The sequence below is a fragment of the Henckelia pumila genome, chromosome 1, assembly GCF_033568475.1.
Source record: "Henckelia pumila isolate YLH828 chromosome 1, ASM3356847v2, whole genome shotgun sequence".
NCBI lineage: Eukaryota > Viridiplantae > Streptophyta > Magnoliopsida > Lamiales > Gesneriaceae > Henckelia > Henckelia pumila.
The window spans coordinates 99,154,728-99,226,816 of record NC_133120.1 but is presented as its reverse complement, the minus strand read 5'-3'; the positions used below and the strand labels follow the sequence as shown (position 1 = coordinate 99,226,816).

Sequence of the window (72,089 nt, the reverse complement as noted above, 5' to 3'; positions counted from 1 at the left end):
TTTAGTTTAAGTTGTGACCTGGAATTTATCAGAGAATTGATGAGTTTGTGAATTGACTACTGCTTTTGAGGTTTACAAAATAGATGATGATATGAAAATCAGTTACAGATGAGTCTTTTATTTGATTTTACTGAAGTTATTACATCATAAATCATGATTTTTGAAATTCTTGATATTGATTTTGAGGTTTTGGTACGACCTCAATCGATTTTGATTGACTCTTATTCTTTTATAGAGTCTGATTTGATCTACTCGTCTTGAGTTGAGATGCTAGTGAGTTGTTTTCACTTAGCATATTGGCATTCATATTATTGTTCTGTGGATGACCTTGACTTAAGTGAGTTTTCCTGATTATGAATTTCAAGAGTTACTGATTGGTTGATGTATACATTCAGTATATTATAATATTTATGACTCGTAACTGATAGAATTTCCAATTGAGATTTGGAAAATAGAACGAAGAGAAGAGATGAATGCGTGATTGATTGATCTTTTGAATTTATATGCTTGAGTATCGAGATAGATACTAAAACAGTCCGAATTACTGTAATCCAAATTAAGTGAGAATTGATTTTGAAGGATTAAAGCACATTGAGATGAGATCAAATTATTAGAATTCAATTGAGAAATAGAAATGAAGAATGAAACAGGCATTCGATCAATTGATTTCAGATTTTGGGTATTTTGGTTTGAATATTCAGATGAATATATGACCAATCAGAATGATTTTTGATTGAAAGCAATCCAGAACTGTTTAGAAGATGAAAGAAACACAGAAAGTAAACTGAAGCGATGAGAATTCAGTACAGAATGCCATATAGAGATATTAATTGAAGCCTCAGATCAGAATGAATGAATTCTATTATGATTGATTATCTGATTGTGCTTGATATTTCCGAAGAGAAATATCAGATTTTGAAGAAAATGCACAACAATGAATTTAAGATTCATTCAATAATTGTTTTATCAGAAGATAAAGTAAATAGAAGTAACAGAATTAGTACGTTTTTCGAAGTTAAACGTACAGAGAGTTTCTGATTAAGTTGAAAATCGTTGACTAGATTAGTTCGGTGACAGTTTAGAAATTCCAGAATTGGTATGAGATCATGATTTGAAAGAATATTTTGTGAAACTACCAAGATGAAACAGTTTATGTGAAGTAAACAGGTGGTAGTTATGAACAGATTGATTGAAATTACTGGATACGATAATCTGTCTATATGATCAAATCACTGAACTGTGACTAGATTCGTTGCAAAATGAATAGTAAGCCAAGAAATAATGTTTCAGATTGAAACATTGTGTTTACTATTACATTTTAATACAGATGATCCGAAGACTTTGAGTACTTTTTGAGGTAAAAGTACAACATGTTATCCTTGAATTGGAAGAATAATCAGAGAAGATGAATTGAATTTCGAGAATGAACTTTATCTTACATGATACCGATTATCAACAGCTCTGAATACTTTGAAATATGTGAATACAGCATGTTAAACTCTGATTCATAGATAGTCCGAATAGACTAATCAGATTTGTAGAATACACTATATGAGATGTGAATAACAGCTATCTATTCAGATCTGTGAAGAAGATAAAGATATGATGAAATTACAGGAATGATTAAAATCTATTGTCAGGATTAAGACTTTAGATTTATTCAACAAATGTGGCATCGATTGATTGATTGATGTTTTGAGAGTTGGTTATATGTAATTGCATTATACCATTCTTTGATTAATGGATTATCTGAGTTGATTTTCCAGATGTTGAGAATATTCTCAGAGCTTTAATACCTGATTCGGTATTATTTGTCTTGATGTGTTGCCACTTGAAGATTACAATTCCTGTAACAGCTAATGAGTCAATTTTAAGATAATGTTGTGATGATATGATGAAAAGAAATCCGATTTCTTTGTATTGAAATGATACTATTGAAGTATATGACATCAGATCAGACATGATTTGTCGATATCAGATCAGATTTGATTTGAGAGACACAAAGATGTTGAAAATGAATCTGTATGAAATGAAAACAGAAAAGAAGAATCAGAAGAAGTAATTGAAGGATAGATATAACTTTTGAAGCTGAAACTGACTCGTTAAGCATAAAAGTTATTCCTGGACATCATTTGATTCAGAATTGAGAAAGAACGAAGTTGAGATACAGATTCAGAATATGAATGTGAATACTGATTTTGAAGCGATGAACAGAATGACAGTGTAGACTTGATATATCTTCTATGCGGAGCATAGAATGATATCGAGAAAGAAACAAGTTGTCACTGAAGCTGAATTTCATTGACTAAGAGGTTAGACAGAATTGATGATTTTCTTTTCAGCTTGATATGATGGATCTGATTTGTTCCATATATCCAAGTTAAGGAAGTATCAGTTTGATTTTTTTTCATGTACTTTAATCAAATGAAATATATAGAGAAGCGATTCTGAGTTAAGTTGAATATTCAACAGATCCTTGATTAAGGAGAAAATTAACTCAGATTCTTTTCAGTGAATTAAAGTACAAGAGAATAGAAGCAGATTCGAAGTAATAATCTGACAAGAGATTGAAAGATGAAGAGATGAGATACGAAGTTCAGAGCTATATGATTGAAGTGAGAATCACTTCAGATAATCATTCAGTATATTAGAGTGAATAGTTCGATTGACTACGATTTCGAGGACGAAATCATTTCTTAGAGAGGAGGAATTGTAAGGCCCGAAAATATTAAATTATTAATTATGAGATTTGAGAATTAAATTTCATATTATGGGCTAATATTGATTTGAGAATTTATGGAAATGATAGATTTAATTTTCGAGCCGAAAATATTTAATTTGAGAATTTACGAATTTTGAGAATTAAATTTCGAGAATTCTTAAATTAAAAGAATAAATATTCGATTTGAATATTTATGGAATTTGAGATTAAATTCCATATTTCAAAAATTAAAGAAGATGTATTTTGAAGATGAAACCCGATCAGAGACTGATTTGCACATATCGAAGTTGGAAGGACTAAAGTGCAAACGGCCGAGATTATTTTATTTAATCCGAAATTATTTAATTTTAATCCGAGAATATTTAATTTGGGAATATTTAGAGTTTAGATTTAAATTCTAATATTCTTATATTATTTAGGATTGAAATTGAATTAAAAAGAAGGCCGAGGACTAAATTGCAATTTTTGAAGTTTTGGGGACTAAATTGCAATATTGTTTGAAATTATCTAAATTGAAAATGGATTACTCAGCACACTTACGTGCAAGTAGAAAAGAAAGGAAGGGAAGGAGAACAGAGCAAGTCGACACTTCTCATTTCTTTTGATTTCGATTTGTTCAAAACCCCGTAACTTTTGATCCGTTCGTCCAATTTCAATTCCGAAAAGTGTTTTGGAATCCTTGCAATGAAGGCTACGATTTGATGTAAGTATTTTTATATTTTAGTCAGGTTTCAAAATGAGAAAGGATCAGAACTCAGAACTTTCGTTGATTTATTGTGTTTTGAGTTCGATTTCGAATACGGTTTGACGATTTGATGTTGTATGCATATATCATAATTCCAGCTTTTGTTCCAGCATGTATTTCGATTTAGGTAGTTGCTGATATGCTATTCTTGTGCTGGTTATAGCTGATATGAGTTGAATTTGCTGATATGTGTATTAGAAATGAAGTCGATATTGTTCGGTTATCGATTTTTAATCGTTACTCTGCTGAATTTGAGATTTGAAGCTGTTTTGCTAGCTGATTATTGAGCTGCTATATTCTTGAGGATGTTAGGATGTTGTATCCATTTGATTCTTCAATTTCCTAATTGTATTGTCGATGAACAACCCAAGAACTTTGCATTCGAACCGACGAAGAAGCGAGAAAGGGTTGAATCATTATGGTTGAGGATGGAATGATGTTCTTGAGCTGATTTTGAGTTAATTGATCTTGAATAGATGGTGATGTGTATTCGTGACTATATTCTCAGATTTGAAGAATGAAAGAATACAGATTCGACTTGCGAAGGATTTGATGACGATGTGAAATTATCCTACCATGAAGTGTTCATGATGAATTAAGCTAAAGTTGGAAGATGAATTTGTGTGAGGATGATTCAGATGTGGAACATCGTCAACTCGAGAATGAAAGGTATAATGACAACATCGAGAGTCAGGGATTTTTGGAACTCAAGATCGATTCTTCTTGAGTTGTCCCGCCAAAACCACATACGTATTTATTGTTTTGATTTCTTTTGATGTTGTCGATCCATCTCAGGTAGTGAATCTTTGTTTTGAGTCGATACGATTATGATATGATATGATATTGAATTGATTCTATGCCAAGGTTGCGGTTAACCTTATTTTCTAGCCCGAAATGGCTACGATAGATGGATATCCATGTCAAGATCGGTTACGAATCTTGATGGCAATGAAGTGATAAGAATCAATTCTTGAGATAAGAGCGCTATATAAATTGAAGTCTTGATTTGAAATTTGAGTCGAAATATGCGTTATTGTTACTCTATTCTTGAGTTGACATGTTTAGAGTAGATATGAATTTATTTAACGCATTTATATGTCGATTATACTGAGAATGATTTCTCACCGGAGTTTATCCGGCTGTTGTTTTGTTTTGTATGTGTGCATCACAATAGATGGGACAGGAGCTGGTCTGAGATGACATAGACAGCTTGGGAGCGAGATTTAGCACGTGAGGACTCGGGTTTATAGCTGAACGAATATATATTAGAGTACATCAAACCTAGTAGAAGACTTGAGACTTGAAGCTCACTTATATCGTTGGTGTAGCTTGTGATTTAATGTCTTTTACGTTATCTGTTTGATGTAAGAATTGTAGAATTATATGCTCAAGTCGTTATATATGATTATATGCATGTTCCTAGATATTGTAGCATGCTTTTGGTGAATTATATTGTTGGTGCACGAATTTGACAGCACCAGAATTCTTCTGAAACATTATTTTTTTTCAAAACAGAGCTCCAGGATCGATCCTGGAATTTCACAGGATCGATCCTGGCACAAAATGATGCTGGACAGAAACTTTTCTAAAGTCCCAGGATCGATCCTGGAAGTTCCCAGGATCGATCCTGACCAAAATTTTTTTTTAAAAAAAAAAACTCTTGATTTATTATCTTTTAATTGTTTGATTAATTGTTTAATTAATCATTAGTTGCCCTAAGACGAGATTAACAACCCGAGGTCCCCACAAGAAATATGAGATAAATTGAAGTTATGCCACGAGGGAACCAACCAGGTCAAGAAAACAAAGATTGACCTCCTAGAGCTCAAACATGAGACATTTGAGATAGAAGCCTATGAAGATAGTGTAACACCCGGTATTTTAAATACGTGAATTCGCATGCATAATTAGGAAATTTATTTATTTAAAATTTTAGATTATGGGTTAAATTATTATGTGAATTATTTGTGCATGATTTAAATTATTTTCAAGCATTTAACCCATAATTAGTGATTTTTATGAATTATTGGTATTTGAATTATTTTATCGCGTAGACGGGACCGTGGATGGACGAGATGACAACTTTCTATCCAATTTATTTCATGAGCCTTTTAAGAGCCCAAAAATACTATTTTGAATTTTATTACCTCAAAAATTTTTAGTATTTAATTTTATATAATTTTAGGAGTCCGTTTTTATTCAAATTTAGCCAAAATAGTGACTTTTAATTATTTTTAAAATTCCCTTAATTATATATTTCGGGATTTTAATTTTAGTTATCAGATTTTACTTCTTAATTAGAGTTTTTAAGTTATATATTTTATATTTAAAAACCCTTATTAATATTTTAATTATCCTAAAACCTACTTTTAATTAAATTAAAAACCTAAACCTATTCTACCCAAACCTCTCACCCGATCACTCTCACACAGCCGCCACCCCCTCTCCTTCATTTCTTCTTCGACCGATCAGCAGCCTCCAAGAAGACTCCATAGCCCCGGTTCTTGAGGTTTTCAAGTTAAATCGTCGTCCCGTCGTCCCGGAATCGTCATCTACATTTATTTCTCTTCAACCGACGATGCAAGGCATGTTTTTATTCCTCTTTTTCGCACCATATCAGTGAATATTTTGTGTGTGTCGTGTATGCGTCGATTTGTTCTTGAGTTTTTCAGAAATCTAATTGGTTTTGTTCTTGGTGCTCGATCGTGTGTGTTCTTCATTCATGCTCACGTTTTCTTCCTCCATGGCGTGCCTAGCTGCTGGTAAGGGCTACCTAGGATGTGTGAGGGTGGTCTAGACTCGAGTGGCTTGAGTGGTTCGAGCCAATCGAGCCCAGAAAAGCTACAAGAGGAGATCGGGTCTAGGGGGGGCGCAGATTAGGGTGGGTTTGATGGAAGTGGGTGCTGGGCTCGGTGCATGGGCTGCATGGAGTCAGGGATAGGTTCATGTTTGGACCGCCCAGACGTGGGCTACATCTGGGCGGCGGGGCTTCGGCCAGGGGCAGCTGGAGCAGGGCGGCAGCAGCCCTAGAAGGGCTGCTGCTCGCGGTCGAGAGGAAGCAAGGGAGGGGGTCACGGGTTGGGCTGGATTCGTGGTCTGGGCCGGGTCTGAGTGGTCCGAGTTGGGTCAGTAGGGTAGTGGGTCGGGTTAAGTTGGTCCGGGTCCGGGTTAGGTGGGCCGGACTCGAGTCTTTTTAATTTTAAAGTATTTTATGATTTAATTGGTTTTTGGGCCAATTAATTGGAAATAAAATGATTTGGGTTCCATTTAATTATTTGGGTTAAATTTAATTATTATTGGGCTTAATTAAATTAATTAAGTGAGTCCACTAATTTTTATGGGCCTTGGGGGCCCATGGAAGTTATTGGGCCAGTCTTTGGGCTTTAGGGCCCATTGGGCCAGAATAAGTTGTTATTGGTCCAGGAGTGTTTTAATAGGCTTTAATTAATTAATTGGGCTTAAAAATGTAATGTTGGGCTTAAGTATGTTAATGGGCCAGTCTCAGTGTTAATGGGCCAGATTTAAGTAAATGGGCTTGAGTGTTAGGGCCAGCAGTTCAGTACAATCCATGAGAAATTGCATGTGTCCTAAATATATATTTAATTATTTTATGCATGAATGTTATTTTAGTATTTATATGTTAGTATAAAAATTAAATTAAATATATATGAAGGACACACATTTTATTTAAAGTACATGCATTCATGAAATAATTTTTATGCATGATTTAATGTTTAAGGTTGAGCAAAAGAAAATAATTTTATGTTGGAAGTTGAAGTAGTGTGACAATTTAAGGGGGATTCGTCCCCATATGTGAACTATTGAAGGGCAGTTTACTGCCAATTTAAGAGGTGATTCGTCACCGCCACGTATGTTGGTTTCCACGCTGATCAGTATTTAATGTATGATTTAAGGTTACACTATGGATACAACCATGCGATGTTAGAAAATAATTTGCTCCACAATGTTTATGTATTATGTATGATTATGATATTTACATTATTTTAAGTTATGTTATGTCATGATATTATTTTAAGCATGCTCATTCATGTATATGGTATGTATTAGTATTAAAGTGATTTAAATTATTTTAAATTCGTGTTAGGTTAGCATGTTGGGCTTCTAGGCTCACTACACTGGTATTGTGCAGGTGAGTACGTAGAGGACATAGTACCCACCGGAGGCGAGGACATATGAGTGGGCATGCAGTGATCCCCCGCGGCCGTTGTCTGAGTCTTCATGATTATGTTTCTATGGAATATTAAACATGTCGTTCTTTTTATTCATATTCAATTGTTTAGAACATCATTTTTATTTAATGCATGACTCAGACATTTACTTTATTAAATGTTGCATTTTATTTAAGTTATTTATTTTTAAAGATATTTATTCTGTGCATATATGTATGGGCATGTGTGTACATATATTTTAATTAGTATAAAAAAAAAATTCCGCATTTATTATTAGTAGTAGATGTTTCAATTGGTATCAGAGACGCGTTCTTGGTGGGGTCATCACTGCTATGCGAGCTCAGAAATCCACGCTACCGGTCTGTAAGTTTTAATTGCTTTTAGTATGATCTAGTAGTATCATGTTTAAGACTTAAGCATTTATGTTAGCAGAAAATTTTTAATTACTTAGTTATGCATGGCGATTTACGTAAAGAAATATGTGGTGGTGCAGAATGCCTCCCAGACCGATGAACAGACGTGGGGAATCTACACCTCCACCTCCGCAGAACCCACTTGCAGCATTGGAGCAAGCCAATGCTACTTTGATGGCAGGAGTTACTGCTCTGTTAGAGCAGCAGGCTTCACGTCCCAGAATGTCCCATGAGGAGGACGTAGCTGAGCGGTTCCAGAAGAAGGGGCCGAAGGAGTTCCTTGGTACCACCGATCCATTGGTGGCTGAGGGGTGGATTCGTTCTTTGGATTCCATCTTTGCATATATGGGGATCACAGATGCGGACAGGGTAAACTATGCGACGTATATGTTGAGGGGAGACGCAGCTCTTTGGTGGGAGGGTGCTGTCAGGGGAGTACACCTCCCTACACTGTCTTGGGCGGAGTTCAGGCGTGTCTTCTACGCCAAGTATTTCACGGAGGATGTGAGGAGTCGCATGATCCGGGAGTTTATGAGTCTCCGGCAGGGGGACAGGTCAGTGGTTGAGTACGTGAGCCAGTTCGAGAGGGGCTGTCATTTTGTGCCTCTGATTGCAGACAGTCCACCGGAGAAGATGAGGCAGTTTGTGGAGGCACTGAGAGCGGATATCAAGCACGACGTACGTATGATGGACGTCGCTACATATGAGGCGGCAGTTAGTAGAGCACTGAGGTCAGAGGAGGGTAGGAGAGAGATGCAGCGAGAGCAGCAGGGGAAGAGACAGATTCAGTCGGGGTATCAGCGACCATCTTCGCAGCCTCCTGCGAAGAAGCAGTTTACTGGGCCGGCTAAGGGCCCGAATCTGCAGCAGAGGCCGCAGCAGCAGAGGCCACAGCAGCATAGGGGCGGGGCCCCTAATGCTATAGGTTTTCCTACTTGCCCGAAGTTTCAGAAGATGCATTCGGGACCTTGTCTGTTGGGAGCAGGAGTTTGTTACCACTGCAGGGAGCCAGGGCATCAGATAGCTAACTGCCCGAGGAAGAAGAACACGACTGGTAGAGTGTTCGTCATGCAGGAAGAGGAGGCAGACCCAGACACCTCCTTGATCACCGATATATCTTACCCCTAGTATTTTATAATTTCTTCCTTTGGTTAAGAATTTCGATTTTCTTTGTGGAATTGTTGTTATTTGGGTTATCTATCTGCATGTTAGAATAAGAAGCATGTTTTACTTGTGATTAGAATTAAGGGTTATTAGTGTCTCGTTGGGGGAAAGTTTAGTAGTGGCATGAAATTGTTGGGAATTTTCTGCGTGCAGGGAGAATTCTAGTTAGAGGTAACTCCACGTTTGCGTTGCTAGATTCAGGGGCTACGCATTCGTTTATCTCCCTAGAGTTCATCAGACGGATAGGCATCACACCGGAGATTGCCAACAGTGGTTATGATGTCACTATGCCGTCAGGATAGATTATTACTACCTCTAGTGTCATCCGAGAGCTGGAGTTAGAGCTACAGGGACACTCCATTCGCGCAGATGTAGTGGTTTTGCCGTTAAGCGGCTTTGATTTGATATTGGGTATGGACTGGTTGACAGTCAATGGAGCTTCGATTGATTTTCGTCGGAGGTCAGTGTCAGTGAAACCGTCAGGAGGCGACCCGTTTACTTTCCATGCATCTCAGAGCAGTGATTTTTCTCAGGTGATATCCCTTATTCAGGCGAGGAAGTTGTTGAGACGGGGTTGCCAGGGGTTTCTAGCGAGTATTGTCACGGCCTCAGAACCATCTAGCAGATCATTATCAGAGATAGAGTTGGTTCGTGACTTTCCAGATGTCTTTCCGGAGGATGTTGCAGGAATTCCACCTGTGAGAGATGTGGAGTTCAGCATTGACTTGGTGCCAGACACCGTGCCTATCTCTAAGGCACCATACAGACTTGCTCCTACCGAGATGAAAGAGTTGAAGGAGCAGATACAGGAATTATTAGAGAAAGGCTTTGTTCGTCCTAGCTTTTCTCCATGGGGAGCTCCAGTGTTATTTGTGAAGAAGAAGGATGGCAGTATGAGACTGTGCATCGATTATCGAGAGCTTAATAGGGTCACAGTGAAGAATAAGTACCCACTGTCGAGGATAGAGGACTTATTTGATCAATTGCAGGGAGCTTCGGTGTTCTCCAAGATCGACCTACGATCTGGTTACCATCAGCTGCGAGTTAGAGAGGCAGATGTGTCCAAGACTGCTTTTCGGACACGTTATGGGCATTACGAGTTCTTGGTGATGCCATTTGGGATGATCAATGCTCCAACGGTTTTCATGGATCTCATGAACCGAGTTTTTCAGCCGTATCTAGATCAGTTCATCATAGTCTTCATTGATGATATCTTGATCTACTCTAGGAGCATTGAGGAGCATAGACAGCATCTATAGACAGCCTTGCAGACTTTGAGGGAGCATCGTTTGTATGCCAAGTTCAGCAAGTGCGAGTTTTGGCTCGAGCAGGTGGCATTTCTTGGCCACATTATTTCGAGAGATGGGATTGCAGTTGATCAGTCGAAGGTTGAGGCAGTGCAGAATTGGGGTATTCCGAAGAATGCTTCGGAGATTCGCAGTTTCTTGGGTTTGGCAGGATATTATAGGAAGTTCATCAAGGGTTTTTCCTCTATTGCAGTACCCTTGACTTCCTTAACCAAGAAGAATGCGAAGTTTATTTGGAGTCCAGACTGTCAGAGGAGCTTCGATCAGCTGAAGGAAGCACTCACTACCGCACCGGTTTTAGCAATGATAGTACCGCACGAGGAGTTAGTGGTGTACACCGACGTGTCTAAGCTAGGTTTAGGCGCAGTACTTATGCAGTGTGGTAAGGTTATTGCTTATGCGTCGAGGCAGTTGAAGATTCACGAGCAGAACTACCCGACACATGATTTGGAGTTAGCAGCAGTGGTCTTCGCTTTGAAAATCTGGAGGCACTATCTGTATGACGAGAAGTGCAAGATTTTCACGGATCACAAGAGCCTCAAGTACTTCTTCACTCAGAAGGAGTTGAACATGAGGCAACGGAGATGGTTGGAGTTAGTGAAGGATTATGACTGTGACATTAGCTACCATCCAGGTAAAGCTAATGTAGTGGCCGATGCTTTGAGTCGGAAGTCGTCAGTGGTATCCTGTTTGTCAGTGCAGCTACCACTGCAGAGTGAGATTCAGAGGTTTGATTTGGAGTTTTACTCGAGTGTTCATGCATCGAGCTTGTCAGTATTGACGGTGCAGCCGATTCTGCGAGATCGGATCAGAGTTGGACAGACTACTGATGAGGAGTTACAGCATTGGAGGCTGAGAGATGAGGCCAAGGGTGGTCGTCTTTATACAGTTGTGGATGGCATTGTTCAGTACCGTGGTAGGATGTGGGTATCGAACGTCGATCAGTTGAGAGCTGAGATTTTAGCAGAGGCTCACACATCTCCGTACTCCATTCACCCCGGAAGTACAAAGATGTACAGAGATTTGCAGCTATTGTATTGGTGGCCCGGGATGAAAAGAGACATCGGGAGAGTGGTGTCAGAGTGCTTGACTTGTCAGCAAGTCAAGACAGAGCATCAGCGTCCAGCAGGACTTCTTAGACCTCTTCCTATTCCGGAATGGAAATGGGAGAATATTACGAATGACTTTGTAGTTGGCTTACCGAGGAGTGCCAGAGGTTGCACAGCTATTTGGGTGATCGTGGATAGACTCACCAAGTCAGCTCATTTCTTACCGGTGAGGACTACTTACTCGTTGACACAGTATGCAGAGCTTTACATTAAGGAGATTGTTAGACTGCATGGCATACCAGTGTCGATAGTATCAGACAGAGATCCGAGATTTACGTCTGCGTTTTGGAGGAGTTTGCACACTGCATTGGGGACTAGACTTTTGTTCAGTACAGCGTTCCATCCCAGACAGATGGTCAGTCTGAGAGAGTGATCCAGGTTCTCGAGGATCTACTGAGAGCTTGTGTCATCGACTTTCAGGGCTCGTGGGAGAAGAGACTGCCATTAGTAGAGTTTACCTATAACAACAATTTTCAGTCGTCTATAGGTATGGCTCCTTATGCAGCATTGTACGGAAGGAGGTGCAGATCTCCTGTGCATTGGGATGAGGTTGGTGAGAGGATTTTACTTGGACCTAAGATTGTGCAGCAGACAGCTGATATTGTGACACAGATTCGGGATCGCATGAGGACTGCTCAGAGTCGTCAGAAGAGTTATGCAGATACTCGACGACGAGATTTGGAGTTCGCTGTAGGTGATCACGTATTCCTGAAGGTGTCACCTATGAAGGGAGTAGTGCGATTTGGCCGGAGAGGCAAGCTTAATCCGAGGTATATAGGGCCATTCGAGATCTTGGAGAGAGTTGACACGTTGGCCTACCGTTTAGCTCTACCACCAGGGCTAGCGGCAGTGCACAATGTATTCCATGTATCCATGCTTCGGAGATACATCTCGAACCCGTCACATGTGTTGGATTTTGAGCCTTTTCAGTTGACACCGGAGTTAGCATTTGAGGAGAGGCCTATACGGATCTTGGCTAGGGAGGAGCGGAGGCTTAGGACGCGTGTCATACCGATGGTCAGAGTCCAGTGGCTGAATCACTCGGAGGAGGAAGCTACTTGGGAGACCGAGGCAGATATGAGGACTCGCTACCCGGAGTTGTTCGGGTAAGTACTTTAATTTCGAGGACGAAATCCAATTTAAGGGTGGGGAGAATTGTAACATCCGGTATTTTAAATACGTGAATTCGCATGCATAATTAGGAAATTTATTTATTTAAAATTTTAGATTATGGGTTAAATTATTATATGAATTATTTGTGCATGATTTAAATTATTTTCAAGCATTTAACCCATAATTAGTGATTTTTTTGAATTATTGGTATTTGAATTATTTTATCGCGTAGACGGGACCGTGGACGGACGAGATGACAACTTTCTATCCAATTTATTTCATGAGCCTTTTAAGAGCCCAAAAATACTATTTTGAATTTTATTACCTCAAAAATTTTTAGTATTTAATTTTATATAATTTTAGGAGTCCGTTTTTATTCAAATTTAGCCAAAATAGTGACTTTTAATTATTTTTAAAATTCCCTTAATTATATATTTCGGGATTTTAATTTTAGTTATCAGATTTTACTTCTTAATTAGATTTTTTAAGTTATATATTTTATATTTAAAAACCCTTATTAATATTTTAATTATCCTAAAACCTACTTTTAATTAAATTAAAAACCTAAACCTATTCTACCCAAACCTCTCACCCGATCACTCTCACACAGCCGCCACCCCCTCTCCTTCATTTCTTCTTCGACCGATCAGCAGCCTCCAAGAAGACTCCATAGCCCCGGTTCTTGAGGTTTTCAAGTTAAATCGTCGTCCCGTCGTCCCGGAATCGTCATCTACATTTATTTCTCTTCAACCGACGGTGCAAGGCATGTTTTTATTCCTCTTTTTTGCACCATATCAGTGAATATTATGTGTGTGTCGTGTATGCGTCGATTTGTTCTTGAGTTTTTCAGAAATCTAATTGGTTTTGTTCTTGGTGCTCGATCGTGTGTGTTCTTCATTCATGCTCACTTTTTCTTCCTCCATGGCGTACCTAGCTGCTGGTAAGGGCTACCTAGGATGTGTGAGGGTGGTCTAGACTCGAGTGGCTCGAGTGGTTCGAGCCAATCGAGCCCAGAAAAGCTACAAGAGGAGATCGGGTCTAGGGGGCGCAGATTAGGGTGGGTTTGATGGAAGTGGGTGCTGGGCTCGGTGCATGGGCTGCATGGAGTCAAGGCTAGGGTCATGTTTGGACCGCCCAGACGTGGGCTACGTCTGGGCGGCGGGGCTCCGGCCAGGGGCGGCCGGAGCAGGGCGGCAGCAGCCCTAGAAGGGCTGCTGCTCGCGGCCGAGAGGAAGCAAGGGAGGGTGTCACGGGTTGGGCTGGATTCGTGGTCTGGGCCGGGTCTGAGTGGTCCGGGTCGGGTCAGTAGGGTAGTGGGTCGGGTTAAGTTGGTCCGGGTCCAAGTTAGGTGGGCCGGACTCGAGTCTTTTTAATTTTAAAGTATTTTATGATTTAATTGGTTTTTGGGCCAATTAATTGGAAATAAAATGATTTGGGTTCCATTTAATTATTTGGGTTAAATTTAATTATTATTGGGCTTAATTAAATTAATTAAGTGAGTCCACTAATTTTTATGGGCCTTGGGGGCCCATGGAAGTTATTGGGCCAGTCTTTGGGCTTTAGGGCCCATTGGGCCAGAATAAGTTGTTATTGGTCCAGGAGTGTTTTAATGGGCTTTAATTAATTAATTAGGCTTAGAAATGTAATGTTGGGCTTAAGTATGTTAATGGTCCAGTCTCAGTGTTAATGGGCCAGATTTAAGTAAATGAGCTTGAGTGTTAGGGCCAGCAGTTCAGTACAATCCATGAGAAATTGCATGTGTCCTAAATATATATTTAATTATTTTATGCATGAATGTTATTTTAGTATTTATATGTTAGTATAAAAATTAAATTAAATATATATGAAGGACACACATTTTATTTAAAGTACATGCATTCATGAAATAATTTTTATGCATGATTTAATGTTTAAGGTTGAGCAAAAGAAAATAATTTTATGTTGGAAGTTGAAGTAGTGTGACAATTTAAGGGGGATTCGTCCCCATATGTGAACTATTGAAGGGCAGTTTACTGCCAATTTAAGAGGTGATTCGTCACCGCCACGTACGTTGGTTTCCACGCTGATCAGTATTTAATGTATGATTTAAGGTTACACTATGGATACAACCATGCGATGTTAGAAAATAATTTGCTCCACAATGTTTATGTATTATGTATGATTATGATATTTACATTATTTTAAGTTATGTTATGTCATGATATTATTTTAAGCATGCTCATTCATGTATATGGTATGTATTAGTATTAAAGTGATTTAAATTATTTTAAATCTTTGTTAGGTTAGCATGTTGGGCTTCTAGGCTCACTACACTGGTATTGTGCAGGTGAGTACGTAGAGGACATAGTACCCACCGGAGGCGAGGACATATGAGTGGGCATGCAGTGATCCCTCGCGGCCGTCGTCTGAGTCTTCATGATTATGTTTCTATGGAATATTAAACATGTCGTTCTTTTTATTCATTTTCAGTGGTTGGTACTAGTATATATATTTTTATTGAAATATTTTCAGTGCATGCAAACTTTTATTCAATTGTTTAGAATATCATTTTTATTTAATGCATGACTCAGACATTTAATTTATTAAATGTTTCATTTTATTTAAGTTATTTATTTTTAAATCTATTTATTCTGTGCATATATGTATGGGCATGTGTGTACATATATTTTAATTAGTATAAAAAAAAATTCCGCATTTATTATTAGTAGTAGATGTTTCAGATAGCGATGAGGAGTAAGCCAACATTTGTCTCATGGCCAAGGATGATGACAACGCCTCCGACGACGATGATGAGGTACCATCTTACGATGAATTACTACAAGCTTGTAAGCTTATGTTTGACATGGAGAAATCACTTAGAAAAGAAATTAGAAACCTCAAAAATGAATTAGAATCTAAGGAGCATGAAAACCTAAGATTAAAGGATGATATATCTCACTTAGAAAAATCTTTTGATAAGTTCAATGTTAGTCGTAATAAATTGAATAATCTACTTAGGATGCAGAAATGTAGTTTTGATAAGGGTGGAATAGGGTATGAAAAGAAATCAATAGACTTTACTAGTCTCATTGTTAAAGCTAAAATGAGATCACCCCCTACATGCTCTTATTGTTGTAAAATTGGTCATGTTAGACATAAATGTAGATCTTTAAGATTTCAATATGATCAAAAGAGTTATATGAAATGAAGGCCTAAGAGTACTTAACAACTCATCAGTTGGCATTATGAGATCATGATCTAAGGGAGTTCATCATAGACCGGTTTAAACTGCCTTGACTTGCGACTGGTCTTCCTGATGAACGATGCTTTGTCCAAGAAAATAGGTTTTTAAAGAGGCCATAGCCCTACCTACTACTGGGAGCACTCTTAGAAAGTGGCGATGATGTTGCTATGAGAGACTAAACTCTTAGAAGTCTATTTTTGTGAGGACCTCGGATTGCTAATCTCGTATTAAGGCAACTAATGATTCATGAAACAAATCAATTAGAATATTAAAACCAAGAGCTAAAAAAAAAATTTTTTTTTTTAAAATCCGAAGCCTCGCTCGATCGGATAAAATCCCCCGATCGAGCGAGCAAGAAAACATTTCTCTCGGTCTGTAGCACAAATGGCCTCGCTCGATCGGATGAATTCGTCCGATTGAGCGAGCCACACTCCAGAGCTCTCGGGTTCCAAGATTTCCATGCTGCGCTCGATCGGTGCATCTCACCCGATCGAGTGGCACCATGTACAGCAATTTGGCAGAACACTCCTCTTGCTGTCAAACTTGGAACAAGTGATCTAAATCATCACAAATCAACCTCAAACATGTTCCATAAAATCTAGAACTGGTATAATTACATGAACAAGATTTCAAGCATCTAATCATGCAATCAAATGAATCCCATAAATATCAAGAAACTACAAACTATTCAAGACGTCAAAATCTCATTTACAAGTTTCTAATATTCTTGCTAAGTTTGCTGTAATTCTCACTATCATTCTTCCGCTTAAACCCGAGTCCACACTTGCTAAATCTCGCTCCCGAGCTGTCCATGTCATCTCAGACTAGCTCCTGCCCCACCTGTTGCAATGCACACATACAAAACAAAGAAACAGCCGGATAAACTCCGGTGAGAAACATATTTCCCAGTAAAAGAAACTAACATGCAAATCAAGTTATATATATCAAAATCATGATATAAATAAAAGACAATGCATGATTAAAAATAGGTTTCTCTCAAGAAATCTCTCGTTTCATCGGTTGGGATCCCGAGAAGAAGATATCATAACTAACCACCGACTCTCCCGATCGAGGTGGGGTTACTTATCTTACTTCTCTAGACTTTGAAGCCACTATATATGTAAATCAGACACTAGGCTAACTCAACCACCCAGGCCATACATATATAATCCCTCAAATCGTCTAACCGAACGTTTTCGTTCATTTCAAAATCAAAGAATAAGTCTTGCAAGATGAATGCAACATATATCATCATAATAGCATTCATTAACATCAAAGACTCATTCCATAATTCATAGAAGAGCATATAAAAGCAAGTAATCAAATAAGTATGTGATTTAGGAAACTCGATACAAACCATCTCGAGTTATAATCCCATTCAAGTAGTAGTCCACTTTTACCTTCGTATTTCTTCTATTCTGAATTCTTCAAATCTGAACTGCAATCTCAAAACCTTCACATAAAGCTTCGTTCAATACATTCATTTCAGAATCGAGTCAAAATCATCAACACATTCGATCAAATGCATTTCAAACCTCCCTTCTTCTTCTTCAATTCGAATTTGGAGTCTTGAGTCGTTAGCCTTCAAAACTAGTCTAAAATCGAGGAATAAAAATGCTATATCATCGATAACATTTCAAAGAACATCTCATCTTGATAATCAGCTATCAAACTAGTCTCAAAACATGAATCGACGGCGTAGCGATTCAAAATCGGTAACCGACTTAATATCGACTTCGAAGCTAACTTCTTTAACTTCATAAGAAAATCATACGTGCATCTAAATCATTAATACATCATTCTAATCCTCATAACAGCAGCTAAGTATATCAAATACAAGCTGGACATCATAACAAGTTCATTCCTTAATCCATATTCGATCCGGTTTCGAAAATAAACGATACAACATATCAAGAACATGATCATGTACCAAAGTACTGATCTCTACCAAATTTCGTTATTCAAAACATGCCAAGATGATTAAATACTTACATCAAGTCGAAGTCCTCGTCGCAAGGATTCCAGAACATCTTTTGGAATCGAAATCGGACGATCGGATCAAAAGTTACGGCAATTTGAAAATCAGAAATCAAATCAAAGAAAAATATCGCGGCTCTCTGTTCAGAATTCTCAAACTTTTCTGAATGAAATATGAGTGATACACGTATTCATGCTGATAATTAAAATTAAAATCGGATATGTATTTCTTAATTGCAATTTAGTCCCTCAAATCTTCCTTAATTGCAATTCAGTCATCGGCCTTCGTTTTAATTCAATTTCAATCCAAAATAATTTAAGAATATTAAAATTTAAATCAAACTCTAAATATTCCCAAATTAAATATATTCGGATTAATCAAATAATCTCGGCCTTTTGCATTTTAGCCCTTCAATTTTGATATTTGCAAATCAGTCCCTTATCGAGTTATATCTTTAAAATTAATCTTCTTTAATTTCCGAAACATGGAATTTAATCTTGAATTCCATAAATATTCAAATCGAATATTTATTCTTTTAATTTAAGAATTCTCGGAATTTAATTCTCAAAATCCGTAAATTCTCAAATTAAATATTTTCTGCTCGAAAATTAAATCTATCATGTCCATAACTTCTCAAATCAATATTAGACCATAATATGGAATTTAATTCTCAAATCCCATAATTAATAATTTAATATTTTCGGGCCTTACAATTCCTCCCCTCTAAGAAATGATTTCGTCCTCGAAATCGTAGTCAAATCAAATATCAAGTCTGATAGATTGAATGATTATCTAAAGTTATTCTCACCTCAATCATATAACTCTGAACTTCGTATCTCATCACTTCATTTCTTATTAGATCCTTTCTTCGGATATGCTTCTATTCTCTTTGGTATCTATTCAGTTGTACTTTCAGTCATTGAAAAGAATTCGTTCTGAGCTGCTTCTTTCTTCAATTAAAGATTTGTCGACTAATCGACTTAACTCAGAATCTTTTCGATATCTATTTCATCTAATTAAAGTACATAGGAAGAATCTACTGATACTTCCTTCACTTATATACATGGAACAATTCAAATTCATTGAACAATTCGGATTCATTGTATCAAGCTGAAAAGAATAAATCTTTCCCATCGTCAATTCCATCTGACATCTCATTCAATGAAGTTCAGTATTTGTGTCGACTTGTTTCTTTCTGAATATCATTTGATGTTCTAGATAGAACATATATCAAGTCTAAGCTGTCATTCAATTCAGTGCTTTAAGATCAATAGTCAACTTCATATTCTGAATCTGCAAATTAAACTCTGCTTTTTCTCTATTCTGAATTGAATGATGTTTCAATAATAACTTTTCCGCTTAACGAATCAGTTTCAGTTTCAAAAGTTTTATCTATCATTCAATTACGAATTCTGGTTTTTCTTCTCTGTTTTCATTTTGTACAGATTCATCTTCAAAATCTTTGTGTGTCTCAAATCAAATCTGATCTAATATCAACAATTCATGTCTGATCTGATATTATATACTTCAATAGTAACATTTCAACACAAAGAAATCGGATTTTCTTTCATCATATCCTCATAGCATTATCTCAAACCCGGCTCAATAGCTGTTACAGGAATTATAATCATCAAGTGGCAACACATCAAGTCAAGTAATACCGAATCAGGTATTAAAGTTCTGAGAATAGTCTCAATATCTGGAAAATCAACTCAGATAATCCATCAATCGACGAATGATGTAATACAATCACATATAACCAACTCTCAGAACATCAGTCAATCCATCGATGCCACATTCTGTCGAATAAATCTAAAGTCTTAATCCTGACAATAAATTTTCATCATTTCTGTAATTTCATCATATCTCTATCTTCTTCACAGATCTGAATAAATAACTGTTATTCACATCTCATACAGTGTATTCTAAAATTTTGATTAGTCTATTCGGACTATCTATTAATCAGAGTATAATATGATGTAGTCACAGATTTCAAAGTATTCAGAGCTGTTGATAATTGGTATCACATCAAGTGAAGTTCATTCTCGACATTCGATTCATCTTCTCTGACTATTCTTTCAATTCAAGGATAATATATTGTACTTTTACCTCAAAAAGTACTCAAAGTCTTCGGATCATCTGTATTACAATTTAATAGTAAACCCAATGTTTCAATCTGAAACAATATTTCTTGGCTTACTGTTCATCTTATAACGAATCTAATCACAATTCAGTGATTTGATCATACAGACAAATCATCGTATACAGTAATGTCAATCAATTTGTTCATAACTACCACATGTTTACCTCATCTATACTGTTTCATCATGGTAGTTTCACAAAATATTCTTTCAAATTATAATCTCGTTTCAATTTTTGGAGTTTCCAAACTATCACTGAACTCATCTGGTGAACGATCTTCAAATTCATCGAAAACTCTCGGTACATTTAACTTCAAAAATGTACTAGTTCTGTTACTTCTATTTGCTTTATCTTCTGATAAAACAATTATCGAATGAATATTGAATTCATTGTTGTGCAATTCTTTAAATTCTAATATCTCTTTTCGGAAATATCAGGCACAATCAAATAATCAATCATAATAGAATTCATTCATTCGGATCTGAGGCTTCAATTTATATCTCAATCTGGCATTCTTTACTGAATTCTCATCACTTCAGTTTACTTTCTGTGTTTCTTTCATCTTCTGAACAGTTTTGGCTTACTTCTAATCAAAATCATTCTGATTGGTGATATATTCGTCTGAATATACTCAAACCAAAATACACAGAAATCTAAAATCAATCGATCAATGCCTATTTCATTTCTCACTTCTTTTCCAAATACCGAAAATTCATATCATCTAACCAAAAAATCATGGATCATATTCAAATTCTTCTATCAGTTACGAGCTAAAAATCTTAAAATACGTTGAAATGTCATCAAAGGATCAATAATTCTCAAAATCAAAAGAAATAAATCAAGATTGAGAAAATCCCTCAATCAAGGTCATCCAAAATCAAATCTTCTGGATAACAAACTCTGCAAAGTGAAAACAACTCACTTGCATCACATAACTCAGAATGAGTAAATCACTCAGGCTCTATGAACAAAACAAGGAGAGCCACTCGAAATCAAACATTTCAAGAATTATATGTCCAATTGATGTAGTCGATTCAGCATAATCAAAGAAAAGACTCACCTGTAACTGATTTTCATATCATCATATATCTTCTAAACCTCAAAATTAATATTTAGTTCATAATCTCATCAAGTCGGTAATTCATAAATTCATCAATTCATCAATTCACTATTGAATTCCAGTTCACAACTTAAACTAAAGTCAAAAATCTTACTGGAACATATCTGTAATCTCTATGCATTGGCATACCTATCAATGTTGATTTAGATCTTAAACATATTTAGTGCATCGAATATACTGATTTCGGAATATTTCTGTAATCAAACATCATACATCAATCCGTCACAGAATCTTAATTCGAGATTCCATATCATATCATCATATTCATATGCACATCATGTTCTTGTTGATCTAATTCAATCGTTTCTTCTATTCATCAATTCTATTTCAGTTCTCCTTTGATCAGACTATTCATACTTCTCCTCAATACTCGAGTTCTGATCAAGAACCAATTCTACTTCATTTTCACGGAATACATGCTTCCAATCAACTCATATATTCAGGTACACATGTACTTCGTAAAGCATAAAACATACTGATTGGTTAAATCACAAAATCAAGTGATTCAATAATCTGAAAATATCACTAATCAGTACTTGGTTATAATCTCATAATCTATCATGCATCGTAACCAAATATTTCCCATATGAACAACATCATGTTCAATTTCATTTCATTGAAGCAATAGTTTCATTCTTCAACTCAATTCACAAATTCTCTTTCTGACACAGAGGCTAAAATATAACACAGCTTTCAGCTATCATATATCTCTTGCACCTACAACATCAACAGGTGAAAACAACATAAACATGTTACTTGTAAGTCTCATTCTCAGGTGCAATATTATTCTGATCCTCTGTATACTTCTGCTATTTATTCTTCATTCGAATCTTCTTAGAATCTATGTTTCTTCGAACAGATTCTAGCACATCTACCTAACTTTCTTTACACTGCTTGGTCGTATATCTTCCTACACAATTACTGTAATAATTTCTAATATACTCTGCATTCAGAATCAGAATAATCCATCTTGATTCGCTAGAGTTAAAGATTTATTTTCATATCATGCACTTCATATCTGTTCTAGAAATAAAATTGTAGATAAAGTTGTGAGTATCTCACATACTCTTGCATGTCTACAATTTCATTCTCTTAAATCATTATTCAGCTTCAATTCTCTTAGACAGGGCTATGTCTTTCAGAAAATGTTTCAATCATCAACATTTATTCAGACATATTCTTAGAATTCAAGCCATTATATAATTCACTCAATCTTGAGCTTTCTTATTATCATCTACAATTCAGAGAATCATAGTAGGCTTGAAAATTCTAATAAGGCATTCCTCAAATTCAAAATATTCAACTTCTATAGGGTATATTTTTCTTTCTCATCATTTCTATCTGTTGTGGCAAAGAATAATAAACAAAAGTATGTTCTAAGCACTTACCAACAATCAATATACCTCTGTTCTGTCGAAATTTCCTCATCAAAATCTATCAGCTGGTTGCTAGGTTTCGAAGTTGGTATTCAATTAATCTGATCTGATATTCATCTGAATCTTTCCGATATTTGAACAACTGGTCAAGTTCTTCGAGCCAACTGTTACCTACAACATCATCTATTCATTTGCTGATATTCTGTTCTATTCAATCAGAGATACTTCATTCAACTGAGCAATACCGTTCTGTTCCGTTCAGTCTGACCATATCATTATGTCAATCTGGGGTGCTTACATCACCCAAAGAACACTATTCTCTTCGATTCTGGGTGCTTACATCACCCGGGGGAAATCTTATAACAAAACAGTATGAAATTCAAAAATTTACAAATCAGTAAATCAGGCAGTTGAATTTTAAAGATGGATCATGCTCACATGCAATTTATCAAATCATTGAATCATCAAATCGAGTAATGCATAATTATGCAACACTAAAAATACATGTGACTCAATCTACCCCGCTCAGCTTCTATCTCAGTCCAAGAACTTACTCTCTGATACCACCTGTTGTGAGGACCTCGGGTTGCTAATCTCGTATTAAGGCAACTAATGATTCATGAAACAAATCAATTAGAATATTAAAACCAAGAGCTAAATTTTTTTTTTTTTTTTAAATCCGAAGCCTCGCTCGATCGGATAAAATCTCCCGATCGAGCGAGCAAGAAATCATTGCTCTCGGTCTGTAGCACAAATGACCTCGCTCGATCGGATGAATTCATCCGATCGAGCGAGCCACACTCCAGAGCTCTCGGGTTCCAAGATTTCCATGCTGCGCTCGATCGGTGCATCTCACCCGATCGAGCGGCACCATGTACAGCAATTCGGCAGAACACTCCTCTTGATGTCAAACTTGGAACAAGTGATCTAAATCATCACAAATCAACCTCAAACATGTTCCATAATGTAAGGCCCGGGATTATTTAATTTTAATCCGAGAATATTTAATTTGGGAATTATAAGAGTTTAGAAGTAAATTATAATATTCTTAAATTGAAAAGGATTGAAATTGAATTAAATCGCTTTTCCAGGGACTGAATTGCAAATAGCCAATAGTTCAGGGACTAAACTGCAATTTGGCTAATAATTATCTAAAGATATATCTATTTTCAGCCCTTTTCACGTGAAAATCAGAAACAAAAGGCAGAGAACTCAGAATTCCACCTCCAAACGCCATTTTCATATTTTTTTCAGCCGCAAAAGCTCCGTTAACTTGCGATCCGGTCGTCAGAAATTCCGAATAAATATATATCTGCGATCACTACTTCGAGAACTTCGTTTTGGTACAAGTTTCATTCATCTTTCTCATACTTTATTTTATGTTGAAGATGGGTTGATATTCTTTTTGGTTATATATGTGATTGAGCTGTTACCGGTTACGTATTCGCAGACAGTTCGGAAAAAGACTATCGTTCGGATTTTATATGATTTTATGAAGCAAAATTCGAACCCTACCCTATCTTATTATGATGATTTTCGAATTATGTGTGATGATATGTTAGAGATAATGAGTTATATGGATTGTTGGATCGATTGTGATATTGTTTGGATTGCCGGTTTGTAGCCGTTATGCCGTCGATTCGCAAAATGTCAAGACTTTGATATTATTGATTAAAAGGAGCATGGTTTGAATTGCATCTGATCTTGTTAGTTCTTTGATATGTTATTTCTCAGCTTTCATTCGAAGATTTACGACTCGAGAATCCCGATTTGAACCGAGAAGGAGTTGAAGCAAGGTTTGCTAGCATTGCACTTGAGATTGAGTTGAGAAATTAAGCAACCTTTTGATATGATTTATCATTGATGTCATTGTAGATTTAAAGTACTTTCAGACTCGACATCGAAAGGTATAAATGATAGCGAATCCAGATGGGATAGAACACTCGAAATAGCTATCGTTTCGAGTATTCCCTTGTTAATCACATACTTGGTTGATTATGTATTTTATGTGATTAGATGCTTTGATTGCTTTACATGCTTATGTGATTAGTTGTTCAAGATGTTTTATAGCATTTAATGCATACAGAACATGTTGCATTCATCTTGAACTCCAGTCTGAAAAGCACAGAGGGTTGAAAGGTCTAGAGTGCATATGACATTTGGAGGGCTGTAGTTGAGTGGCACGGATTGTAGACTTACTTCCAGAGCCAGAAGACTCACTATAGTTGCACCAAAGTCAGAGGAAATAAAGTATTTAACTTCACCTTGATTGGTGAGTTGGTGTTCGTTAAAGATTTTATTTCCTCGGGATCCCAAAGAACTTATATTCGATTGATATCAGCTTGATAGCCTCTTTTGCCATATGCATTGCATTCACGTTTATTATCTCACGCTTTATATTGTTTATACTGGGATTTTATTCTCATCGGAGGTATCCGGCTATTGCTTTGTTTTGTATGTGTGCATGGCAATAGGTGGGGCAGGAGCTGGTCAGAAAAGACAGGGATAGCTCGAGATAGAGTCTTAGCATGTGAGGATACGGGTTGTAGCAGCAAGACATGTACTTTGAGTGGATAAACATGTTAGAAAAGAATACAAGAATGTTGTATAAGTTGTTAACTACATGTGTAACTTGTGTAGGAAAGCTTATCAGATGTTATTAGATTGCATGTTTATTATTTTGAAGCTTATATCAGAATATGTGTTGATATGTTTCAAGTTGGACAGCAAAAATATTTCCTGCATTTTTCTGGAAACTGTAGCCCGCTCGATCGGTAGAAAGTCATCAATCGAGCGAGGCTCTTTTTGTGCAAGGCAGAGAAATCAATTTTGTGCCCGCTCGATCGGTAGAAATTCACCGATCGAGCGAGGCCAAATATGTCTTGGACCCGAGAGTTTTAGTTTGAGCTCGCTCGATCGGGCAAATTTTGTCGATCGAGCGAGACTGTGTAATTTTAAAAAAAAAAAAAAATTAGCTCTTGGTTCTTTATTTTCTGTGTACTTGATTTATTGTTAAATTTAATATATTTCCCTAAGATAAGATTAGCAACCCGGGTCCCCACAACAGGTGGTATCAGAGCATAAGTTTTTGGATTTAGTTAGAAGTTGATGAGCGGGGTAGATTGAGTCTGTCTGATTGTTTGATCTTATGACATGAGATGACATGTTGCATCTGATTATGTGCATTATTTGCTAGCATGCATTATATTGCAATAATTATGGGATTGCATGATTATGTGCTTGTATTGCTATTGCATGCTATGCAATTGTATTCCAGATTTTCCTCAGTCAGAACCTGAATTCTCATGAGAATGCATGAGAATGCTTATCAGAGAAGGATGGAATAAATTGCTGCATATGATATTGTTTATGCACTAATCTGTTTGACAATCAGATATGCCTCCCCGTAAAGCACCGGCCATTAGACAGCCATTAGTGGTTCCTCCAGCTGAACCAACACCAGTACCACCGCCAGCTGTCGAACCCCAGAATGCATAGGGTAGTACATCTGCTGACCCTATGGATCCTACTGCTACTCCAATGGAGACTTTACTGAAGCGATTTCAGTCATTCAACCCGCCAACATTGAAAGGAACAGAAAACTCAGTGGATTGTGAGAATTGACTTGAAGATATAGAACAGCTATTTGAATCACTCGACTATACAGATGATCGTCGTATCCGACTGGTAATACATCAACTCCATGAAGTTGCCAAAAGTTGGTGGATTACAACAAAACGGGCATTAGAACAACGAAGTACGATTATCACCTGGACTGTCTTTAAAACTGAGTTCTATCAACGTTTCTTTCCAGTCTCCTACAGGAAGGATAAGGGTGCTGAATTTGCCAATCTAAGGCAAGGCAACTTGAATATTGAGGAATATGTGGCCAAATTTTCAATTCTTTTGAAGTTTGCACCACATATAGCAGCTACTGATGAAGCAATGGCAGATCAGTTTATCAATGGCCTTAATCCCGATGTGTTTACCTTGGTGAACACTGGATGACCTAATACTTTTGCCGATGCTTTGAACATAGCTAAGGGAGCAGAAGCGGGGTTATTGCGACAACGAGGAACACCATTCATTCCACAGCCATCTCCCCAGCCTGTATCAGCCTTAATGCCACAGAATTTGCCACAGTTTCAGCAACCATATCCCAGATTTGAGGGAGGAAGCAGTGGCAGAAAGGATTCTCGTTTCAAGCCTAAAGGGAAACAGTTTAAGCGGGCAAGTAGTAGTTCTTCCAGTTCTAGTGGACAGAGACAGTTTGGTACAGGTCAGAGAACTGGTGACTCAGGAGTGTTTTGTGGTAAGTGTGGTGGACGACATGCTATCGATCACTGCAAAGGTGTATCAGGTAATTGCAATATTTGTCGCCAACCAGGTCACTATGCCAAAGTATGTCCCCAATGAGCTATTGGTGCAAGTTCTTCTCGACCAGCACCTCAGGCAGAAAGGCAATCAGTGCATTCATTCCTAGGGGTGGAATCGGGTCGGGACCCGTCCCGTAACCCCCTTACCCGATTCCCGTCCCGATAGGAATTGAGATATTTTTTTTCTCCCGATCCCGCACCCGAGAAGTATCGGGACCCGAATGTTCGGGATCCCGAACATTCGGGATTCCGTCGGGTCGGGAGAGGGTAATCCCGAATAATATTTTTTTAAAAAAAAAAAATTATGAAAATATTTTTTTTGAAAAAAATTTATGAAAAAAATCAAAAAATATCTTAATACATTACAAATAAATTAAAATTTCTTTATATATAACCATTAAAAAACTAAAACATTTTTTTAGTACATTACAAATAAACTAAAACAACTACTTTATTAATAAAAAAACATATAATTATTCATAATAATAAAAAAAATAGAATAAAAATTTATAACTCAATGTTAATATTAAAAAAGATAAATATAAAAAAAAATTATATGGTATATAATTATAAAACATTAATATTAAAACATAAAATTTTAAAAAAAATTATTTTTTTAATTAAAAAATATTATTAAAAAATATTATTTTTATATTCGGGTCGGGTCGGGAATCCCGTCGGGAAGGGTTGCCTATCCCGATCCCGATCCCGACATTGATCGGGTCGGGAAAAATCCCGACCATTCGGGTCGGGAAAAGTTCGGGACGGAAAAAATTCGGGACGGGAACGAGTTGGGAATCGGGACGGGTCGGGATTTGTGTAAAATTTGCCACCCCTATTCATTCCAGCCTCAGCAACCTCAGCAACAGCCCAGAGCAGGAGGAAGCCAGACTGTGACTCAACCTCCTAGACAACAGGCTTGAGTCTTTGCACTTACTGAAGAACAGGCTCAGGCAGCACCTGACGATGTCATAGCAGGTAACTGCTCTATTTATGGTTATCCTGCCTATGTGTTGATAGATATAGGTGCATCACATACATTCATATCTGAACAATTTGTTATGATGCATTCTTTATCGTCTGAGCCATTGTCTGCTGTTGTTTCTATTTCTTCACCTTTGGGTGAAGGTATTATCTCTGTTCGAATGATTCGAAATTGTTCTTTGCAATATGACAGGAATGTGATTGATATAGCTTGTATAGTACTTGGGTTATCAGATTTCGATTGTATTATTGGTATAGACATGTTAACCAAGTACAGGGCGACTGTAGATTGTTTCCAAAAAGTGGTTCGATTTAGACCAGAAATGGCATCTGAATGGAAATTCTTCGGTAAGGGTTCTCGAGCCAAGATCCCTTTGATATCTGTGTTATCTATGACCCGTTTATTACAGAGAGGGGTGGAAGGATTTTTTATTTATGCAGTCGATGTATTGAAATCCAGTCCAGCAGTAACAGATATTCTAGTTGTGCATGAATTTGCTGATGTATTTTCTGATGAAATTCCTGGTTTACCTCCAACCTGAGAGATAGATTTCAGTATCGATTTAATGTCAGGTACGCAACCAATATCCAAAGCTCCTTACAGAATGACACCTATTGAATTGAAGGAGTTGAAGGATCAACTGGAAGATTTATTGGCTAAGGGGTACATTAGGCCAAGCGTTTCACCTTGGGGTGCTTCGGTACTATTTGTACGAAAGAAAGATGGTTCAATGCGATTATGCATCGATTATCGTCAATTGAACAAGGTAACGATCAAGAATAAATATCCACTGCCTAGAATAGATGATTTGTTTGATCAACTACATGGTTCATCTATCTATTCTAAGATTGATTTGCGATCTGGATATCATCAGCTGAGAGTACGAGATGAAGATATTCCTAAAACTGCTTTCAGAACAAGGTATGGACATTATGAATTCATCGTCATGCCTTTTGGTTTAACCAATGCTCCTGCAGTATTTATGGGATTGATGAATCAGGTATTTCAGAAATATTTAGATGACTTTGTCATTATCTTCATTGATGATATCTTGATCTATTCCAAGAATATGGATGATCATGCTGAACATCTCAGAATCATTTTACAGACTTTGAGAAATGAGAAATTATATGCCAAGTTATCGAAATGTGAATTTTGGTTGCAGAAAGTTGTGTTTCTTGGGCATATTATTTCAGGTGATGGGATTTCAGTGGATCCAAGCAAGGTTGAGGCTGTATTGAATTGGTCTAGACCTAAATCAGTGCCAGAAATATGGAGTTTTATGGGCTTGACAGGTTATTATCGACGCTTTATCAGAGATTTTTCCAGCATTGCGAAGCCTATTACGCAATTGACTCAGAAAAATAAGTCGTATGTCTGGACTAAAGCCTGTGAAACTAGTTTCTTGGAATTAAAGACGAGGCTTACAAGTGCACCTGTATTGACGATTCCATCAGGTACGGGTGATTTTGTAGTATATTGTGATGCTTCTCACAAGGGTCTGGGTTGTGTGCTTATGCAGAGAGTGCATGTCATTGCTTATGCTTCAAGACAGTTAAAGTCACACGAGACTCGATATCCTATCCATGATTTGGAGCTTGCCGCTATTGTCTTTGCATTGAAGATATGGCGATATTATCTTTATGGTGAGAAGTTTGACATCTTTTCAGATCACAAAAGTTTGAAATATCTGTTTTCGCAATCAGAATTGAATATGAGACAGCGTAGATGGCTTGATTTACTGAAAGATTTCGATTGCAAGATTAAATATTATTCAGGAAAATCTAATGCAGCTGCAGACGCCTTAAGTAGAAAGGTATGTTCTTTATCCTTGTCTACGATAGGTGTATCTCAATTGGTGGAAGATTGTTGTATTTATGGATTAATATTTGAAACAGATATGCGACCTATTCGTGTTTGTGCTATAAGAGCTGAGCCATAACTGTTAATGAGAATCAAAGAAGCACAGAAAGAGGATCAAAATATTCAGAATTCTATTGCTATTGTCAGATCTGGTCATCAATCTGAATATCAGGTCAGTGCTGATGATGTTTTATATGTGAATAACAGACTTGTTGTTCCAGATGTTTCAAACTTGAAACAGCAGATATTGAAAGAGGCTCACAGCAGTCGATTCAGTATTCATCCTGGTGGCAGAAAAATGTATAATGATCTGAAGACACAGTATTGGTGAAAATAGATGAAAGCAAATGTCACAGATTTTGTGTCTAAATGTTTGAATTGCCAACAGATAAAAGCAGAAAAAAAGAAACCAGGTGGTCTATTGCAGAGTCTATCAGTTCCAGAATGGAAATGGGATCACATTTCCATGGATTTCGTTACACAGCTACCACGTTCATCCAGAGGGTATGATGCCATTTGGGTGATTATCGATCGTTTGACGAAATCAGCATGTTTTATTCCGTACAGAATGACGTACAGACATGATCAGATGGCAGAAATCTACGTCAGAGAAGTGGTAAGATTACATGGTGTGCCTAAATCTATTGTTTCATATCGAGACCCTAGATTTACATCACACTTTTGGCATAGCTTGCAACAAGCTCTTGGTACTCAATTGCATCTGAGTACAGCTTATCATCCTCAAACAGACGGACAGCCAGAGCGGACTATCCAGACACTTGAGAATATGTTGAGAGCTGTAGTACTAGATTTTGGTACTAGTTGGCAAGATTCATTACCACTTGCAGAATTCTCTTATAATAACAGCTATCAGACGAGCATTGAAATGGCTCCTTTTGAAGCACTGTACGAAAAGAAATGCAGATCACCATTGTATTGGGATGATATCTCAAACGTACCAGATGTTGGGCCAGATATGATCCGAGAAATGACAGAAAAAGTGAAGCTTATACAAAAAAAAAATGAAAACAACTCAAGATAGACAAGCAAAATATGCAAATATCAGACGACGACCTCTATCTTTTGATCAGGGAGATAGAGTTTTCTTGAAGATTTCTCCGTTTAGAGGTACAGTCAGATTTGGCAAGAGAGGAAAGTTATCTCCACGTTTTATCGGTCCGTATGAGATTATTGAGAAGATAGGCGATCTTGCTTATCGACTCGCTCTTCCTCCATCTTTGTCTGCTATTCATGACGTATTCCATGTCTCTATGCTTCGGAAGTATCAGCCTGATCCTTCCCATATTCTTCAGCCTGATGAAGCTGAACTTGACGAGACTCTCAGTTATTTTGAGTAGCCGATTCAGATTCTTGATCGCAAAGACAAACAGCTCTGAAACAAGACAATTCAGCTAGCCAAAGTTCAGTGGAGTCGACATGGCACAGAAGAAGCGACTTGGGAGACTGAGTCAGATATGAGACAGAGATTTCCAGAGTTGTTTCATTGATGTGAGTTCTTATTCTGCTTTATGTTATGTCCTTATCTTATGTGTATACAGATTGTCTATACAGCTTGCTTATGATTTCGAGGACGAACTCATGTCTTAGTGGGGGAGAAATGTAAGGCCCGAGATTATTTAATTTTAATCCAAGAATATTTAATTTGGGAATATTTAGAGTTTAGAAGTAAATTATAATATTCTTAAATTGAAAATGATTGAAATTGAATTAAATCGCTTTTCCGGGGACTGAATTGCAAATAGCCAATAGTTCAGGGACTAAACTGCAATTTGGCTAATAATTATCTAAAGATATATCTATTTTCAGCCATTTGCACGTGAAAATCAGAAACAAAATGCAGAGAACTCAGAATTCCACCTCCAAACGCCATTTTCATATTTTTTTCAGCCGCAAAAGCTCCGTTAACTTGCGATCCGGTCGTCAGAAATTCCGAATAAATATATATCTGCGATCACTGCTTCGAGAACTTTGTTTTGGTACAAGTTTCATTCATCTTTCTCATACTTTATTTTATGTTGAAGATGGGTTGATATTCTTTTTGGTTATATATGTGATTGAGCTGTTACCGGTTACGTATTCGCAGACGGTTCGGAAAAAGACTATCGTTCGGATTTTATATGATTTTATGAAGCAAAATTCGAACCCTACCCTATCTTATTATGATGATTTTCGAATTATGTGTGATGATATGTTAGAGATAATGAGTTATATGGATTGTTGGATCGATTGTGATATTGTTTGGATTGCCGGTTTGTAGCCGTTATGCCGTCGATTCGCAAAATGTCAAGACTTTGATATTATTGATTAAAAGGAGCATGGTTTGAATTGCATCTGATCTTGTTAGTTCTTTGATATGTTATTTCTCAGCTTTCATTCGAAGATTTACGACTCGAGAATCCCGATTTGAACCGAGAAGGAGTTGAAGCAAGGTTTGCTAGCATTGCACTTGAGATTGAGTTGAGAAATTAAGCAACCTTTTGATATGATTTATCATTGATGTCATTGCAGATTTAAAGTACTTTCAGACTCGACATCGAAAGGTATAAATGATAGCGAATCCAGATGGGATAGAACACTCGAAATAGCTATCGTTTCGAGTATTCCCTTGTTAATCACATACTCGGTTGATTATGTATTTTATGTGATTAGATGCTTTGATTGCTTTACATGCTTATGTGATTAGTTGTTCAAGATGTTTTATAGCATTTAATGCATACAGAACATGTTGCATTCATCTTGAACTCCAGTCTGAAAAGCACAGAGGGTTGAAAGGTCTAGAGTGCATATGACATTTGGAGGGCTGTAGTTGAGTGGCACGGATTGTAGACTTACTTCCAGAGCCAGAAGACTCACTATAGTTGCACCAAAGTCAGAGGAAATAAAGTATTTAACTTCACCTCGATTGGTGAGTTGGTGTTCGTTAAAGATTTTATTTCCTCGGGATCCCAAAGAACTTATATTCGATTGATATCAGCTTGATAGCCTCTTTTGCCATATGCATTGCATTCACGTTTATTATCTCGCGCTTTATATTGTTTATACTGGGATTTTATTCTCATCGGAGGTATCCGGCTATTGCTTTGTTTTGTATGTGTGCATGGCAATAGGTGGGGCAGGAGCTGGTCAGAAAAGACAGGGATAGCTCGAGATAGAGTCTTAGCATGTGAGGATACGGGTTGTAGCAGCAAGACATGTACTTTGAGTGGATAAACATGTTAGAAAAGAATACAAGAATGTTGTATAAGTTGTTAACTACATGTGTAACTTGTGTAGGAAAGCTTATCAGATGTTATTAGATTGCATGTTTATTATTTTGAAGCTTATATCAGAATATGTGTTGATATGTTTCAAGTTGGACAGCAAAAATATTTCCTGCATTTTTCTGGAAAATGTAGCCCGCTCGATCGGTAGAAAGTCACCGATCGAGCGAGGCTCTTTTTGTGCAAGGCAGAGAAATCAATTTTGTGCCCGCTCGATTGGTAGAAATTCACCGATCAAGCAAGGCCAACTATGTCTTGGACCCGAGAGTTTTAGTTTGAGCTCGCTCGATCGGGAAACTTTTGCCCATCGAGCGAGACTGTGTAATTTTAAAAAAAAAAAAAAAAATTTAGCTCTTGGTTCTTTATTTTCTTTGTGTACTTGATTTATTGTTAAATTTAATATATTGCCCTAAGATAAGATTAGCAACCCGGGTCCCCACACATAAAATCTAGAACTGGTATAATTACATGAACAAGATTTCAATCATCTAATCATGCAATTCAATACATCAAATGAATCCCATAAATATCAAGAAACTACAAACTATTTAAGACGTCAAAATTTCATTTACAAATTTCTAATGTTCTTGCTAAGTTTGCTGTAATTCTCACTATCATTCTTTCGCTTAAACCCGAGTCCAAACTTGCTAAATCTCGCTCCCGAGCTGTCCATGTCATCTCAGACTAGCTCCTGCCCCACCTGTTGCAATGCACACATACAAAACAAAGCAACAGCCGGATAAACTCCGGTGAGAAACATATTTCCCAGTAAAAGAATCTAACATGCAAATCAAGTTATATATATCAAACTCATGATATAAATAAAAGACAATGCATGATTAAAAATAGGCTTCTCTCAAGAAATCTCTCGTTTCATCGGTTGGGATCCTGAGAAGAAGATATCATAACTAACTACCAACTCTCCCGATCGAGGTGGGGTTACTTATCTTACTTCTCTAGACTTTGAAGCCACTATATATGTAAATCAAACACTAGGCTAACTCAACCACCCAGGCCATACATATATAATCCCTCAAATCGTCTAATCGAACGTTTCCGTTCATTTCAAAATCAAAGAATAAGTCTTGCAAGATAAATGCAACATATATCATCATAATAGAATTCATTAACATCAAAGACTCATTCCATAATTCATAGAACAGCATATAAAAGCAAGTAATCAAATAAGTATATGATTTAGGGAACTCGATACAAACCATCTCGAGTTATAATCCCATTCAAGTAGTAGTCCACTTTTACCTTCGTATTTCTTCTGTTCTGAATTCTTCAAATCTGAACTGCAATCTCAAAACCTTCACATCAAGTTTCGTTCAGTACATTCATTTCAGAATCGAGTCAAAATCATCAACACATATTCGATCAAATGCATTTCAAACCTCCCTTCTTCTTCTTCAATTCGAATTCGGAGTCTTGAGACGTTAGCCTTCAAAACTAGTCTGAAATCGAGGAATAAAAATGCTATATCATCGATAACATTTCAAAGAACATCTCATCTTGATAATCAGCTATCAAACTAGTCTCAAAACATGAATCGACGGCGTAGCGATTCAAAATCGGTAACCGACTTAATATCGACTTCGAAGCTAACTTATTTAACTTCATAAGAAAATCATATGTGCATCTAAATCATTAATACATCATTCTAATCCTCATAACAGCAGCTAAGTATATCAAATACAAGCTAGATATCATAACAAGTTCATTCCTTAATCCATATTCGATCCGGTTTCGAAAATAAACGATACAACATATCAAGAACATGATCATGTACCAAAGTACTGATCTCTACCAAATTTCGTTCTTCAAAACATGCCAAGATGATTAAATACTTACATCAAGTCGAATTCCTTGTCGCAAGGATTCCAGAACATCTTTCGGAATCGAAATCGGACGATCGGATCAAAAGTTACGGCAATTTGAAAATCGAAAATCAAATCAAAGAAAAATATCGCGGCTCTCTGTTCAGAATTCTCAAACTTTTCTGAATGAAATATGAGTGATACACGTATTCATGCTGATAATTATAATTAAAATCGGATATGTATTGCTTAATTGCAATTTAGTCCCTCAAATCTTCCTTATTTGCAATTCAGTCCTCGGCCTTCGTTTTAATTCAATTTTAATCCAAAATAATTTAATAATATTAGAATTTAAATTGAAACTCTAAATATTCCCAAATTAAATATATTCGGATTAATCAAATAATCCCGGCCTTTTGCATTTTAGCCCTTCAACTTCGATATTTGCAAATCAGTCCCTTATCGAGTTGTATCTTCAAAATTAATCTTATTTAATTCCCGAAACATGGAATTTAATCTTGAATTCCATAAATATTCAAATCGAATATTTATTCTTTTAATTTAAGAATTCTCGGAATTTAATTCTCAAAATCCGTAAATTCTCAAATTAAATATTTTCGGCTTGGAAATTAAATCTATCATGTCCATAACTTCTCAAATCAATATTAGCCCATAATATGGAATTTAATTCTCAAATCTCATAATTAATAATTTAATATTTTCGGGCCTTACAATTTTGTATCTCTCTTTTCTAACATTGTGGACCCAAAAGAACTAAAGAGTACCAAAACCAATTTTTGCAGGGAAATAGGAAAACTGTTCTCCCTAGCATATGGTATCTAGACAGTGGATATTCTAGACATATGACGGGAAACAAAGAGCTACTCCAATCCATCAAACCAAAGGAGAAGGTATCTGTCACCTTTGGAGACAACAGCAAAGGAGTTATCGAAGGAATTGGCTCAATAGGTATTTCTAAATCCTGCTTGATTGATGATGTACTCCTAGTGAAAGGGCTTAAACATAATCTACTAAGCATAAGTCAATTGTGCGATAGAGGTTATGAAGTCAAATTCACTTCCCAACACTGCACTATATCACTCACGACTGACAAATCCATAAATTTCAAAGGATATAGAAGTGAAAATGTATACAAGGTTTCTTTAAATAATTTATCTTTATCAAATTTTAAAAGTCTTGTATCCTTGAATGTTGATAACAACATTCTTTGGCATAGACGACTAGGTCATGTTGGTCCTAGTACCATAGAAAAACTTTTTAAACTTGATTTAGTTGTTGGTATGCCAAAACTCAATTTAAATTAGATTTTGTTTGTGATGCATGTCAACTTGGCAAACATAGAAGAGAATCTTTTAAAAGCAAAAATTTTGTATCAACTTCTATGCCCCTTGAACTTCTCCACCTAGATCTATGTGGTCCCTCGAGGAACGCTAGCCTAGGAGGGAAGCTTTATGCATTTGTCATTGTTGATGATTTTTCACGTTACACGTGGACATTGTTTTTAGCCCACAAAAATGATGTCTTTGATTATTTTAAAACTTTTGTCAAACGAGTTGAGAATGAGAAAATTTTTTCTATAAAACAGATCCGTAGTGACCACGGAACTGAATTTCAAAATGAGAGTTTTTCAAACTTTTGTGAAGAGAAAGGCATCGGTCACAATTTTTCTTGTCCTAGGTCTCCTCAACAAAACGGGGTCGTTGAGAGGAAAAATAGGACACTTGTGGAGATTGAAAGGACCATGATATGTGAACATTCTCTACCAAAATATTTTTGGGCTGAAGCAATGAACACTGCTGGGAAAAAGTAGGCAGCGGCGCCGAACACTTTTTGTCACTCCTTGACTTCTTAACACACGCTTCAAGCACTCAAATCAGATTCAAATCTTTTCCAACTATAAATAGAGGCCATAAAAGTTCATTTGGAGACATTCCAACTCATCTCTTCTCTACTTTGCAAGTAATTTCTTACTATCAAAGTGTTTGTGTGATATATTTGAGAGTGTTTGTAAAAATAGTTTGTGAGTTGGTTGTGCTATTGTTGTAAACACTTGAGTGTGAAGCCAAGTGTGTTGTGCTATCGTTGTAAGCACTTGAGTGTGAAGCCAAGTGTTTGTGTTGAGGCTATCCTTGGAGCCCTTAAGCCAAGAGTATCAAGTTGTATCGACGCGGTGATCGTGTCAAGTTTTACGGCTATCCTTGGAGCCATCAAGGCCAAGACGTTGAAGTGCTAGTGGATCCTTGGTTAATCGATCTTAACCAAGAAGGGGAGATGTAGACGATTTATCGTCGAACTTCCATAACATATCCTATCTCATTTATCGCTTTATTTCTTTTACGCATTTATTTACCGCATTTATTTTTTATTGCTTTAAGTCTTCCGCTTGCGTATTTGCATAATCACTTTAAATTGCTAAAGTTGTCATTAGAACCTAAATCCCCCTCATTAGGTTCTAACAAATAGATATAATAAAAAATAAATTAATTAATTTATTGAGTTGTTTTTAATGTTTATTGATAATTTTTTCCAATAAACATCTCATAATTTATAAGATTTTATTAGGATAGATGCACAGAAATTGAAAAGACAATCATGAGATATCTTGAAATTACGTAATGAAGATGAGAAGAAAAAAGGTAATGATATATATTTTTCATTTTTTAAGTTTTTATTGATAATATTATTTAAAGTAATTTGTTTTGAACGGAAAAATTTAAGCTTATTTGTTTGAAAAACTTGTTTGCTTTTATTGAAAAGGGTTGACCTTCAAGTAGGAGTGTTGACGGTTCGGATAACCGCCCGATCCGAACCGAAATCAAAAATTCGTTTTGAACCGAAAACCAAACCAAAAATTCGGTTCGATTTTCGGTTTTCGGATTTTTGAATTTTCGGTTTTCGGTTCGGTTCGGTTGTTTTCCTACGGTTAACCGTACCGAACCGAAAAACCGTTTTTTTTTATTTTTTTAATTTTTTTCGCTTTGTTTTTGGTATTTAAATTTTTTTACTAATCATTTAATATGTGCATCAATGTGAGATCAAAAAATTAATTTTATAGAAAAACTGAAAGAACAAAAGTCATAATTTGTTAGTTTAAAAAAAGACATATGGTTTAATTATTTATCTAATTAGTCAAACATACATGATTTCAATTGTGGATTCAACTTGAAAAATGTATTGATTTAATGATTTTAAAGAATATTGATTTTCAAATAGAAATAATTAAAAATTAATTAAGTTATTTTATTATATTATATATACATTTATTTGCATTATATATTACATTATTTATAAATTCATAAATTATTCTTATTGAAATCAGAAACGTTAGCAACTTTTTTGTTTTCAGTGCAGTTATTTTCAAATACATTTTTTGAAGTATTAAATAAAAAATATTTGTATGAATGTATGACGGTATGAGTTTGTGGATTCTGATTATATTTGTATTATATTAAATATTAACCAATGAGTTTGTCAATTTTTTTTATGTTTCTAAATTCAAATTACTGTAGTAACTAGTGATTAGAATTATTTCAAATTTCTAGCCAAGTTGAAGGAAATAGATTAATACTTAAATATTAGTTTATATAAGTATTATTGTATTAGTATATTTAGAGTAATAGAAAATACATAACTCAAACTTAAATTGTACCTATTTTTAAAAGAACATATAAACATAAAACATTTGTGGACTTATGGTTTTTTCAAATAGACATATAAAAATTAATTAAGATAATTTTTATAAAATTATATGTATGCATATATTTACATTATATATAATATTATTTCTATAAATTCATAAATTATTATTAACCAAACGTCATGATGGAATCTTTGTTCGATTTTTGTTCTTAAAAATTAAATCTCAAACGGTTTACGTCCAAATATATTTGCAAAACAATTAAATTTTAAGCGCATATATTTGACTCGATATAACTGTTTCTTCACTTTTCCAAATATCATTTCATCAAAACAATTTTCCAAACCAAACCAAACCAAATTAAAAAAAAAAAAAACGGTTAACCGAAAAATCGAAATTTTTTCGGTTAAAAACCGAACCGAACCGCTCCATTTGGTTCGGTTTTTAGTTTGGTTTTTCGGAAAAGCGAAAAATCGTTTAACCGAAAAACCGGTTCGGTTCGGGCGGTTTTAACCGTTTGAACACCCCTCCCTATCTTCAAGGAAACCACATCCCACATGAGTCAGAACTTGTTTGATTTTATATATATATATATATATATATATATATATATATATATATATATAGAGAGAGATTTAGATGACAATTTACCTATATACATCTAATAGACATTGGATCATGACTAAGAACATAGGAATTTATCCAAGGCGATACTCTTCTTGTCTTATCAATTCTGTAATTTCCTCAACCACCAGCATCCAAGGTCTGAATTTTGTTTAGCATAGAAAGCTATCATTCTACTATGTTATGCACTTTTTTTTCTTTTTTCCCCAATTTTAATGCATAAATACATATATAGATATCGAAATCTTTAACTGTAAATTTATTTTTGTATTCCTTTGATGTTTGCCCAATTAATTGCAAGCTTCTTAAATATAGGTATGTTGGATTGCAACGCTTCTTGTTCGATTAACAAAAATGACATTGTGTGTGACCATATTCATCGTCCTTCTATTGTGTTGTAGCTTTATGTTTGAACGACTAATAATAATAGTCTTGACTTCTTCAACTAAAGCTCCAACATAATTAAGATTCTCTTTTGGTTTGGCGACTGCTTGTCGTCTTGAATAGGGGTGGTTTTTCGGTATACCTTACTACAAATATTGGTATGAAAAAAATTCATACCGATATCTATAGTAAAATTCTGAAACTTTGATACGAAAAAAATCCATATTGATACCGAAAAAAATTCGGTATACCAAAAAAATGTATGTATATCGAAAAAATTTCGGTACGATATGCCAAAATTTCGGTATTTCGGTACGGTATACCAGCCCTAGTCTTGAACCACAATATTTATTCATAACTTTCTATTCCAGGCTCCTAAAAAGAAATAACTTTTAAAATTTTTTTGAGATACTGTTTTAATTTAGTGGAACGTGTAATCTGTTGTGAAAAAGTAAAAAATTTATGGTAAAAAGTAAATACTCCAAAACTCAAAATATATCAAACTCTACACTTTATAATATTTTTTTCTCAACTCAATTGTATTTTTCATCACAAATGAAGACCTATTTATAGATCCACATTTGAGATTAGTCCAAAAATTAATACATCATCATCTACATCATCACACACTAATTTTTCACATTTTACAACTCAATATTCAACATTCAACATTCAATATTCAATATTCAACATAATAATAATAATAATATATTTTTCAACACTCCCCCTTGTGATGATGATCGTGATATGATGATTGTCTTCATTACGTGTTTTATACTGCCTCGTTAAAAACCTTACTAGGAAAAACCCAGTGGGATAAAAACCATAGTAAGGAAAAAAGAGCGCAGCCACGTAAACTCCCCTCATGTTAACATGAGTGATTTTTCACATATTCCGCAGATTGCGCATCTCAATGTTGTATATATGATTTCTGAATATCGTCGTGGGAAGTGCCTTTGTGAAGAGATCTGATGAGTTCTCACTTGATTGAATATAACAGATATCAATATCTTTATTCTTCTCAAGCTCTTGAGTGTAGGTAAAGAACTTTGGGGGGATATGTTTGGTTCTGTTACTTTTGATGTATTTTTTTTTTTCATTTGAGCAATACATGCAGCATTATCTTCATATAGTGTCACATGCTTCTTGTCTACTGTCAATCCACACGATATTTGAATATGTTTGGTCATTGACTTTAACCATACACATTCACGACTTGCTTCATGTAATGCAATAATCTCGGCGTGATTTGATGAAGTTATTACGAGTGTTTGTTTCTGTGAATGCCAAGAAATTGCGGTGCCTCCATGAGTAAATACATATCCGCTTTGGGAACATGCCTTATGTGGATCAGATAAATATCCAGCATCAGCATAACCAATGATACTTTGATTAGTGTCTTTTGAGTACAAAAGTCCCAAATCTGTTGTTCCTCGTAGATAACGGAATATATGTTTAATTCCGTTCCAGTGTCTCTTTGTTGGATATGAACTAAATCTTGCCAATAAATTTACAGCAAAAGATATATCAGGTCTAGTGCAATTTGCAAGATACATAAGGGCACCAATAGCAATTAGATATGGTACTTCTGGACCAAGAATAACTTCATCATCTTCACATGGACGGAATGGATCATTTTCTATATTTAATGATCTTACAACCATTGGAGTACTTAATGGATTTGATTTATCCATATTAAAACGTTTAAGGATCTTTTTTGTATAATTTGCCTGGTGAACAAAAATTCCACATTCTTTTTGTTCGATTTGCAAACCCAGACAATACTTAGTTTTTCCAAGATTCTTCATTTTGAATTCTTCCTTCAAGTACATCATAACTTCTTGAATTTCTTTATTCGTTCCAATGATGTTTAAATCATCAACATATACAGCAATAATTACACATCCGGATGTTGTTTTCTTGATGAAAACACAAGGGCATATTGGATCATTTACATATCCCTTTTTCATCAAGTGCTCATTTAGCCGATTATATCACATTCGGCCGGATTGCTTTAACCCATATAATGATCTTTGCAATTTTACAGAATAAAATTCTCTGGGTTTTGAACTTTGTGCTTCAGGCATCTTAAATCCTTCGGGAATTTTCATGTATATATCACTATCAAGTGATCCGTATAAGTAAGCTGTAACAACATCCATAAGACACATTTTCAAATTTTAAAACACTGCCAAACTAATTAAATATCGAAACATAATTGCATCCATAATAGGAGAATACGTTTCTTCATAATCAATTCCAGGCCTTTGAGAAAAACCTTGTGCAACAAGTCTAGCTTTATATCTGACTATTTTATTTTTCTCATTTCGCTTTCGAATAAAAACCCATTTGTATCCAACAGGTTTTACACCTTCAGGTGTGAGGACTATAGGTCCAAAAACATTACGTTTATTCAGCGAATCCAATTCAAACTGAATGACATCTTTCCATTTTGTCCAATCATGACGAGTTTTACATTCACCAAAGGTTTTTGGTTCATGATCCTCGTTTTTATTTATGATGTCACATGCCACATTATAAGAAAATATCTCATCAATATCTTCTATATCTTTTCGGTTCCATATTTTTCCAGTATTAATATAATTGATAGAGATTTCACGATTCTCGTCACTTTGTGGTTCTGACAGAACATTTTCATCATCAGGTGTTTCTTCTGGAACACCATTTTCTATTTTATGATCATCGTGTTTCTCTATGCCTTTTCTTTTCCGAGGATTTTTATCCTTAGAACCGACTGCCCTTCCACGCTTCAAGCGTTTTATGACATCATGAGTGTCTTCAATTTATTTCTTTGGAATTTCAATTTGAGCAGGGGCATTTACAACATGTAAATATGATTTTGTTACCCCTTTTTGTGTCTGCAAATGCATCTGGCATTTGATTTGCAATTCTTTGCAAGTGCACAATTTGCTGTACATCTTTCTCACATTGTTTGGTCCTTGGATCCAAATGTAACAATGATGGTACATACAATGTGATTTATTTTTCGATGTGTTTCTTTTCTCCCCCTAACATTGGGAAGATTTCTTCATTAAAATGACAATCAACAAAACGTGCTGTAAACACATCGCCTGTCTGAGGCTCAAGATATCGAATGATTGATGGGCTATCATAACCGATATAAATACCGATTTTTCTTTGAGTACCCATTTTTTATCGTTGAGGTGGTGCAATAGGCACATACACCATACATCCAAAAATTTTCAGATGAGAAATATTTGGTTCTTTACCAAATGCAAGCTGCAATGGGGAGAATTTATGATATGCACTTGGTCTGATGCGAATTAATGCCGCAGCATGTAAAATTGCATGTCCCAATATAGAAATAGAGAGTTTTGTTCTCATAATCATTGGTCTAGCAATCAGTTGTAGACGTTTAATCAATGATTCAGCTAATCCATTCTGTGTATGAACATGAGCAACAGGATGTTCAACAGTAATTCCCATTGACATACAATAGTCATTGAAAGTTTGGCAAGTTAATTCTCCAGCATTATCAAGTCTTATTTTCTTGATTGTATAATCGGGAAATTGATTCCGCAATTTTATTATTTGATCCATTAGTTTTGAAAATGTCACATTCCGAGTTGACAATAAGCATACATGTGACGATCTGCTGGAGGCATCGATCAATACCATAAAATATCGAAATGGTCCACATGGTGGATGAATTGGCCCACAAATATCACCCTGAATACGTTCAAGAAATATGGGTGATTCTGTTTGGATTTTAGCTGGCGATGGTCTTATAATAAGTTTTCCAAGAGAACATGATTTACATTGAAACTTATTATTCTGAAAGATCTTCTGGTCTTTCAATGGATGACCATGCGTATTTTCAATAATTCTTCGCATCATTATTGAACCAGGATGTCCCAATCGACCATGCCAATTGATTAATATTGAAAAACTATTAACCACCATATTTGATTCGATTGGCATTATATATGTATAATGCAATCCAGTAGGGAGCATTGATAATTTTTCAACCACATATTTCTTTCCTGATTTATATGTGGTAAGACACATATATTTCTGATTTCCATCAGTTATCGTCTCAGTATCATATCCATGAGAATATATGTCATTAAAACTCAACAAATTTCTTTTCGATTGTGGTGAATATAAAGCATCATTTATCAGAAATTTTGTACCATTTGGTAACAAAAATTGTGTTTTACCACAACCTTCAATCAAGTCTACAAGACCTGATATTGTATTCACCATTGTTTTTGTTGGTTTTATTTTCAAGAAATATCTTTCATCTCGCAGAATAGTGTGCGTTGTACCACTATCCGGTATGCAAATTTCCATGATATTATTTCCATGTTTGCTCATAGCATTTTCCATATAAAACTTCACAAAAATGTAATAAAGAAAAAATAAGTTCAATACAAATGCAAAATATAACATGCTTTATAATACAAGAATGCATGAAAAATACAAATTTGTTACAATCTAGTTCCACCAATCTTTAATCAATGTCTTCGAAATCATTCAAAAAATCTGCAGCATTGAAACTAGTTGAACCAATTAAATGGTCACTATTTTCAACAAAATTGGTCTATTTTCCTTTCCCCTTTGTCGATTCTTTATAGAGCTTACATAGGTGCTCAGGGGTTCGACAAATATGTGACCAATGTCCTGGAGTGCCACATCTATAACAAACACTCTCAATTCTTTTTGAGTGATTTTCATTTTCACTCGTATTTTCATGCTGCCTTTTTTGTGGGTGATTCGTGACGTTCTTTTGAGATGAGTTATTGAAGTAACTATCTCGATTATTTTCATATCCACGGCCGCGACCACGACCGCGATCATTTTTACGTCCACGTCCACGTCCTCGACCTCGTCCACGACCAAAATCTGGTCTATGCCTTTGATTTTGATTTTCATTTTTCATTACGAAATTTGCTTCAGGAAATGTCGTTGATCCAGTGGGTCGGGATTGATGATTTCTTATTAACAATTCGTTGTTTTTTTCCGCCACAAGAAGACATGCAATGAGTTCAGAATATCTCGTAAAACCACGCACTCTATATTGTTGCTGTAGAGTTATATTTGATGCGTGAAAAGTGGAAAATGTTTTCTCAAGCATTTCCATCTCTGTGACTTCAAGTCCACAGAATTTTAATTGCGAGACTATTCGATACATCGCAGAATTATAATCACCGACTTTTTTAAAGTCTTGGAATCTCAACGTATTCCATTCATCACGGGCGGTCGGGAGTATCACTTCCCTTATATGCTCAAATATTTCTTTCAACTCTTTCCATAAAATCATTGGGTCTTTTTCTGTGAGATACTCACATTTCAACCCTTCATCAAGATGTCGGTGTAAGAAAATCATTGCCTTTGCTTTATCTTGTGAGGTTGATATAGTAATTTCTTTGATGGTATCACTTAGACTCAATGACTCAAGATGCATCTCAACATCAAGAGTCCATGGCATATATTTTTTTCCAGTGATATCGAGTGCAACGAATTCAAGCTTTGCCAAGTTTGACATGGTGGTATTGTTGAATATTTTTTACTTCTTCTTGTATTTTTGAGCGTCGAAAATTGTAGAGAACCTTCGAGCGATCGTGCTGATAACGTGTTGTGAAAAAGTAAAAATTACGGTAAAAAGTAAATACTCCAAAACTCAAAATATATCAAACTCTACACTTTATAATATTTTTCTCTCAACTCAATTGTATTTTTCATCACAAATGAAGACTTATTTATAGATCCACATTTGAGATTAGTCCAAAAATTAATGCATCATCATCTACATCATCACACACTAATTTTCCATATTTTACAACTCAATATTCAACATTCAACATTCAATATTCAATATTCAATATAATAATAATAATATATTTTTCTAACATAATCAAATATATAACATTCTATGTACTTATACCTTTATCTTGAATATATTTGATTATTATGGTTATACGAAATGACCATATTAACCCCCTTTTTCCATGGACTGGCAAGAAGGATGACCCACCGGTGCACGTTAGCGGCTGCCCCATCTCCACCACTGCCTACCAAGACACCTGTCGTTTTCGCCCCTCTTCTTCACCTCCACCTTCGCTCCTCCGCCACCTCAACCTTCGCCAACATGAGCGCCACCAATCCCGCGACCGCTGATTTGGATACCATTTTCCAGCTGAAGAAGTCCCTTCGTCTCAAGATTAAAAAGGAACTCAAGTCAATGGATCCCATCCTCAGATCTCAAGAAGGTATATACATGTGCCTGTTTTGGTTCTTGATTCGTGTTATTCACCGTTGTTTGATCTTAATGGCATTGGGTTCGTGTTTCTCTTGGCTTGTTTGTTTCTGCAGATGATGCGATACAGAGAATAGTGTTGGAGTCTCCATGGTTTAGGACGTGTAAAAGACTATGTGCTTATATAACTTGTGCGGCTTTACGAGAAGTGGATACTTCTAAACTCCTGTCAGAAACTCTGAAAGGCATGTGCAAAGGTTTTTACTTTGATGAATTACTCTTTGTACCAAAATGCTGCCTCCAAAAGTTCGTTTTAATGATTTCTTGTATAGAAATATCATAACCTGATTCAGAACTTCCTTATATTGGGTAATTAGGATGGTATATTGCATGTTGCTTTTAATCATCAAATTTGGGTTAATTTGGTTTTCATCCCGTAGACACTACATCTTAAGCCGAATTAGCAGCTCACGTGATTGAATGATTGATTCATATCCGTCTGTCTCCAAGCATACGTGAATAACCTTTGAGGGCCTAATTTAAAGCATAATTATTAAAAGTATACACTTGCATACCTTCCAGCACCAAGACGGAAGCCAAGGTGTAGTCTTTCAGAAAAGCTCATACCTTGGTCGTAAGTGTACCTTGAATCTAGTACAGCCATCACTGGGCGCAGTTGTGAAATACATTGGGATTTATACATTGACTCGTATATATCTTATTGGTGTTCAGTTGTTCATAAAGTTCATTTTGGATGTTATGTGACTTGATTTTTCTGAAGCATCGTCTACGGTACTCTGTCTTAGTGACGATCGTTTAGACAAGCTGTGCTCCTTGTCTGGAGCTTAAGCTCCGTGGTGCCTGTGCTCAATGCGCTTTAGGCCTCTAGCAAATGTTGTGCCATTTATCTTTATTGTGTTTCAAAGAGAAGCAGATGTGATCTGCATGGATATGATATTCAGATTTATGAGCCATACGTGCTGTTTGTAATACCGTTACTGTATCAAATGTTTGATGATGTCCTTTTGGTAGAACATATAGATCCTCATGAACACTCTAATCATCTAATGGTCCAAGCTTCCTTTGATTATATCTTAGTGAAGAATAAGTCGGATCTAGAAAAAATGGCCATGTGTTGCACAGGGCCATCAAATTATGGTATCTGACTTTATTGCTATCATTTATTTAAAGGAGGTTAAGCTGTTATTCTTGTTCGAGAGTTTTATAATTGCTTTTTCCAATTTTAAGATGGTCAGTCACAGGTGAGAAAAACCCTGTATGTTCCGAGAGTAGAAGATAAGAATAGTCATATGAAGATGCTGAACATCTCTACTATGGATGACCTTATTGCGAATTCAATGAACATATTGGAACCAGCTCCCCTTGATGCTCAGGGAAACGAGCTAGAAGATGGTAATTCTTGCCTGTTATTTTCTGAAAAATGCTTTCTTTGTAATTGTATGAACTCGTCTCTGAATTTGTTGCTCACTATTAGTTATCCATTTTGAACATCTGTTTTTTTAAGTAACTACGACCATGGCGGCACGTCACATGGTCGATAGCTGGAAACATGAGACCGCTGAATGAAAAGCTTTTTAACCGAAGTACCAAATGTTATCATGAAGAAAGAGTTATCGTTGGTTTTTCTCATAGTTGTGATCTATGAAAATCAATGTTCCAAATTGTGTCGATAATTTGATCTAATTCTTCGAGTCCTCTTCAGAATTGGTCTTCTTTGGCAAACATTAGATCTCCCCCTTGATTGATTTATTTTTGCTGCTAAAATTACAGGGAATTAAAGTCTAATCACACATAATTTCCTTTCTTTTGCAGTCATGTCAGCTAATGAACCTGTAGACTTGTTCCTTTTACCTGGTAAACACTTTCTTCCAGCCCAACTTCTAGTCCAGAGGTAAATTTGTTACTCTGTTTACATCTGATTCAGGCTTCCTTTTCTCTACTACAGGGCTTGCTTTTGACAAATCTGGCCGACGATTAGGCCGTGGTGGAGGGTATTATTCCTTTGTGACATTTATTGGTTCTTGTATATCATTATTTATTCTTGAATTCTGATGGTTTTCAATTTTCTATTCCTATTTCATGTTACAACAATAAAGTTACTACGATACATTCCTCACAAAATATCAAGCTCTCGCAGAGGAACACAAGTGGCGGAGACCATTATTCAGTATGTTTCTTTACTCATTAGGCCCAGAAACACGTCGTCAACTTCCGCTACAAGGCGGTCATGGTGTAAAATACAGTTGACTCATTGAGGACTTTTTTGTTTCTTTCATGTGTAGTTGCTCTTTCTTATTCACCGCAAATACTGGAAGAAGGCGTGATACCAATCACTCCAAATGATGTTTTTGTGGATGCACTTGTGTCCTCCTCTGGTGTGATCCCCATTACTCCAGCTGCCAGTGCGCTCTGCTCCTGATAGAGACTCGACTAGTTCTGCTTCAGCCACATAATATATTCAGTTGGCAAGTAGGATTGTTGAATGCCTCCTTCATTTGCTATTCTACTCAGAATTTCACCAATTTTCAACACTCTTGGTGAATTTTTCCTGATTCAAGGATAGACGATGATGCTGGGATTGAGAATGAATGTTCCGAAGTATTTGTAGTTTCTGGATGAAGATGCGAGTCTTCTTTTATTCATTGCAACATTTGTTATATATACCTGTGATCACACATAATTTCAAATGAACATGCAATGTTTTGTGTCGTTTACCCAGAAAGACCTTTGTGTTGTCTTTCAGGATTCAGATTTTGCAATCCAGTTTTCATGTCTGATTCAAATGTGGACGACCTCGAGTAAATCAATTATCTTTTATAGGAATAAGACTTTCGATACCTCCAGGCTCCAACAATAAAAAAAATGTATCTGTACTTTGAACCTATAATCTGAAAATCGAATCAACCTTCTTTTTGTTTCGTCCGTCAACCAAATAATTGGGCAAACGTGATTAAGTTTGACTTTGATCGATGGATTTTTTATTTGTAAGGCCATTTCAAATCAATGCATTTGAAATCCATAAATTTGAAATGACTACATTGATAATTGAAATTGAAATCAAAATTGATGGGAAAAAATGCACTCGGATGACATAAGAGATTTCAAATCTAACTCAAATTTGACCAAATATATACAATGAATTTGAGGTGTAGATTTGAAATCAAGTTCATTTAAATTCTTCAATTCAAACTCTTAGTAAGAGAATGATATATGAGAATGATAATGCAATATGTAATATGGACATGTAGCAAAAAGTGAGAGTTGATTGAAAAAGAATTCAATCAACAAAGAGATGTTACAGCCCACATGTTTTGCACCAATCATAAAAGTCCACACCACCCATGAGATAATACCCCATGGGTAGAATCGAATTTCCTTATCTTCTGTCTAATTAACCGCAAGACCATCAGTTCTAAATGTTGCACTAGAGATGGCAATGGGGCGGGTCGGGACGGGGATGCCTTCCCTATCCCGTCCCCGAATTCAAATCCGATCCCCTTACCCGCCCCGATCCCCATTAATTTTTGTCGGGGATTTCCCGTACCCATTTCCGCGGGGATCAAATCCCCATACCCATACTCATACCCGAAAATATATATATATATAAATATATTATAAATAAATTTTATTATAATATATATATATATATATATATATATGAATTGATAAATTTTATTATATAAGAATATAAAAATTATTATTCGATTTATAATAAAATACCTAAAATATTTTGGGTCAAAATTTTTATTATAATATTAATTTTTAAAATTAATAAAAATATTTTAAATACAAAATATTTCTATAAATCAAAATTATTATTTAAAAAAATACTATGTATCAAAAATTTATCAAGATTATATATTGTTTCTAAATTTATCAAAATAAATAATATATATATATATATATATATATATATATATATATATATATATATGACTAATCTCGTAGAGAAAGAAGTAAACGGATCAAGAAAATTTACACACCCTAGGGTTTTGTTTAAATCCCAGAATTGATTTGAAAGATCTCATTTGAAAAATAAAAAAAATCAACTAGAAGAAGAAAGCTAGAGAAAGGAAAAAGCTTTGATAAAAGTGGGGAGTCTCAAAGCAAGTACATTACGGATTTCAAAGAAAGTTAGATAATATATCAATATCTCATGTGACATCTCTTACACCGTTTTTCCTTATAACCCGTTTGGATTTTGTAGATATTTTTTAAAAAAATTGATTTTTTATAATATAATTTTTGGCTTTTGAAAAAGTTCTAATTTTAACTTAAAAAATGCTTTTTAAGAACTTAAATGGTCATCCAAACACATTATTAACTAAAAAATATTTTTTTAAAAAAATAATGTTTTTCTAGTCTGATTTTTTATACCAAACAGGGCCTTAGTTTTTTTCCTCTTGAATCGAGTTTCAAATTTCAGTGTATTTTGGTTCTGTTTGTAGTGCATATGTGTTTGGTTTTAGTTTAATTGAACGCATTATGTGTTTTGCAATTGTAGTTAAATTTTATTTTGTGTATTTGATCACTCAATGGTCATATTGAATTTTGTTTGATTATTTTTTGCTGCAATTAAAATATCAGAAAATGATAATACCGATAAGTTTCTGTTTTCCTATTTTTTGGAATTTTTTCAAAAAATCTTTATCAATTTTGATGATGTCGAAATTTTCCTCCGGGTTCGGTCTGGTAGAGTGGATCTCCAAATCTTCAATAAATCGGGTCGGGTCGGACACGATGGATTTCTGCACAAACAGAAGCCAAGTTAGGGGGCGCCGAAGGTGTTTTCGGCGTGACCCCTCCGATGCCTAAGTCAGTGCTCGAAAGTGAAAGAGCTTGACTAAAAGTAAGAACAAGAGAATATGCGTGCGTGAGTGTGTGAACAAGAAGTGAATAGAAGAGATGAATGAATCCATAAACCATGAACCATACCTATATTTATAGGGGCTTGGAGGGGTAGGTTAGCTTGTCAAGGTAGAACATGTGTTAGAGTAGGACTCTAATTGATGAGTCCAAAATCATATCAAATCTTGGATTCATAAGATATTGTCCTTATCTGTTGCAGATCTGCATGTATCCGAGAGTACTGGAAGGTTCTAGATATTGGACCCTTTCTGGGCCCGGATCGGGCTCCAACCATACTAGTTAGGGCTCAAGCCCATGAATTTATGATCATGAGCTCATTTCCTAACAGGGCCATTCTAGACTGGGCTTCTCATAAAATAAGACTAGATATACCTCAAAGTATATTTCCAAAAATATGGATTATTGAGCTCAGGTCTGGCTTTTACCATGCCTAGATAGGGCTCGACCTAGTGAGCTCAGCAGCTAGGGCTTGAGTCAAGGGCTCTTCCATTTGTCTTGAATAGGTCCATCTAACTTAAATTTGTACATGAGGCATGATTGAATGAGCTTTGTATTGTCTTAAATCTCGTCTCATAACAATAATAGGTGATTTTTGAACCACGTTCCCTAATTATGGGTTGTCGGGTTCGGGTCGGACCAGACCCAATTATTTATGGGGGCATCAATAGTACCTCCCTTTCTGGTCTAAAAGAAGTATGAATTTTAGACCAAGTGGTCTGGTTGGATCCCGAACCGAGTAGAAAAATTTTTCTCCGTACAGATCATATCTCGAATAGGAGTACTCTGTGAGTTTTCTATATGAAAAAATTTTGCAAAGTACTAAACATATTCTCGAGCTGGAATATAGCAAAATTTTGCTTAAGCATTAAACATATTCCCTAACTGGAAACATGATTTAAAGATCCACCAAGTGCAAAGTATATTCCCGAGCTGGAATAAGATTATGAAATTTTAACAAGTGTAGAGCATACTCCGAGCTGGAATTTTGCTAAAATTCAACCACAAATTACATGATGTACGCCGAGCTGATCGGGCTTTTAAGTTTGATCATGAATTCCGTGTTGTATACGGAGTTGGTCAGGCTTTGATTTTGACCACGAATTGCTGGGTGAGTGTGGAGCTGGTCGAACTTTGAATTTGACAACGAAGTGCGTGGTAGGTGCCGAGCTTGGTCGAGATTTTGAGATAACCACGAGTGGTGTGGGTTTACATATTGTCGAGCTGGTTGGGATTTTGAGATAACCACGAGTGGTGTGGGTTTACATATTTCCGAGCTGATCGGGATTTTGAGATAACCACGAGTGGCATGGGTTTACATATTGCCGAGCTGGTCGGGCTTTTGAGATAACCACGAGTGGCGTGGGTTTATATATTGTCGAGCTGGTCGGGCTTTTGAGAACCACGAGTGGCGTGAGTTTACATATTACTGAGCTGGTCGGGCTTTTGAGATAACCACAAGTAGCGTGTGTTTACATATTACCGAGCTGGTCGGGCTTTTGAGATAATCATGAGTGGCGTGGGTTTACATATTGCCGAGCTGGTCGGGCTTTTGAGATAACCACGAGTGGCGTGAGTTTACATATTGCCGATCTGGTCGGGCTTTTGAGATAACCACGGGTGACGTGTGTTTACATATTGCCGAGCTGGTCGGGCTTTTGAGATAACCACGAGTGGCATGGGTTTACATATTGCCGAGCTGGTCGGGCTTTTGAGATAACCACGAGTGGGGTGGGTTTACATATTACCGAGCTGGTCGGGCTTTTGAGATAACCACAAGTGGCGTGGGTTTATATATTGCCGAGCTGATCGGGCTTTTGAGATAACCACGAGTGGCATGGTTTTACATATTGCCGAGCTGGTCGGGCTTTTAAGAAAACCACGAGTGGTGTGGGTTTATATATTTCCGAGCTGGTCGGACTTTTGAGATAACCACGAGTGGCGTGGGTTTATATATTGCCAAGCTGGTCGGGCTTTTGAATTCTTCGTGTTTGACAAAAAACATGTCTTTTTCATTAATAACTCAAAAAGATATTTCCAAAATTTTAAAAATAACAAAATAACTTGGCTACTATTGTTAACAAAATTAAAAACAAAATTAATGAAATAACTCACAACCCATTGTGTTATGAGGCTCGGTAGTGGAGTAGGATTGTCCAGGCACCTATGCATAATATTTCTTCAAGTGTTGGGCGTTCCATAACCTCTTTTCTTTTGCTCAGAATGGTCTGGACCATCCCGATCTCTTTTTTCGGGCCGATACCTTCCTCCTTGTCGCACTACCAATATATCTTTCATCACCTCATCTTGTTGAATTATCCTCTCAATCTCTTGTTCCAATTGTCGACAGTCATTGGTGAGGTGCCCATATTCATTGTGAAAATCACAATACTTATCAGATTTTGGCTTGCGAGGCCCCTGCTCACTCCATGGGGGTCTTTGTAGAAGTCTTTTTTCTTCGCATATTCGCAGGGCCTGAGTCTTACTCATCCTTAGAGGGGTGAAGGATGTGAATTGTCCAAGCAGCTCGGGTCGAGGAGTTGGTCCCATCTTCCGAGGCGTGTTAGGGATCATGGTGTCCTTTGGGCTTGGAGGCTTGTCTATCCCCCTATTCAACCGAGAAACTTGTATCTCCTCTAAAATCACGTATTTCTCGGCCCGAGCAAGCAACTCATCGTATGTAGACGACTATTTTTTGATCAAGGATTTAAGGAAATCCCCTATAGTAAGTCCTTGGGTGTAAGCGCTGATGAGCAGATCAGTAGTGGCAATAGGTACTTTAAGGGCCAAAGCACTAAATCGACGAATATATGCTCGCAAATCTTCTTGACCTTGCTGTTTGACAGCGAAAAGACTGAGAGTGGTTGTGGGTGCTTTTTGCTACTAGCAAAATGGTGTAGAAAGGCCTTGCTGAAATCCTTGAATTCCTTGATATCCCCTGAACGTAATAGGTTGAACCATTGTTGTGCTGGCCCTATCAGAGTATTGAGGAAGACCCGGCACTTGATCGTGTCAGAATATTTGTGCAACAGCGCAGCATTCTCAAAACGGGACAGGTGCTCTTCCGGATCCCCTTTTCCATCATATTCCCCAACATGTGGAAACTTAAAGTTTTTGGGGAGTTCGGACTCCAGTATTTCAGCAGAGAAAGGAATATTCCGGACCGACGTGGCTAGGTATCCGAACGGCTTCTTCTTCAAGAGCTCCATCTCTTCTTTCAATTTCTTGATCTTCTCCAATTGTGCGTTCTGATCTGGTGGGGGGAGATTGGCTCCCCCCTTGCAGCTAACGCTCGTTTGACAGCGGTAGTGACAAGTTGATTTATTTGTGCGTTGACTCCGTTCGCATCAGCCATCTCAATTCTTTTTCTTCAATTCCCACAGACGGCGCCAATTGATGATGTCAAAATTTTCCTCCGGGTTCGGTCTGGTTGAGTGGATCTCAAAATCATCAATAAACCGGGTCGGGTCGGGCACGATGGATTTCTGCACAGACAGAAGCCAAGTTAGGGGGCGCCAAAGATATTTTCGGCGTGACCCCTCTGATGCCTAAGTCAGTGCTCGAAAGTGAAAGAGCTTGACTAAAAGTAAGAACAAGAGAATATACGTGCGTGAGTGTGTGAACAAGAAGTGAATAGAATAGATGAATGAATCCATAAACCATGAACCATACATGTATTTATAGAGGCTTGGAGGGGTAGGTTACCTTGTCAAGGTAGAACATGTGTTAGAGTAGGACTCTAATTGATGAGTCCGAAATCATATCAAATCTTGGATTCATAAGATATTGTCATTATCTGTTGCAGATCTGCATGTATCCGAGAGTACTGGAAGGTTCTAGATATTGGACCTTTCCTGGGCCCGGATCGGGCTCCAACCATACCAGTTAGGGCTCAAGCCCATGAATTTATGATCATGAACCCATTCCCTAACAGGATCATCCCAGACTGGGCTTCTCATAAAATAAGACTATATATGCCTCAAAGTATATTTCCAAAAATATGGATTATTGAGCTCGGGTCTGGCTTTTACCATGCCTAGATAGGGCTCGGCCCAGTGAGCTCAGCAGCTAGGGCTTGAGTCAAAGGCTCTTCCATTTGTCTTGAATATGTCCATCTAACTTGAATTGGTACATGGGGCATGATCGAATGAGCTTTGTATTGTCTTAAATCCTGTCTCATAACAATAATATGTGATTTTTGAACCACGTTCTCTGATTATGGGTTGTCGGGTTCGGGTCGGACCAGACCCAATTATTTATGGGGGCATCAAATTCCAAATATATTTTTCAAAACGCTTTAAGATTTGATGTCATAATCATACCGAATCCCCGTTCTTATAATTTCGCAACGCGTGCCCCAATAGCTAATTTAAATAAAACATAAATATTAAATTTAGCTAGATCATCTGGTTTTATATCTGATTGTGAAAGACGGATTGTCCGTTTTCCTTTGTTTATCTTGTAACTCTTCTTTCTTTCGATGGTTATGATATTTTAGTTCGAAAAAAAAAAAATTGGCATGCTTTGCCACATCTTGAGAAAATTAGTGTCTTATTTCAAGTGCAAAGAATCCAAATAGCTAAAAATTTGGAGTGGACCCAATACAATTTGGGCCGAAACCGAACTTCTAAAAATTGGGAACATAAGCACAGTTCCAGCACAAAATATGCCATCAAGACGTATCTCTGCAACCTCTGCAATTCACCTTTGCAGGGATTCCGCGAGGCTCATTCCAACATCCACTGATCCACATAACAAATAATGAATATCTTTAAACATGCATGTTGACTGTATATTTCATTTATTTCTCGCAGATTGGTTTGTCTCCGTGACCGAAACCATCAAAGGATTAAATCATCCACACTATCCACTTTGGGTGTAGGAATTAAGATTTATGTTCTTGAGAGATTAAATGGATAGCTGAATAAAAAAAATGTTCATCATTTAAAACTAAATTAATATTTACGTTCTCGTGTAACGAAATTAATATTTCAATTTTTTTCCTCGATATCTACATCTACATATAAAAAGTAAGAATAAGGGCCCTGAAAGGATGTCCAAATTCGTGAAATAGGTGAACTCTTTGTCATTGCGTTAGTTCGGGGGTTTATCCAACACATATCGAAAGTAACGGCTTCCATGAACGGAACTAGGAATTTATCTTTGAGGGGCTAATTTTTACATGAAAAAATAATAAATAAAAATTATGGAGTCTCATATGTTAATATTTATTATCTTCATAAGTATATAATTTAACTTATTTGTTTTTTTATATTTTATAAAAAAATTTATGAAAATTTGATGGGTTAATGAATAAAATATTTTTTATGTTTAAAGTAAATTGAATAATTAATTATTTATATTTTTTTTATGAAGTACAAAATTTTGAATTAGATTTACCATATATTAATATCATATAATGTTCAATGTTGAATGTTCTATAAAATTATTTATATATGTAAAAATTTTAAAAGTCCGATTAATTTCAAAGAAACATGCATATATTAATTAATAATTTGAAAAATCCAACTAACAAAATACAAAATATATAAACATATATATACATATTATATGGGCTGGCTAGACTCCAGCCTAGGGGTGAGCATTCGGTTAATTCGGTCAAAAACCGAATCGAATTTATGCTAAAACCGATTTAACCGAACCGAATTAAAAATCGGTTAATTCGGTTAACTACCGAATTAACCGATTTTTTTTTAAAAAAAAATTATAAAATAAGAAATTTTATAAAATTAATAACTGAAATATAATTTTTTTATCATTATAAAAATATATTAAGCTTAAAAAATTAAAATAACAAAAATTAAGTAAAATATTAAATATAAACACATTAAAAATATATTATAAATTATATATAAGGCCTAATAAAAAAAATTCAAATTTAATTATTTTATAATTCGGTTAACCGAATTAACCGAATTTTCTTTTAATAAAACCGAAAACCGAACCGAAATAATCGATTTAACCGAAATTTTCAAACACAAAAATCGAATTTCTGAATTAACCGAACCGAATTTCCGAATTGAGTCGGTTCGATCGGTTAATTCGGTTTAAACAAAATTTTGCTCACTCCTACTCTAGCCTAACCCCCATATGGGTCTGTCTTTGGCGGCCGCGGGTTAAAAAAGAAAAAGAAAAAAAGGCAAGAATAAGAAAAAATAGTTCCATTTCCGCCCGATTGCCGATAAAAACAAAATACACGCGTCATTCTCTTTGCTTTTAGCTCGATTCTAACTTTTAAAAGGCCATTATATAAGGCATAATACTGTTGGAAAACGTGTTCAGATCAATCAAAAATTGATATCCGGTGCAGCGAAAGTTTAAAAATGTTATTTTATTATATGGAACGATTCCATATCAAGGGTATCAAAACTTTTACGATTAAATATGTGTAAGTAAAACAAATAATCACAATTAAATATTTTACCTTAAAATTTCGAAGCGAGATTATGGACACCAACAGAACTTAATCTGCTCTTCTTGTAAATCCCGAGAACCGATGGCGTCACGATCAATCACCGAAATTAGGTCCACGAACGAAAAACAGAAACCCTCTGATTGACTGCACTAGAAATCAATCAGAAGTTTTACGTAGAGAATAAACAGATTTGATCTGTTAATTCGGATTGCAATTTTTCACAAAAATCACAGTCCGAATTTTCTCAAAAGGGACAGAGGAATTTTCGAAAATCCTCTTGAATAATTTGATGCAGTATTTTCGAAAATTCAAGAATGAACTGTATGGAATTTTCGAACACTGCTGCCTATTTATAGATAATTTTTAGACTAGATTAAGTTATAATTGTATTATGACTCTAACTCTTTAAAGCCCACAATCCATAACTTAAGCCCAACAAGGCAAGCCCGTTGTTCTAGAAATTAATATAAAATTCATCGTGACTCCGATTGATAAACTGATTTCACCAATGTGCACAGAAACCATTTCTGCATCTTTTAGAGTCAAGATAATTTTTCTGAATCCGAATTCAGTGATTTCCAAAAATGTTCATCCCTATGTCATTTTAGGAAATCTCACTCCCTTTAGTTAAGAAGTCCAACTTCTCTTTCATTAAATTTAACTCTTTAAATTTAACTATCTCTACGGGATTTTAGTAATCCATTACTTGTGTAACCCTCAATGGTTCAGGGATACAGCTAGCCGTGGGCTCACAACTCCTTGTGACTCGGAACAACAATTTCCGACTTACCCATCGAATCATGGTAAGAGCGTCTAGCAACATCGCCCCATGATTCCCTAGGTATCACTGATAGTGCCTGCAAGAACCAGTAGATTTTGGTTAGCGTACAGTACAGTCCCTTCATCCAAATATCCCGATCGAATCAACAACCATTGGTACATCGAGAGTTGTTCGAGATTCGATAACTATGCAATGCATCTTGAAGATCAAATAGTGACATCGCATGTGCTACTAGGAAACCAAGTAACCTAAATCACATCGAGTACTCTGGCCAGAGATTTTTCACACTAATATCTCCTCAGATCGCATAGGATATCCACACTCGCAAGTATGTGGTGAATCCTTGACAACAAAGCATCGACTCCTATATGTGTCGTAACTGTACCTAATCCCGACACCTGATGACCCCAATAGAGTCGGTAAACGAGTCAAAGTATAGTACTAGCATATAAAGTCTCAATGATGTTTCAAGTAATAAGGACTAATGGTGTACAATCAAAACCGCGGACTTTATCCACTCGATAAGTGATAACCACTTGGAAAGTCCGAATAGGGTAGTTCGATCATTCATCATATGAATATCCATTTGCATGCTTTGAACATCTCCATGTTCATTACCAATGAAACGTGGTACTTGGCATCACAAATGCTAGTCTCAATCTCGAGCGATCCTTATCCTTATTTGCGGACGGCTCAATTGACTAGGAACTATTTAGAATATACAATGACTATAAGATGTGTTTCATAATAGTGATCTCTCTTTATTTACTATCTCACACTATAGTATATTCAAGGTCTTTATCAAAACAGCAATAGTATATCACAATATAACAATATGAAGAAAGATAAAAAAAATGCCATTAATGAATATAAATTATATTAAACAAAGATTGTTTATACATAGAGTCATAAAAGCCCTTTAGCCACAAGTTGGCTAACCGGGCACCCACTCTTTCAATCTCCCACTTGCCCTAAAGCCAACTAGTCATACTACGTAATCCCATTGCTTCGCGATGTTTGTCAAACAATGGTCCTTGCAAGGGCTTAGTAAGTGGATCAGCGATATTGTCTGTAGAGGCCACTCTTTTGACAGTGATGTCTCATCTTTCCACGATCTCCCGGATGATGTGGTATTTCCTCAGTACGTGTTTGGACTTCTGATGAGACCTTGGTTCCTTTGCCTGAGCAATGGCACCCGTGTTGTCACAGTACACCGAGACTGGACCAATAGCTTCAGGAATTACACCCAACTCTTGGATGAATTTCCTTATCCAAACCGCCTCTTTAGCCGCAGCTGATGCTGCAATGTATTCTGCCTCAGTGGTGGAATCGCTGTGGTGTCCTGCTTGGAACTTTTCCAAGAGACAGCAACGCCATTGAGCACGAATACAAATCCAGAGGTTGACTTCGAGTCATCCACGTCACATTGGAAGATAGAGTCAGTATAGCCTTCCAACTTCAATTCTCTCCCTCCATAAACCATGAATAAATTCTTAGTCCTTTGCAAGTACTTAAGAATATCCTTCACGGCTTTCCAATGCATTTGACCGGGATTGGCTTGATATCTGCTCGTGACGCTTAGAGCATAGGCCACATCCGGTCTGGTAGATATCATCCCATACATAATACTACCTATGGCTGATGCATATGGTATGTGTGTCATTTTCTCTATCTCTTCATCAGTCTTGGGACACATAGACTTGGATAGAGAAACTCCATGACACATAGGTAGATGTCCTCTCTTGGACTCATCCATAGAAAACCTTTTCAATATGGTGTCGATGTAGGTTGCTTGAGTGAGTCCTATCATTCTCTTAGATTTTTCTCTATAGATCTGTATCCCTAGAATATAGGATGCCTCACCCAAATCCTTCATCGAGAATCTACCTGATAACCATATCTTTGTTGACTGCAACATCCCTACGTCATTCCCAATGAGTAGGATGTCATCAACATAAAGCACTAATAACGTCACCGCATCCTTAACTACTTTCTTGTACATGCACGGTTCCTCCAGGTTTTTGATGAAACCAAAGTCCTTTATTGTTTCATCAAATTTATGGTTCCAACTTCTTGATACTTGTTTGAGACCATAAATTGATCTCTGAAGCTTGCATACCTTATGCTCGCATCTCATGGATGTGAATCCCTCGGGCTGCATCATATAGATTTTTTCCTTAATGTTTCCATTAAGAAATGCAGTCTTCACATCCATTTTCCATATCTCATAGTCATACCATGCTGCTATGGCAATAAGGATTCTTATGGACTTGAACATTGCGACTGGTGAAAAGGTTTCATCATAGTCAACTCCTTGTCTTTGAGTATAACCTTTTGCTACCAATCGTGTCTTGTAGGTTAGTACCTTGCCATCAGGCCCAAGTTTTCTCTTGTAGATCCATTTACACCCTATTGGAACAATTCCATCGGGAGGATCTACTAAAGACCAAACTTTGTTTTTATGCATCGAGTCTATTTCCAACTGCATAGCGTCAAGCCATAAATTCGAATCTGCATCAGAAATTGCTTCCTTGAAGTTTCTTGGATCACATCCAATGTCGGGTTCACTTTGATCCCCTTCAAGAAGAAGACCATATCGAATAGGAGGTCTAGAAGTCCTCTCGGATCTCCTAGATGTAGGCGTGTCCACTGAAGGTTCTTGAGGTGTGGGATCGTTATTTTGTATCTCAGGTTCTTCTCGAATTTCTTCGAGTTCCATCATCTTGTCTTTCTTATCTAATAAAAACTCCTTCTCCATGAAGGTGGCATTCCTCGAAACAAACACTTTTGTTTCAGTAGGATGATAGAAATAATATCCGATTGAATTCTTCGGATATCCTACAAAATAACATAAGGTGGATCGACTATCCAACTTATCTCCCACTGTCTGCTTCACGTAAGCAGGACATCCCCAAATCCTCAAGTACGAATACTTGGGAGCTTTGTCATTTCATAACTCGTATGGAGTTTTATTCACTGCTTTGGTGTGAACATTGTTCAACAACAACACCGCCATTTCAAGTGCATAGCCCCAAAACGAAGGAGGGAGCTCAGTGAAGCTCATCATAAATCGAACCATGTCCAACAAAGTTCGATTGCGACGCTTCGAGACACTATTTAGCTGAGGTGTCATAGGAAGAGTCCACTGAGAGAGAATCTCATTCTCTTTTAGATAGCTCAAAAACTCGGTACTTAAGTATTCTTCACCTCGATCCGATCGAAGTGCTTTAATACTTTTACCTTGTTTGTTTTCTACTTCAGCCTTGAATTCTTTGAACTTTTCAAATGATTCAGACTTATATTTCATTAAATATAAATACCCATACCTAGAATAATCATCATAAAAGTAATGAAGTAGGTGTGACCAAATTTAGTATCGATACTAAATGGTCCGCAAACATCTGTATGGATCAAATCCAATAGATTTTGACTATGCTCAGGCTTTCCTTTGAAAGGAGATTTAGTCATTTTTTCTTTTAGGCAGGACTCACAAGTAGGTAGAGAGTTTATATCAGACATATCAAACATGCCCTCTCCCACTAGCTTGTTCATCCTCCTTGAGGAAATATGACCTAGCCTAGCATGCCAAAGGTTTGCCGTGTTCTGACTATCGATTTTCCTTTTGTTTGTTATTACCGGTTTATCAACATAATCAACTGGAACGTCTTTTAATTTTAAGTTATATAGATCGTTTTAAATTGTCCATTTCAAATCAAACATTCATTCTTGTAAATATTGCAAATCCCATTCGCAAAATTACAAGAAAAAACCATCTCTATCAAGCATAAAAACAGAAATAATGTTTTAATGAAATCTTGGCACAAATAAAAACATCTCTCTCAAAATATAGCTTAAAATTGTTTTGCAAAATTAAACAAATGTTTTCCATAGCTTTCGATTCAACTCTGGAACCATTCCCGAGCCTTAACTGGGTCTCACCCATCCTTAGCCTATTACTTCTTGTCATCATCTGCAACTCATTGCAAATGTGAGATCTACATCTGGTATCCAATACCCAAGAAATAGTATTAAGTAAAACCTTTATAAAATCTATCCTTTGTAGTTCGTAACTACTCGATATACATTCTTTGCAGTTGCACTTACAGTAACCGGGTTTCTTGCAGTGATGGCAAACTTATTTAGACTTGTCCATCTTTGCATGTAACATTTGGCCTTGAGATCATGGTCCTACCATTTCTCTAGTTCGGCCAACCTTTCCGAAGTTACATCAGCCGGGGCTATTTTTCGGAGGAGCATTTTCTAACACTTAGAAAATCTTTTCCGAACTCAGGACAATCTTAACATATGGAACCATTCTGTATAGTTTGCGCCAGAAAGTTTGTTTTGTTCGAGAATTGAAACATGTGGATTACGAAGATTCATCATAATGATATACTGAGATGAAACAGACAATAATCGATGATTGTTTAATTAATTTACTAAGACATAAAATATGGCGAGATTTAATTTTATGAATTTCACTCCCACTATTTTAACGATTTCACTACCCTCTAGTGAAAACGGGAAACTTGTTTCCTTAGTGGGAACATGGAGTCCAATTGATAAACTATAGTCCCGAATAATATCAGTCAACCATAATTTTCAAAAGGTAGAGCCCAATTGCTTCCAAAGCAATCCCCATGTTTTTACCTCATGTCCAATAAGGGCCCAATAATATGACGCCGTTTATTGTGACATGTCAAGATAACCCATCAATATTAAGTTGTGATGGACGGTCGCCATGTGGATCCCCAATAATATGAGCCAATCCCATGGGAGTTCCACCCAACTTACAACATGTGTCGATCCAATGTACAGCTTTCCGACGAACGGGCCCCCCCCAATAATATGAGCCGGATCATGCCCGCGGGTAGCATCTCATACATTGATCTTTGATGGAAGGTAGGAATATTTAAACAATATTTAAATTCCCTTTTTATTAATCTTGATATCAATTTTAAATCATATTTAAAATGAGAGATTTTAATTTTGAAAATTTGTCTCATCATGCAATTTATGTATGCTTGCGGGATTCATACAATTTAGTCTAAACATGCATACATCAATAATATCATATATTATTTAAGGATGATCGATCTCATTAACTAATCGACCTGTGATTGCCAATCACGAGTCTAAGTCCAATCCTAGGTGATATGCAAGTATGCAATGCAATTCTATTACATTGAGCTTCCAATTTACATTTCTTCGGTCTTCATTGTCTGCTGGGCCCACCTTGTCTTCAAATCTTTGTCTCCCACTAAGTCTCATAAATTTACAATAAATTTCGATGACAAATATGGGATACATTTTTAGGGGTGGGAACGGGCCATAAACCAGGCCCACTTTTTATTACAAATGACAATCATATTGGGCTATAAACCAAGCCCAATAATAAAATCCAACAACAATAAGACAAATGTAAATTACCTAACATACACCTAAAACATTGGTCATGGCAATCGATCATTATTTATCCAATAATTAATTCAATAATTAAATAATTGGATAAACATGCAAAGACATCATAATTTAAAAGATAAAATCATGTTTAATCTTATCCATCATAAGATCATATATTATCATCAATTGTACCAAAATAATTAATTTTATAAAATTTAATTTAACGGATAAAATTTATAAATTTTTCAAAAAATTTAAATTTATCCAAAAATCAATTTTAAAATTTTCGGACTCGAACAATTCGATCTGATGCCTCGTGAACCAATCAAAAATAATTTTCGATCGGATCAAAAACTAGAATTTCAAAATATTAAAATTTTAATTAAAAAATTAATTTTTCCGGGCTGCCCGAGACAATCCCGGGCTGCCCGCGCCCCAAAAGAGGGCCCGGGCAGGGCAGCCCGTCGCTGCCCCTTGGGCAGCGACGATCGTTGCCCTGGGCAGTGCCCAACGCTGCCCATGGGCAGCGCCCAGCGCTGCCCGATTTGCCCATTAAATTTTAATTTTAAAAATTCGTTTTGTTTCAAAAATCGAGGCTTAAAAAATTTTGTACAATCGATCAATTTAATCGTTTGATCTGAGCAACCTGACTTTGATACCACTGTTGGAAAACGTGTTCAGATCAATCAAGAATTGATACCCGGTGCAGCGGAAGTTTAAAAATTTTATTTTATTATATGGAACGATTTCATATCAAGGGTATCAAAACTTTTACGATTAAATATGTGTAAGTAAAACAAATAATCACAATTAAATATTTTACCTTAAAATCTCAAAGCGAGATTATGGACACCAACAGAACTTAATCTGCTCTTCTTGTAAATCTCGGGAACCGATGGCGTCACGATCAATCACCGAAATTAGGTCCACGAACGAAAAATAGAAACCCTCTGATTGACTGCACTAGAAATCAATCAGAAGTTTTACGTAGAGAATAAACAGATTTGATCTATTAATTCGGATTGCAATTTTTCACAAAAATCACAGTCCGAATTTTCTCTAAAGGGACAGAGGAATTTTCGAAAATCCTCTTGAATAATTCGATGCAGTATTTTCGAAAATTCAAGAATGAACTGTATGGAATTTTCGAACACTGCTGCCTATTATAGATAATTTCTATACTAGATTAAGTTATAATTATATTAGGACTCTAACTCCTCAAAGCCCACAATCCATAACTTAAGCCCAACAAGGCAAGCCCGTTGTTCTAGAAATTAATATAAAATTCATCGTGACTCCGATTGATAAACTGATTTCACCAATGTGCACAGAAACCATTTCTGCATCTTTTAGAGTCAAGATAATTTTTTTGAATCCGAATTCAGTGATTTCCAAAAATGTCCATCCCTATGTCATTTTAGGAAATCCCACTCCCTTTAGTTAAGAAGTCCAACTTCTCTTTCATTAAATTTAACTCTTTAAATTTAACTATCTCTACGGGGTTTTAGTAATCCATTACTTGTGTAACCCTCAATGGTTCAGGGATACAGCTAGTCGTGGGCTCACAACTCCTTGTGACTCGGAACAACAATTTCCGACTTACCCATCGAATCATGGTAAGAGCGTCTAGCAACATCGCCCCATGATTTCCTAGGTATCACTGATAGTGCCTGCAAGAACCAGTAGATTTTGGTTAGCGTACAGTACAGTTCCTTCATCCAAATATCCCGATCGAATCAACAACCATTGGTACATCGAGAGTTGTTCAAGATTCGATAACTATGCAATGCATCTTGAAGATCAAATAATGACATCGCATGTGCTACTAGGAAACCAAGTGACCTAAATCACATCGAGTACTTTGGCCAGAGATTTGTCACACTAATATCTTCTCAGATCGCATAGGATATCCACACTCGCAAGTATGTGGTGAATCCTTGACAACAAAACATCGACTCCTATATGTGTCGTAACTGTACCCAATCCCGACACCTGATGACCCCAATAGAGTCGGTAAACGAGTCAAAGTACATTACTAGCATATAAAGTCTCAATGATGTTTCAAGTAATAAAGACTAATGGTGTACAACCAAAACCGCGGACTTTATCCACTCGATAAGTGATAATCACTTGGAAAGTCCGAATAGGGTAGTTCGATCATTCATCATATGAATATACATTTGCATGCTTTGAACATCACCATGTTCATTACCAATGAAACGTGATACTTGGAATCACAAATGCTAGTCTCAATCTCGAGCGATCCTTATCCTTATTTGCGGACGGCTCAATTGACTAGGAACTATTTAGAATATACAGTGACTATAAGATGTGTTTCATAATAGTGATCTCTCTTTATTCACTATCTCATCTTACTTATACTATAGTATATTCAAGGTCTTTATCAAAATAGCAATAGTATATCACAATATAACAATATGAAGAAAGATAAAGAAAATGGCATTAATGAATATAAATTATATTAAACAAAGATTGTTTATACATAGAGTCATAAAAGCCCTTTAGCCACAAGTTGGCTAACCGGGCACCCACTCTTTCAAATACTTCATACCATTTTTTTTTAATTAAATCAACAAATCTAAAGACAATCTGTATTAAAATACAATGTGCTAGTCAAAATAGTTCTATTCTAACTAAATAGCAATGTCAAACATATTGAAATTGGTGGTAGGAAAAAGTATTGAATTTTCGATATATCGAGGTTACTGTACCAAAAAATATCGATTTTATTGAATTTTTGGTATAGACATTTTTTTGGTACGGTACGATAATGATACCGACTTTTCGGTACAATAACGATATAATTTAAAAATTTCGGTATATACAGGTATAATTAAATATTATATAAAAATTTAAAATATATAATATTTTAAACTAAATGTATAAATTATAAAAAAATATAAGGTTTTTTTGGGTATAAAACGATATATATCGATACCGTACCGAAATCTTGGTATACCGTAAAATTTCGGTATAATCGGTATATACCATGCATAAACTAAAATAAAAGATTAAGATAAGCACCAAGATTAAAGCTTCTATAAATAATGATATACTCAATACATCGAAACTCATTGCCCATGGATAAAGAAAGCCGTTCCAACAGCAAAAACAACAAAAACTAAAGCAAACATATAATAACAGATTCGAAATTGTAACCAAGCGTCGCCTAGTAGTTCTATACCCGATTCATAACCAGAAAGTTTCTTTGGCCCCTTTCTAATCGGGGATAAAACCCCAGAAACTAAAAATCCCAAAATGGAAATAAGATTTGATATTAATAAAAATTCCCAAAAGATATCATATTTGTAAAGCAAAAACATATACGTACTCCTATGAATGTGAAAAATATATCAGATTCGTCGATTCAAATTGAAGTTGTCATCCAAAATTGTTTAGTCAAAACAAGTGAGCCGAGTGACGTTCCAGCGCTACTAATTGAGTGTCATCACGTAAGGTTCGAATACAAAAGACTAGGATTTATTTATTAATTCAAGGTCCTCGTTTATGATTGGTCTTGTTCTAAATGTTAGTGCCTCATCCGTACCGAACATTTCGTATATCGATATTAAAAAAAAAAAAATTCGTAATTTTTGATAAGATATAATGTATGCATTTTCGGCACGGTACAATATGTCACTCCAGCACTCCTAATTGAAAATGATCATTTAAATACAACTTGCCTTATTGTTTTAGTGGAAAAAATATTAATCAAGTATGTATAATCGAGTTGTTCAGAATGTAGTAGCCCAGTTCCAATTTACAAGATTAATTGGTTAATTATATTTTATTAACAAGAGCACAAGTTAAGATCAAAAACACATGACATGAGTAGCTCGGGTCGGTCATGAGTAGCTCGGGTCGGTCATGGTTGTTCAACAATAGCTCAGGCATTGAGCAAGAGCTCGGGCATTGAGCTAGAGCTCGGGCTTGGAGCTAGGGCTCGGGAATGTGTTTGTGCTTGGCTCGGGTCGGGGCTTAGGTTGCTCAAGAAAGTGATGTGCAAGGCCAGAGTAGTGTTCGGTCATGGGAAGAACACATGGTATTCAGGTCGGGAATGGACACGTGGCTGGAGCTAAAACACGATTAGTGTCCTGCTAGGTGTCATGCACTCGATTGACACCTGTCCCGGCGCATCCTCTATAAATAGGAGTCGAGGGTTCGGTCATTTTACACCATTTCATCTCACTTCTTAGTTCTACTCGGACCAAGGAGTAGCTCGGGAGCTCGGGAAAGAGTAGCTCGGGAGTTCGGGAAGGAGTAGCTCGGGGCTTGACCAGGAGCAGTTCAGGTCGGGCTTGACCAGGAGCAGTTCAGGTCGGGCTTGAAGGAGAGGTCAGGTCGGGTCAGTCTTGAGACCAGGTCGGGTCGGGACTTGAACCTAAGGCATCTAGGGGTTGTCTTCTTCCAGCTTAGTTCAGACTTCGGTGTTAGGTATGATAGTACTGTTCGAGATATCCTGACTGAGTATACATGTATTATGTGACTGCATGATTTATATATCATTGATTTATGCTGCATTCATCTGCATATTGAGCTATCTCCTTTGAGATGTATATTAGTAGGGTTGTACCCTATCCTGTTAGTGGATGGACTTCCATCGATTTGGGTCCGGCATATCCACTGGTATATTGGTATGGGAGCCACCTCCTGCAGCGACGGCACAGCGTGCTACATACCAGGGCCCGGTCTGTCTCTGTTATCTGATCTTTGACCTCGAGTTATAGGGAGTTCACTTTGCATGCATGTATACTCATACTCTCGTACTGAGCGTTTTATGCTCACGTCTCGTACTTTGTATTTCTGGACACCCTATTCCATGGGGCAGGTTTGCAATTGGATGAGGCGGGTGGTTCCAGGAGGGGCTAGGCAGCGGTTGGTCAGCTGGAGCTTCGCTTAGGTTTTTATTTCTGTTGTTATCGGATTGATACAGCTTTTCGATATGGTTGTATAATCTAATTAGATTTTTACAGATTCCTTGCCTTGGGATTGTAGTATTTGTAATGTTTCCGCAGTTTATTCTGATATCTGTTTAATTAAGTTAATTGCATGCCTAAGTTCTGTTTAGTAGGTGATCCGGGTAAGGGTCACTACATTTATGGTATCAGAGCATGCATATTTTTCTTGGGATTTAGATTCTGCATAAGATAATCGTGAGGTAATTTGTGTAGATGACAGATCGTGACGATCAGAGTAGCCATGGCAGTGTAGGTGGATGCAGGGGAGACGATGACCGAGAGCGTCGTCGTGAGCACCATCATCGTCGCCATGATGATCAGCGTTTTAGCGTACGCCGATTTCTTCCGATGGGTCCTAAGCCCTTGGTTGGAGGGGAGTCTCCGGAGGATGCGGAGAACTGGTTAGACCGCATGGAGATGACTTTTCAGACGTTTCGTTGCACTGAGGAGCAGAAGATGGAGACGTTGGGATATCTTCTAGAAGGGCGAGCCCGAAAGTGGTGGAGGTTTACTTCTGCACAGTTCGTCACGGCGAGAGGGGTTGCTACTTAGGCTGAGTTCCGCACAGCTTATCAAAAGCTGTATTTTCCTCCTGCACTCCGTCAGGCGAAGGCAGGTGAATTACTGAGTCTGCGACATGGTGCCATGTCTATTGACGAGTACCAGCAGAAGTTCTTTGATCTTCTATCCTATTGCCCCGAGATTGCTGACAGCTCGGAGATGAAGTATAACCTGTTCCTTCAGGGTCTCAACCCTGAGATTCATGACCGTGTGGCGGTTGGAGATGACATGTCCTACGAGGGTTTGGTGAGTCGTTGTCATCAGGCAGAGGACAGCATTCGGAGGAACCGGTCATTCTTTCAGTCCAGGTCTGCTAGTTCTTTGGGTCCCCGTGCTCAGTCTTTCAAGAAGTCTGGATCTACTTCTTCTTCCTCTGGTTCCGCTGGTGTTATCCATTTTGGGAATAAGGAGAAGTGTGATCATTGTGGGAAGAACCATCCGTCAGACAAGTGCCATAGAGTTTCTGGAGCTTGTTTCCGTTGTGGAGAGGTGGGTCATCTTCGGAGAGATTGTCCACTATCTGGGGGAGGCGGTTCTGGTTCTGGATCAGGTTCTCAGGCCACCGTTCAGCAGAGGTCGCAGGGACAGCCTGCTGGGAGTTCTCACTTGAGACCGCGGGCTTCTGGCCAGGTGTTTGCCTTGAGGCACGACCAGGCCGTGGAGGAGAATGAGAAGGTCATTGCAGGTATATTTCTGTTATATGGTTTACCTGCTCTTGTACTCATTGACACTGGTGCATCTCATTCCTTCATTTCTGCACGTTTTGTTAAGAGGCATAAGTTACCTTACATTGCACTAGACGTAGTACTTTCTGTTTCTACTCCGACGGGTCAGTCTGCTTTGGCCAAGCGTCTAGTGATGGGTTGCCCTTTAGAATTCGAGGGTAACATTCTGATTGCGAATCTCATGGTTCTTGCGATGGACGACTTTGATTTCATTCTGGGAATAGATATGTTGACTATCTATCGAGTTTCAGTGGACTGCTATCAGAGATTAGTACGCTTTCATTCGGAGGGGAGTGATAGCTGGTTTTTCTATAGTGAGGGAGCGCGACCCCCGATGCCTTTGGTATCTGCTTTGAGAGTCTGTCGAGCTCTAGAGTCTGGCGGAGAAGGTTACCTCATCTATGCATTTGATTTGTCCGCTGAAAGCGTAGGGATAGAGAGCATTCCGATCGTGAATGAATTTCCAGATGTATTTCCAGATGAGATTCCGATTTTACCTCCTGTTAGGGAAGTCGAGTTTGGCATAGAGTTGATGTCAGGTACTTCGCCTATTTCTCGAGCGCCATATCGTCTGGCTCTGTCAGATATGCGTGAGTTGAAGAATCAGCTACAGGATCTTTTGGACAAGGGGTACATTCATCCTAGTGTATCTTCTTGGGGAGCTCCTGTTCTCTTCGTGAAGAAGAAGGATGGGTCGATGCGGCTGTGCATTGACTATCGTCAGTTGAACCGAGTTACTGTGAAGAACAAGTATCCTTTGCCTCGTATCGATGACTTGTTTGATCAGTTGCAGGGTACTTCAGTCTATTCCAAGATTGACTTGAGATCTGGGCATCATCAGATGAGAGTCCGAGATCAGGACGTAGCCAAGACAGCATTCCGTACTCGCTATGGGCATTACGAGTTTCTAGTGATGCTACTTGGTTTGACTAATGCACCGACTATATTTATGGATCTGATGAACCGTGTCTTCAGGGAGTACTTGGATAAGTTTGTCGTGGTATTCATTAACGACATTCTGGTGTATTCGCGTAATAAGGACGAGCATGTTTCTCACTTATGGGTAGTACTGCAGACTCTTCGGGGCGAGCAGTTGTACGCCAAGTTGAGTAAGTGCAAATTCTGGATGGATCGAGTGATCTTTCTTGGCCATATCATATCCAGGAAAGGGATTTCTGTCGATCCGAGCAAGATTGAGGTTGTGCTTAATTGGTCACGTCCGACGACAGTTGCTGAGATCCGTAGTTTTCTGGGTCTAGCAGGGTATTATCGTCGTTTCATTCTGAATTTCTCTCAGTTAGCTCGACCTTTGACGCAGCTTACCCGCAAGGGTGTGGATTTCGAGTGGTCCTCCGAGTGCGAGGAGAACTTCTGTGAGCTTCGATGACGGTTGACTTCTGCGCCGGTGTTGGCATTGCCGTCAGGATCTGGAGGGTATGTGGTGTACACTGATGCTTCTCTTCAGGGGTTAGGTTGTGTCCTGTATCAGAATGGGCATGTGATCGCATACGCTTCTAGACAGCTGAAGCTTCACGAGGATAATTATCCGGTTCATGATTTGGAGTTGGCAGCGATTGTGTTTGCTTTGAAGATCTAGCGTCATTATCTGTATGGCAAGAAATTTGAGATCTTCACCGACCACAAGAGTCTCAAGTATTTGTTCACTCAGGCAGAGTTGAACATGAGGCAGAGACGTTGGATGAACTTGCTTAAAGACTATGATTGCGAGATTAAGTATCATCCGGGAGCTGCTAATCTCAATGTTGATGCCTTGAGTCGCAAGGTGCGTCTTTTCGCACTGCAGACTTGTTCGATGTCTAGTGCGATCGAGGATTGTTGTTCTTCAGGGTATACCTTCAAGCATAAGAAAGGTATGCAGTGTATCAAGATGTTTGCAATTTTATCTAAGCCAGCTTTGTATTCGCGAATTCGAGATGCTCAGATGTCTGATTCGAAGACCCAATGTTTGGCTCGCCTAGCCAACGAGGGTAGTACGTCTGGATTTCAATATCAGTCAGATGGTTTTCTGTGTTTGTCTGGTAGGCTTGTGATTCCGGAGGATGAAGAGTTGCGAGATGATATTTTGTCTCAAGCGCATCGCACTAAGTTGAGTATTCATCCAGGGAGCAACAAGATGTACAAGGATCTATGTACTCATTTTTGGTGGAAAGGAATGAAACGCAGTGTGTATCAGTATGTTTTGAGATGCTTGGTTTGTCAGCAGGTCAAGGAAGAACACCGACGACCTGGAGGTTTGCTTCACAGTCTGCCTATTCCTGAGTGGAAATGGGAGTTGATCACGATGAATTTTGTGACCCATTTGCCAATGACCTCGAGGAACTGTGATGCTATCTGGGTGGTGGTAGACTGACTCACCAAGTCAGCACATTTCATTGCCTATAGCCGAGAGTATTCTGTAGATCGTATGGCGCGGTTGTACATTCAGGAGATCGTTCGACTTCATGGAGTGCCTGTGAGCATTG

At 36.8% G+C, this 72,089-nt stretch overlaps 2 protein-coding genes across 3 annotated transcripts; one reads left to right on the top strand and one right to left on the bottom strand.

Annotated features, from left to right (window-relative positions):
* The first annotated feature begins 45,573 nt into the window (after positions 1–45,573).
* Positions 45,574–48,692, top strand: LOC140874800 (5-formyltetrahydrofolate cyclo-ligase, mitochondrial). Of its 2 annotated transcripts, none has more exons than XM_073278214.1 (7): positions 45,574–45,847; positions 45,951–46,079; positions 47,083–47,247; positions 47,668–47,709; positions 47,801–47,846; positions 47,952–48,022; positions 48,138–48,692. In XM_073278214.1, exons 1-7 carry the CDS (start codon positions 45,604–45,606, stop codon positions 48,272–48,274), a joined length of 834 nt encoding a protein of 277 aa, XP_073134315.1. In that variant the 5' UTR covers positions 45,574–45,603; the 3' UTR covers positions 48,275–48,692. The 2 variants fall into 2 exon arrangements, with proteins under 2 accessions (XP_073134315.1, XP_073134314.1); XM_073278213.1 differs by having other exon boundaries at positions 45,951–46,091.
* A 4,210-nt stretch (positions 48,693–52,902) lies between these two features.
* LOC140870454 (uncharacterized) lies at positions 52,903–53,930 on the bottom strand. Its single transcript, XM_073273008.1, has 2 exons — positions 53,553–53,930; positions 52,903–53,409 (listed from the first exon to the last, which is right to left on the bottom strand). Exons 1-2 carry the CDS (start codon positions 53,928–53,930, stop codon positions 52,903–52,905), a joined length of 885 nt encoding a protein of 294 aa, XP_073129109.1.
* Positions 53,931–72,089: the final 18,159 nt, after the last annotated feature.

What these genes read in the sequence shown, in the direction of transcription:
- LOC140874800 (XM_073278213.1), top strand. Translation starts at nt 45,604, where the DNA reads ATGACCCACCGGTGCACGTTAGCGGCTGCCCCATCTCCACCACTGCCT. An exon ending in CATCCTCAGATCTCAAGAAG is followed by an intron (nt 45,848 to 45,950) that starts GTATATACATGT and finishes TTGTTTCTGCAG; the next exon opens with ATGATGCGATACAGAGAATA. An exon ending in AGACTTGTTCCTTTTACCTG is followed by an intron (nt 47,710 to 47,800) that starts GTAAACACTTTC and finishes TCTCTACTACAG; the next exon opens with GGCTTGCTTTTGACAAATCT.
- LOC140870454 (XM_073273008.1), bottom strand. Translation starts at nt 53,930, where the DNA reads ATGGAGCTCTTGAAGAAGAAGCCGTTCGGATACCTAGCCACGTCGGTC. An exon ending in TTTCGCTGTCAAACAGCAAG is followed by an intron (nt 53,410 to 53,552) that starts GTCAAGAAGATT and finishes ATCAAAAAATAG; the next exon opens with TCGTCTACATACGATGAGTT.